A 72,089-nucleotide genomic window follows, 5' to 3' on the forward strand; every position below is an offset into this window, starting at 1 on the left:
TTGTACATAGGAGCAGTATTATAGTAGATATATTCTTGTACATAGGGGGCAGTATTATAGTATAGTCTTGTACATAGGAGGCAGTATTATAGTAGTTATATTCTTGTACATAGGAGCAGTATTATAGCAGTTATATTCTTGTACATAGGGGCAGTATTATAGTAGTTATATTCTTGTACATAGGGGGCAGTATTATAGTAGTTATATTCTTGTACATAGGGGGCAGTATTATAATAGTTATAGTCTTGTACATAGGGGCAGTATTATAGTAGTTATATTCTTGTACATAGGGGGCAGTATTATAGTAGTTATATTCTTGTACATAGGGGGCAGTATTATAATAGTTATATTCTTGTACATAGGGGCAGTATTATAGTAGTTATATTCTTAAACATAGGGGGCAGTATTATAGTAGTTATATTCTTGTGCCTAGGGGGCAGTATTATAGTAGTCATATTCTTGTACATAGGGGGCAGTATTATAGTAGTTATATTCTTGAACATAGGGGGCAGTATTATAATAGTTATATTCTTGTACATAGGGGCAGTATTATAGTAGTTATATTCTTAAACATAGGGGGCAGTATTATAGTAGTTATATTCTTGTGCCTAGGGGGCAGTATTATAGTATTTATATTCTTGTACGTAGGTGCAGAATTATAGTAGTTATATTCTTAAACATAGGGGGCAGTATTATAGTAGTTATATTCTTGTACATAGGGGGCAGTATTATAGTAGTTATATTCTTGTACATAGTGGGCAGTATTATAGTAGTTATATTCTTGTACATAGGGGCAGTATTATAGTAGTTATATTCTTGTACATAGGGGGCAGTATTATAGTAGTTATATTCTTGTACATAGGGGGCAGTATTATAATAGTTATAGTCTTGTACATAGGGGCAGTATTATAGTAGTCATATTCTTGTACATAGGGGGCAGTATTATAGTAGGTATATTCTTGCACTCAGGGGGGCAGTATTATAGTAGTTATGTTCTTGTACATAGGGGCAGTAATATAGTTGTTATATTCTTGTATATTCGGAGCAGTATTATAGTAGCTATATTCTTGTACATAGGGGGCAGTATTATAATAGTTATATTCTTGTACATAGGGGCAGTATTATAGTAGTTATATTCTTAAACATAGGGGGCAGTATTATAGTAGTTATATTATTGTGCCTAGGGGGCAGTATTATAGTAGTCATATTCTTGTACATAGGGGGCAGTATTATAGTAGTTATATTCTTGTACATAGGGGCAGTATTATAGTAGTTATATTCTTAAACATAGGGGGCAGTATTATAGTAGTTATATTCTTGTACATAGGGGGCAGTATTATAGTAGTTATATTCTTGTACATAGGGGCAGTATTATAGTAGTTATATTCTTGTACATAGGGGCAGTATTATAGTAGTTATATTCTTGTACATAGGGGCAGTATTATAGTAGTTATATTCTTGTACATAGGGGCAGTATTATAGTAGTTATATTCTTGTACATAGGACCAGCATTATAGTAGTTATATTCTTGTACATAGGGGCAGTATTATAGTAGTTATATTCTTGTACATAGGAGCAGTATTATAGTAGATATATTCTTGTACATAGGGGGCAGTATTATAGTATAGTCTTGTACATAGGAGGCAGTATTATGGTAGTTATATTCTTGTTCATAGGAGCAGTATTATAGTAGTTATATTCTTGTACATAGGGGCAGTATTATAGTAGTTATATTCTTGTACATAGGGGGCAGTATTATAGTAGTTATATTCTTGTACATAGGGGGCAGTATTATAGTAGTTATATTCTTGTACTTAGGAGCAGTATTATAGTAGTTATATTCTTGTACATAGGAGCAGTATTATAGTAGTTATATTCTTGTACATAGGGGGCAGTATTATAGTAGTTATATTCTTGTACATAGTGGGCAGTATTATAGTAGTTATATTCTTGTACATAGGAGCAGTATTATAGTAGTTATATTCTTGTACATAGGAGCAGTATTATAGTAGTTATATTCTTGTACATAGGGAACAGTATTATAGTAGTTATATTCTGGTACATAGTGGACAGTATTATAGTAGTTATATTCTTATACATAGGAGCAGTATTATAGTAGTTATATTCCTGTATATAGGAGCAGTATTATAGTAGTTATATTCTTGTACATAGGGGGCAGTATTATAGCATTTGTATTCCTGTACATAGGGGGCAGTATTATAGTAGTTATATTCTTGTACATAGTAGCAGTATTATAGTAGTTATATTCCTGTACACAGGGGGCAGTATTATAGTAGTTATATTCTTGTACATAGGAGCAGTATTATAGTAGTTATATTCCTGTACATAGGGGGCAGTATTATAGTAGTTATATTCTTGTACATAGGAGCAGTATTATAGTAGTTATATTCTTGTACATAGGAGCAGTATTATAGTAGTTATATTCCTGTATATGGGAGCAGTATTATAGTAGTTATATTCTTGTACATAGGGGGCAGTATTATAGCAGTTGTATTCCTGTACATAGGGGGCAGTATTATAGTAGTTATATTCTTGTACATAGTAGCAGTATTATAGTAGTTATATTCCTGTACACAGGGGGCAGTATTATAGTAGTTATATTCTTGTACATAGGGGCAGTATTATAGTAGTTATATTCTTGTACATAGGGGCAGTATTATAGTAGTTATATTCTTGTACATAGGACCAGCATTATAGCAGTTATATTCTTGTACATAGGAGCAATATTATAGTAGTTATATTCTTGTACATAGGGGCAGTATTATAGTAGTTATATTCTTGTACATAGGGGGCAGTATTATAGTAGTTATATTCTTGTACATAGGGGCAGTATTATAGTAGTTATATTCTTGTACATAGGACCAGCATTATAGTAGTTATATTCTTGTACATAGGGGCAGTATTATAGTAGTTATATTCTTGTACATAGGAGCAGTATTATAGTAGATATATTCTTGTACATAGGGGGCAGTATTATAGTATAGTCTTGTACATAGGAGGCAGTATTATAGTAGTTATATTCTTGTACATAGGAGCAGTATTATAGCAGATATATTCTTGTACATAGGGGCAGTATTATAGTAGTTATATTCTTGTACATAGGGGGCAGTATTATAGTAGTTATATTCTTGTACATAGGGGGCAGTATTATAATAGTTATAGTCTTGTACATAGGGGCAGTATTATAGTAGTTATATTCTTGTACATAGGGGGCAGTATTATAGTAGTTATATTCTTGTACATAGGGGGCAGTATTATAATAGTTATATTCTTGTACATAGGGGCAGTATTATAGTAGTTATATTCTTAAACATAGGGGGCAGTATTATAGTAGTTATATTCTTGTGCCTAGGGGGCAGTATTATAGTAGTCATATTCTTGTACATAGGGGGCAGTATTATAGTAGTTATATTCTTGAACATAGGGGGCAGTATTATAATAGTTATATTCTTGTACATAGGGGCAGTATTATAGTAGTTATATTCTTAAACATAGGGGGCAGTATTATAGTAGTTATATTCTTGTGCCTAGGGGGCAGTATTATAGTATTTATATTCTTGTACGTAGGTGCAGAATTATAGTAGTTATATTCTTAAACATAGGGGGCAGTATTATAGTAGTTATATTCTTGTACATAGGGGGCAGTATTATAGTAGTTATATTCTTGTACATAGTGGGCAGTATTATAGTAGTTATATTCTTGTACATAGGGGCAGTATTATAGTAGTTATATTCTTGTACATAGGGGGCAGTATTATAGTAGTTATATTCTTGTACATAGGGGGCAGTATTATAATAGTTATAGTCTTGTACATAGGGGCAGTATTATAGTAGTCATATTCTTGTACATAGGGGGCAGTATTATAGTAGGTATATTCTTGCACTCAGGGGGGCAGTATTATAGTAGTTATGTTCTTGTACATAGGGGCAGTAATATAGTTGTTATATTCTTGTATATACGGAGCAGTATTATAGTAGCTATATTCTTGTACATAGGGGGCAGTATTATAATAGTTATATTCTTGTACATAGGGGCAGTATTATAGTAGTTATATTCTTAAACATAGGGGGCAGTATTATAGTAGTTATATTCTTGTGCCTAGGGGGCAGTATTATAGTAGTCATATTCTTGTACATAGGGGGCAGTATTATAGTAGTTATATTCTTGTACATAGGGGCAGTATTATAGTAGTTATATTCTTAAACATAGGGGGCAGTATTATAGTAGTTATATTCTTGTACATAGGGGGCAGTATTATAGTAGTTATATTCTTGTACATAGGGGCAGTATTATAGTAGTTATATTCTTGTACATAGGGGCAGTATTATAGTAGTTATATTCTTGTACATAGGGGCAGTATTATAGTAGTTATATTCTTGTACATAGGACCAGCATTATAGTAGTTATATTCTTGTACATAGGGGCAGTATTATAGTAGTTATATTCTTGTACATAGGAGCAGTATTATAGTAGATATATTCTTGTACATAGGGGGCAGTATTATAGTATAGTCTTGTACATAGGAGGCAGTATTATGGTAGTTATATTCTTTTACATAGGAGCAGTATTATAGTAGTTATATTCTTGTACATAGGGGCAGTATTATAGTAGTTATATTCTTGTACATAGGGGGCAGTATTATAGTAGTTATATTCTTGTACATAGGGGGCAGTATTATAGTAGTTATATTCTTGTACTTAGGAGCAGTATTATAGTAGTTATATTCTTGTACATAGGAGCAGTATTATAGTAGTTATATTCTTGTACATAGGGGGCAGTATTATAGTAGTTATATTCTTGTACATAGTGGGCAGTATTATAGTAGTTATATTCTTGTACATAAGAGCAGTATTATAGTAGTTATATTCTTGTACATAGGAGCAGTATTATAGTAGTTATATTCTTGTACATAGGGAACAGTATTATAGTAGTTATATTCTGGTACATAGTGGACAGTATTATAGTAGTTATATTCTTATACATAGGAGCAGTATTATAGTAGTTATATTCCTGTATATAGGAGCAGTATTATAGTAGTTATATTCTTGTACATAGGGGGCAGTATTATAGCATTTGTATTCCTGTACATAGGGGGCAGTATTATAGTAGTTATATTCTTGTACATAGTAGCAGTATTATAGTAGTTATATTCCTGTACACAGGGGGCAGTATTATAGTAGTTATATTCTTGTACATAGGAGCAGTATTATAGTAGTTATATTCCTGTACATAGGGGGCAGTATTATAGTAGTTATATTCTTGTACATAGGAGCAGTATTATAGTAGTTATATTCTTGTACATAGGAGCAGTATTATAGTAGTTATATTCCTGTATATGGGAGCAGTATTATAGTAGTTATATTCTTGTACATAGGGGGCAGTATTATAGCAGTTGTATTCCTGTACATAGGGGGCAGTATTATAGTAGTTATATTCTTGTACATAGTAGCAGTATTATAGTAGTTATATTCCTGTACACAGGGGGCAGTATTATAGTAGTTATATTCTTGTACATAGGGGCAGTATTATAGTAGTTATATTCTTGTACATAGGGGCAGTATTATAGTAGTTATATTCTTGTACATAGGACCAGCATTATAGCAGTTATATTCTTGTACATAGGAGCAATATTATAGTAGTTATATTCTTGTACATAGGGGCAGTATTATAGTAGTTATATTCTTGTACATAGGGGGCAGTATTATAGTAGTTATATTCTTGTACATAGGGGCAGTATTATAGTAGTTATATTCTTGTACATAGGACCAGCATTATAGTAGTTATATTCTTGTACATAGGGGCAGTATTATAGTAGTTATATTCTTGTACATAGGAGCAGTATTATAGTAGATATATTCTTGTACATAGGGGGCAGTATTATAGTATAGTCTTGTACATAGGAGGCAGTATTATAGTAGTTATATTCTTGTACATAGGAGCAGTATTATAGCAGTTATATTCTTGTACATAGGGGCAGTATTATAGTAGTTATATTCTTGTACATAGGGGGCAGTATTATAGTAGTTATATTCTTGTACATAGGGGGCAGTATTATAATAGTTATAGTCTTGTACATAGGGGCAGTATTATAGTAGTTATATTCTTGTACATAGGGGGCAGTATTATAGTAGTTATATTCTTGTACATAGGGGGCAGTATTATAATAGTTATATTCTTGTACATAGGGGCAGTATTATAGTAGTTATATTCTTAAACATAGGGGGCAGTATTATAGTAGTTATATTCTTGTGCCTAGGGGGCAGTATTATAGTAGTCATATTCTTGTACATAGGGGGCAGTATTATAGTAGTTATATTCTTGAACATAGGGGGCAGTATTATAATAGTTATATTCTTGTACATAGGGGCAGTATTATAGTAGTTATATTCTTAAACATAGGGGGCAGTATTATAGTAGTTATATTCTTGTGCCTAGGGGGCAGTATTATAGTATTTATATTCTTGTACGTAGGTGCAGAATTATAGTAGTTATATTCTTAAACATAGGGGGCAGTATTATAGTAGTTATATTCTTGTACATAGGGGGCAGTATTATAGTAGTTATATTCTTGTACATAGTGGGCAGTATTATAGTAGTTATATTCTTGTACATAGGGGCAGTATTATAGTAGTTATATTCTTGTACATAGGGGGCAGTATTATAGTAGTTATATTCTTGTACATAGGGGGCAGTATTATAATAGTTATAGTCTTGTACATAGGGGCAGTATTATAGTAGTCATATTCTTGTACATAGGGGGCAGTATTATAGTAGGTATATTCTTGCACTCAGGGGGGCAGTATTATAGTAGTTATGTTCTTGTACATAGGGGCAGTAATATAGTTGTTATATTCTTGTATATACGGAGCAGTATTATAGTAGCTATATTCTTGTACATAGGGGGCAGTATTATAATAGTTATATTCTTGTACATAGGGGCAGTATTATAGTAGTTATATTCTTAAACATAGGGGGCAGTATTATAGTAGTTATATTCTTGTGCCTAGGGGGCAGTATTATAGTAGTCATATTCTTGTACATAGGGGGCAGTATTATAGTAGTTATATTCTTGTACATAGGGGCAGTATTATAGTAGTTATATTCTTAAACATAGGGGGCAGTATTATAGTAGTTATATTCTTGTACATAGGGGGCAGTATTATAGTAGTTATATTCTTGTACATAGGGGCAGTATTATAGTAGTTATATTCTTGTACATAGGGGCAGTATTATAGTAGTTATATTCTTGTACATAGGGGCAGTATTATAGTAGTTATATTCTTGTACATAGGGGCAGTATTATAGTAGTTATATTCTTGTACATAGGACCAGCATTATAGTAGTTATATTCTTGTACATAGGGGCAGTATTATAGTAGTTATATTCTTGTACATAGGAGCAGTATTATAGTAGATATATTCTTGTACATAGGGGGCAGTATTATAGTATAGTCTTGTACATAGGAGGCAGTATTATGGTAGTTATATTCTTGTACATAGGAGCAGTATTATAGTAGTTATATTCTTGTACATAGGGGCAGTATTATAGTAGTTATATTCTTGTACATAGGGGGCAGTATTATAGTAGTTATATTCTTGTACATAGGGGGCAGTATTATAATAGTTATAGTCTTGTACATAGGGGCAGTATTATAGTAGTTATATTCTTGTACATAGGGGGCAGTATTATAGTAGTTATATTCTTGTACATAGGAGGCAGTATTATAATAGTTATATTCTTGTACATAGGGGCAGTATTATAGTAGTTATATTCTTAAACATAGGGGGCAGTATTATAGTAGTTATATTCTTGTGCCTAGGGGGCAGTATTATAGTAGTCATATTCTTGTACATAGGGGGCAGTATTATAGTAGTTATATTCTTGAACATAGGGGGCAGTATTATAATAGTTATATTCTTGTACATAGGGGCAGTATTATAGTAGTTATATTCTTAAACATAGGGGGCAGTATTATAGTAGTTATATTCTTGTGCCTAGGGGGCAGTATTATAGTATTTATATTCTTGTACGTAGGTGCAGAATTATAGTAGTTATATTCTTAAACATAGGGGGCAGTATTATAGTAGTTATATTCTTGTACATAGGGGGCAGTATTATAGTAGTTATATTCTTGTACATAGTGGGCAGTATTATAGTAGTTATATTCTTGTACATAGGGGCAGTATTATAGTAGTTATATTCTTGTACATAGGGGGCAGTATTATGGTAGTTATATTCTTGTACATAGGGGGCAGTATTATAATAGTTATAGTCTTGTACATAGGGGCAGTATTATAGTAGTCATATTCTTGTACATAGGGGCAGTATTATAGTAGGTATATTCTTGCACTCAGGGGGGCAGTATTATAGTAGTTATGTTCTTGTACATAGGGGCAGTAATATAGTTGTTATATTCTTGTATATACGGAGCAGTATTATAGTAGCTATATTCTTGTACATAGGGGGCAGTATTATAATAGTTATATTCTTGTACATAGGGGCAGTATTATAGTAGTTATATTCTTAAACATAGGGGGCAGTATTATAGTAGTTATATTCTTGTGCCTAGGGGGCAGTATTATAGTAGTCATATTCTTGTACATAGGGGGCAGTATTATAGTAGTTATATTCTTGTACATAGGGGCAGTATTATAGTAGTTATATTCTTGTACATAGAGAGCAGTATTATAGTAGTTATATTCTTGTACATAGGGGGCAGTATTATAGTAGTTATATTCTTGTACATAGAGAGCAGTATTATAGTAGTTATATTCTTGCACATAGGGGGCAGTGTTATAGTAGTTATGTTCTTGTACATAGGGGCAGTAATATAGTAGTTATATTCTTGTATATACGGAGCAGTATTATAGTAGCTATATTCTTGTACATAGGGAGCAGTATTATAGTAGTTATATTCTTGTACATAGGGGCAGTATTATAGTAGTTATATTCTTGTATATAGGGGCAGTATTATAGTAGTTATATTCTTGTATATAGGGGCAGTATTATAGTAGTTATATTCTTAAACATAGGGGGCATTATTATAGTAGTTATATTCTTGTACATAGGGGGCAGTATTATAGTAGTTATATTCTTGTACATAGGGGCAGTATTATAGTAGTTATATTCTTAAACATAGGGGCAGTATTATAGTAGTTATATTCTTGTACATAGGGAGCAGTATTATAGTAGTTATATTCTTGTACATAGGGGCAGTATTATAGTAGTTATATTCTTGTATATAGGGGGCAGTATTATAGTAATTATATTCTTGTACATAGAGAGCAGTATTATAGTAGTTATATTCTTAAACATAGGGAGCAGTATTATAGTAGTTATATTCTTGCACACAGGGGGCAGTATTATAGTAGTTATGTTCTTGTACAAAGGGGCAGTATTATAGTAGTTATATTCTTGTACATAGGGGCAGTATTATAGTAGTTATATTCTTGTACATAGGGGCAGTATTATAGTAGTTATATTCTTAAACATAGGGGGCAGTATTATAGTAGTTATATTCTTGTACATAGGGGGCAGTATTATAGTAGTTATATTCTTGTACATAGAGAGCAGTATTATAGTAGTTATATTCTTGCACATAGGGGGCAGTGTTATAGTAGTTATGTTCTTGTACATAGGGGCAGTAATATAGTAGTTATATTCTTGTATATACGGAGCAGTATTATAGTAGCTATATTCTTGTACATAGGGAGCAGTATTATAGTAGTTATATTCTTGTACATAGGGGCATTATTATAGTAGTTATATTCTTGTATATAGGGGCAGTTTTATAGTAGTTATATTCTTGTATATAGGGGCAGTATTATAGTAGTTATATTCTTAAACATAGGGGGCATTATTATAGTAGTTATATTCTTGTACATAGGGGGCAGTATTATAGTAGTTATATTCTTGTACATAGGGGCAGTATTATAGTAGTTATATTCTTAAACATAGGGGCAGTATTATAGTAGTTATATTCTTGTACATAGGGAGCAGTATTATAGTAGTTATATTCTTGTACATAGGGGCAGTATTATAGTAGTTATATTCTTGTATATAGGGGGCAGTATTATAGTAATTATATTCTTGTACATAGAGAGCAGTATTATAGTAGTTATATTCTTAAACATAGGGAGCAGTATTATCGTAGTTATATTCTTGCACACAGGGGGCAGTATTATAGTAGTTATGTTCTTGTACAAAGGGGCAGTATTATAGTAGTTATATTCTTGTATATAGGGAGCAATATTATAGTAGTTATATACTTGTACATAGGGGCAGTATTATAGTCGTTTTATTCTTGTATATAGGGGGCAGTATTCTAGCAGTTATATTCTTGTATATATGAGGCAGTATTATAGTAGTTATATTCTTGTATATAGGGGGCAGTATTATAGTAGTTATATTCTTGTACATAGGGAGCAGTATTATAGTAGCTATATTCTTGTACATAGGGGCTGTATTATAGTAGTTATATTCTTGTACATAGGAGCAGGATTATAGTAGTTATATTCTTGTACATAGGGAGCAGTATTATAATAGTTATATTCTTGTACATAGGGAGCAGTATTATAGTATATTCTTGTACATAGGGGGCAGTATTATAGTAGTTATATCCTTGTACATAGGAGCAGTATTATAGTAGTTATATTCTTGTACATAGGGGGCAGTATTATAGTATATTCTTGTACATAGGGGCAGTATTATAGTAGTTATATTCTTGTACATAGGAGCAGGATTATAGTAGTTATATTCTTGTACATAGGGAGCAGTATTATAGTAGTTATATTCTTGTACATAGGGAGCAGTATTATAGTATATTCTTGTACATAGGGGCAGTATTATAGTAGTTATATTCTTGTACATAGGGAGCAGTATTATAGTAGATATATTCTTGTACATAGGGGGCAGTATTATAGTAGTTATATTCTTGTATATAGGAGCAGTATTATAGTAGTTATATTCTTGTACATAGGGGCAGTATTATAGTAGTTATATTCTTGTACATAGGGGGCAGTATTATAGTACATTCTTGTACATAGGGGCAGTATTATTGTAGTTATATTCTTGTACATAGGAGCGGTATTATAGTAGTTATATTCTTGTACATAGGGGGCAGTATTATAGTAGTTATATTCTTGTACATAGGGAGCAGTATTATAGTAGTTATATTCTTGTACATAGGGGCAGTATTATAGTAGTTATATTCTTGTACAAAGGAGCAGTATTATAGTAGTTATATTCCTGTACATAGGGGCAGTATTATAGTAGTTATATTCTTGTACATAGGGAGCAGTATTATAGTAGTTATATTCTTGTACATAGGAGCAGTATTATAGTAGTTATATTCTTGTACATAGGGGGCAGTATTATAGTAGTTATATTCTTGTACATAGGAAGCAGTATTATAGTAGTTATATTCTTGTACATAGGGGGCTGTATTATAGTAGTTGTATTCTTGTACATAGGGGGCAGTATTATGGTAGTTATATTCTTGTACATAGGGGGCTGTATTATAGTATTTGTATTCTTGTACATAGGAGCAGTATTATAGTATTTGTATTCTTGTACATAGGAGCAGTATTATAGTAGTTGTATTCTTGTACATAGGGGGCAGTATTATAGTAGTTATATTCTTGTACATAGGAGCAGTATTATAGTATTTATTATATTTTTGTATATAGGGGGCAGTATTATAGAAGTTATAGTCCTTATTTAGTTGATCTGTAAAGCAGCACACCCGCACGGTCAGTCACTACTAGATCACCCTTTGGATAGTTTAGAGCAGTTATAGTCCCTTAAGCCCTTTTTAAACATTGTAAAACTTTGCGTTTTCTCAGCTGTGATGCGTCTTTGTATCTTCTTGGCTTTTCCTATTTGCTTTTTTCATTGAAACAATCAGACCTTGGACTTTCTATATCCACCTGCTGTGAATCATGATAATTTTTGCCCCGGGTGACACTAATTTGGGATATTGACGTGCTGACAACATTGTATGTAATGAGTCTGTCGTCATGTAACTATCGGGAAAGAAATATGAACACAATTAGAGAAGAACAGTGCTGGGATTTTATATGTTTTTCTTAATTGATCCTAAACATGAATTGCCAGAAGCTGTTACCAAACGAATGAAGAAAAATGCAATTTTGTGGGCATGTGGTGCAGATGGACCTTCTCTCCTGCGTCGTCCTCTGACTCATGGCGGCTCCAGCGCATTTTACAAGGTGCTTGATGCTTTTACTTCTGTCAAATTCCAAGAGCTCAGTTATTAAGTAAAAGTCCCCGCAGATTGAGTCGTAATTCTTTCTTGCACCGGAGAAGTTATTAAATTGAGTCACTTCAGTTGGGGGCTTTAATGCTGGCAGGTGAAATATCGTCATAATTGAGCATGAGTCAAAACAATAGTCAGCGATTGCAGTGTACCCGGTGGAGCAGAAGAGCATCATAGGTACCGGAGAACGCGCCACCATGACATGCTGGGGTGTACCGGAGAACCTTCACCCATACTTCTCAACTTTGAAAGATAGGAATGAGGGTCCCAGGCTGCCGTGCACAGCCCTAACTTCACTCAGTCTTGTATTTGTGCCCAAACAGAAATATTCTACCAGTGAAGCCCATTAGTGTTTTTACATAATATGATACCCTTTTCATTGCACCCACACTGCCCCCCACACATTATAGTGCCCCGATAGTATATTCACTCCAACACAATATAATGTCACCACCTAACAAATGTTATGATGCCCACACAGTGAGCTCCACACAGCATGATGAACCCCCAGTCATCCATAAAGCATGATGCCCACCACAGAACCCCCCCACACAGTAGGATGTTTATACTGTATCATTCACATATATGATGTACCTACTGTCATCCACATGCAGTATCATGTTCCCAAAGCCCTCCACACACAGTATGATGTCCCTACAGCCTCCCAGACACAGTATGATGTCCCCGCAGCCTCCCAGACACAGTATGATGTCACTACAGCCTCCCAGACACAGTATGATGTCCCTACAGCCCCCAGACACAGTATGATGTCCCTACAGCCCCCAGACACAGTATGATGTCCCTGCAGCCTCCCAGACACAGTATGATGTCCCCTCAGCCTCCCAGACACAGTATGATGTCACTACAGCCTCCCAGACACAGTATGATGTCCCTACAGCCCCCAGACACAGTATGATGTCACTACAGCCACCCAGACACAGTATGATGTCCCTACAGCCCCCAGACACAGTATGATGTCCCTGCAGCCTCCCAGACACAGTATGATTTCCCTACAGCCCCCAGACACAGTATGATGTGCCTACAGCCTCCCAGACACAGTATGATGTCACTACAGCCTCCCAGACACAGTATGATGTCCCTACAGCCCCCAGACACAGTATGATGTCCCTGCAGCCTCCCAGACACAGTATGATGTCCCCTCAGCATCCCAGACACAGTATGATGTCACTACAGCCTCCCAGACACAGTATGATGTCCCTACAGCCCCCAGACACAGTATGATGTCACTACAGCCTCCCAGACACAGTATGATGTCCCTACAGCCCCCAGACACAGTATGATGTCCCTGCAGCCTCCCAGACACAGTATGATTTCCCTACAGCCCCCAGACACAGTATGATGTGCCTACAGCCTCCCAGACACAGTATGATGTCACTACAGCCTCCCAGACACAGTATGATGTCACTACAGCCCCCAGACACAGTATGATGTCCCTACAGCCCCCAGACACAGTATGATGTCCCTACAGCCCCCAGACACAGTATGATGTCCCCACAGCCTCCCAGACACAGTATGATTTCCCTACAGCCCCCAGACACAGTATGATGTGCCTACAGCCTCCCAGACACAGTATGATGTCACTACAGCCTCCCAGACACAGTATGATGTCACTACAGCCCCCAGACACAGTATGATGTGGCTACAGCCTCCCAGACACAGTATGATGTCACTACAGCCTCCCAGACACAGTATGATGTCCCTACAGCCCCCAGACACAGTATGATGTCCCTACAGCCCCCAGACACAGTATGATGTCCCTACAGCCCCCAGACACAGTATGATGTCCCCGCAGCCTCCCAGACACAGTATGATGTCCCTACAGCCCCCAGACACAGTATGATTTCCCTACAGCCTCCCAGACACAGTATGATGTCACTACAGCCTCCCAGACACAGTATGATGTCACTACAGCCTCCCAGACACAGTATGATGTCACTACAGCCCCCAGACACAGTATGATGTCACTACAGCCTCCCAGACACAGTATGATATGCCTACAGCCTCCCAGACACATTATGATGTCCCTACAGCCCCCAGACACAGTATCATGTCCCTACTGCCTCTCAGACACAGTATGATGTCCCCAGACACAGTATGATGTCCCTACAGCCTCCCAGACACAGTATGATGTCACTACAGCCCCCAGACACAGTATGATGTCCCCCAGACACAGTATGATGTCCCCCAGACACAGTATGATGTCTCCACAGCCTCCCAGACACAGTATGATGTCCCCACAGCTCCCAGACACAGTATGATTTCCCTACAGCCCCCAGACACAGTATGATGTCCCCCAGACACAGTATGATGTCTCCACAGCCTCCCAGACACAGTATGATTTCCCTACAGCCCCCAGACACAGTATCATGTCCCTACTGCCTCTCAGACACAGTATGATGTCCCCAGACACAGTATGATGTCCCTACAGCCTCCCAGACACAGTATGATGTCCCTACAGCCCCCAGACACAGTATGATGTCCCTACAGCCCCCAGACACAGTATGATGTCACTACAGCCCCCAGACACAGTATGATGTCACTACAGCCCCCAGACACAGTATGATGTCCCTACAGCCTCCCAGACACAGTATGATGTCCCTACAGCCCCCAGACACAGTATGATGTCACTACAGCCCCCAGACACAGTATGATGTCACTACAGCCTCCCAGACACAGTATGATGTCCCTACAGCCTCCCAGACACAGTATGATGTCACTACAGCCCCCAGACACAGTATGATGTCCCCCAGACACAGTATGATATCCCCACAGTCTCCCACACACAGTATGATGTTTATACTGTATCACTCACACATAGTATTATGTACCTACTGTCATCCATACACATCACAGAAAAAAACAGCCTTACCAACACCAGATCAAATTACCAATGCACAAGCAGGATGCGGCAGACCCTTATGATAAAGGCGGGGCAACACGGGTGCGAAATACTGATGCGACAGCCACCCCCTCCATGAAATGGCAGATATGTGAATGGCTGTGTAGTATTATAAATGCACCTACAACTGCAGCTTGTATATGACGCCAGTCACACAGATACATGTGGTGCACTGTTTCTGGCTCACAGCCTATTAATGTTGCCCAGAATTTTAAAATCGAGCGGGTTCCCCAGCACTATATACTTGCACCCCACAGGACACATGCCCCAATCCACCCAACCAACAATAAAGGACCTGGCCGCATCCTGAAAGAAATGGAAAATGTGCAATAAAAGATAAAAAATAATGTATAAGATAAATACATTACATGAGGTATTGGTCGACATTTTGGCCAAAATACGCAAGCTTGCAACCCACGCCAAAGGTCGTCATAATTTGCGAGTCCCTACGCTACAATTAAAAACAGTTCACAGAAAAGGACATGAATTCAAAAAACATCACAGAAAAAAACAGCCTTACCAACACCAGGTCAGGTCATCAAAGCACAAGCAGGACTCGGCAGACCCCCGTGATAAAGGCGGGGGCAGCACAGGTAATTGTGCATTGGTAATTTGACCTGGGGTTGGTAAGGCTGTTTTATTCTGTGATGTTTTTTTGAATTCATGTCCTTTTCTGTGAGCTGTCATCCATATAAAATATCCCCACAGCCCTCCATGCACAAAATAATGTCCATACTGCCCCCAGACACAGTATGATGTCCCCACATCCTCCCTGGCACAGTAAGATGTCCCCCAGACACAGTATGATGTCCCTACATCCTCCCTGGCACAGTAAGATGTCCGCCAGATACAGTATGATTTCCCCACAGCCTTCCAGGCACAGTATGATGTCCCCCATACACAGTATGATATCCCCACAGCATCCCAGGCACCATATAATGTCCCCCAGACAGAGTATGATTTCCCCACAGCCTCCCAGGCACAGTAGTATGATGTCTCCACAGCCTCCCAGACACAGTATGATGTCCCCCAGATACAGTATGATGTCCCCACAGCCTCCGAGGCACAGTGTGATGTCCCCCAGATACAGTATGATGTCCCCACAGCCTCCCAGGCACAGTATGATATCCCCCAGACACAGTATGATATCCCCACAGCTCCCAGACACAGTATGATGTAACCCAGACACAGCATGATGTCCCCACAGCCTCCCAGGCACAGTATGATGTCCCCCAGACACAGTATGATATCTCCACAGCCTCCAAGACACAGTATGATGTCCCCCCATATAAACAGTATGATATCCCCACAGTGCCCACCAATCTCAGTATAATGGCCCTGCAGACTCCCCCAAATAGTATCATTCTCAACAGGTCCCCCAAAGTAAGATGTCCCCACAGTCCTCAACACATAGTATGATAACTCCAAACCGCCCTTCCCTCAAGCATCAAACTTCATTGTGTCCTATCACATCCCTTCTCCCCTGGTACTGTGCTGGTCTCTGCTGCCCAATCATGTACCTGAGAATGTCACCTGACCGGAAGATTCTTGCAGGTCCTTCAGTCTCGACCCAGAAGGTGTGGCAGAGCAGGGACCTGATGGTTTTTGCTTCACCATTGTATTCAACTACGTCTGTGTCTTCAGGACATAGATACTGTTAAAGTCCAGACCTAACTCCACCCTCTTGGGACAGCTCCCCAAAATCAGGACTGATGGTTGGTAGGTATATTCACCTGGTTTGGAGAACTACTGATTGTTCTCCCTTACCTTTCCTCTTGGCCAGACATATCTCGGAATGAGTGATGCGAGATGACCAGCTTTAAAAATAAAACATGATTTTACAATACTCTGTCGGGAGATGTTTATGCTATATGTGTCTATAGGTGTCCTCCTAGTGGCAGTGATGTATAATGAAGTTCAGTATAGAAACTGCATGCAATAACACGCTATTTCCTGTGAATCCTGGCTCCCATGGCTAATAATAACTGTGTCACCCAGTCACCAGCTAAGTCAACTCAGCCTACAACCCCACGTCTGTGTTTCTTCCCCCACCCTTCATATTTAAGTGTTTGCTGTCAGCTAGAGAAGATGAAATATATTGTTATTTCTCCAAAACGTGCATGGAGTATTTCCAAAAAGACTGTATACACAGCTTACAGAGATCCGGTCCCCTCAATGCTGCCTCTGGGGCATCTCATCCAGCAAGCCAAGCCCTGATCTGCACTGATGAGGGGCAAATACCCCAAAACAGCTGCCTACAGATGGGCATCAGACATTGACATACAAGTTAGATACCTCCAATACAAGGCACTAGGAAGACAGTTTCCTTCCTGTAGAAAGCTGATTTGCATATTTTTTCATCAAACATTGACGATAAAACTGTATCCACAGCTGTTGTCCTTAAAGGGGTTTTCCACAATTATTGTAGATATATATGGACTATCTTTAGGATAGGTCAGCAACATAAGTTCGGCGTGGGTCCAATGCCTGTCTGTTTGCAGCTCCGATGCTACCCAGATGTAAACAGTGTAAGAAGCCCGCGCTGCACAGCTCCATACACTGTGTAGTGGCCGTTCTCGGGTACTGCAGTTTAGCGCCTATTAAAGTAAATAGTATACGTGCTACTAAAGATAGGTCATCAATATCTAAGACCAGACATTGCAGGCTGTCAGCAGAGATTGATGTGCTTACCTGATCTGAACAAGGGTAAACCCAGAAACAGCACGGGCACGCAACCCACAATCAAAATCATCACGACCGGTGATGAGCGGCAGCAGGGCGGCTTGCACAATTTCCTTATTTGTTTTGCTTTGAGGTTCTTATAGTGAAGGCGACCATCAGGAGATGACGCATGATGGCCAGCACCAGTGACACAGACCGCATTACAGGTGGCGCTATTCTACATGGGGTAACACTTCTCCACGACTCGATACTTTCCAATATTTGTAGTTCAGTACAACATGAAGCACAAGAGTAAGGAACCCAAAAAACCACAAACGTGCCACACACTGGGAGATCGAAAGAACAGAGGGTAAAAACCCATCTGATAACTCTGAGCAGGGGCAGGACTGAGGAGGACCATCAGGGCATAAGCTCTGGATGCTGAGCTCCTGGGCGGTGGCGCCAACAATCCCCTTAGCTTTCGCCAGGGTTTTTAGATACAGAGATCGGGCAGCAAACACAAACTTTGCCCTCGGGGAAGAAAATCTCATATATGTCTCTGATTTTAAGACCTAATGAGTGAATTTGCAAAAATAAAAATAAAAATTTGCAGATTTGCTCAAATTTGTCCAGGAAATTCAATTTGCATCAAATTTATTTGGTGCAAATCTAATGTGCAAATAATCCCCGGCCACCGCCTTCTACACGCAGCTCCGGTCTTCAGCCACAGAAGGGGGTCTTGTCTGGTCTTCGGCACGTCTAGGATTGACAGGATCCCATGAAATCATATTGTATGAGTAAGTCCAGACGTGACCTAGGAGGAACGACAAAGATCTCCCGTGACTGAAGATCACACTGGAGCGGTCAGGACTGGGCAGTGCGTGTTGCAAGGAAGATAAGGGCTAGGGAGAAGAGTGCATAATTGTTTTTCTTTTTCCATTTCTCAGCCCTTTGAAATCCAGAAAAATGGCATCCGGCTGCCGTCTTACTGGTTTCAAGTGGAGAAAATTGCAAAAAAAAAATGCAAAATCTAAATTTTGGGGTGAAATTTGATGTGAATTTGATTTACCTCTAGTTAATTCGCTTATCTCTACCTGATATATATATTCACAGTAGATGGAGCTCATAGGACGCTGCTCATCCCCCTCTACCACTGTTGGCACTAGTGCTCACCAGTAAGGTCTATGACAAGGATTTTGAGTTGAGAGACGCCAGATCTAGAAATAGACACAAGGTAAATGTTGTCATTCCTGGCGATGTTTTGGGGGCGCTCGGGGATCATTATATTGATTTGAAGAGTTTTCTTACTGTAAGAATTAAGGGTCGATCGTTGTGCAGATCAGGGAGGGTCTGAATGTCATGAATCAAACTGATCCTGAAGATGGCTGGTTGCAGGGATGGGCAAGTCCGGCAGCTCATTTCCTTTTTTCCTGCACAGCGGTGCGCCCCCAAACATTTTTCCTGTACAGGGACTTGCAGCCGACTCCATTCACTTTCATGCCGTTTCTTGCACAACAAATGCACCTTGTGCACCAAAAAAACTGGATGGACCTTGGGTTCAGCGGGGTCCCAACGTTCAGACCCCAGACTGTTCTGTGTGTTATGGCACGTCCTTGTGACATACTGGATATATATTCGTTACAAATAGCGATGAGCAAATTGTTTCATTGTGTATCAAACTAGTTTCAAATTTCCCGATTCCCACGAACCCTGCAAAAATACATTCAGCCGGCTGCCATACTGCTGGATTTTTCGGAGGGCCGGGAAGGGATTAAAGTAAAAAAAAGTAAGTTAACAGGGGGGCATGGGGACAAATGGACCTTTGTGGGTAATACCCTCCAGGGACATATTGCGAATATTTCATCTTAAAATACAAATGCAAAACAATGACCAGAAGCCACCGACTTCTACAAGAGATAGGGCTGTGGGATTAGCAGGGGGTGCATCATGTTGCAGCGTAGCACCAGTTTGGGGTCCTCAATTTGACTATGGCTATGAGCCCCCTCCGCTCTGAGCTCACTTTTCTATATAAACTCTATCAGCCAGAGCGGAGGAGGATCTGCTGGGATTTCCCAGCCGCCTGCAGCTCGTTACGAGCGGCACTGAGTACGTACCACCCAGCAGAGACATTTCATGTGACGCGCCCCTGGGCCTGTGTCGCGCTGCGGTGCGCACGCGGGAGCTTACCCGGAGCCGGATCCGTGGAGGGTTGTAGTCTCGTGGCGGTGACCCGGTCCGTGCCCAGGGAGTCAAACTAGACGGCAGTCTATTAGTAGTAAATAGTTGATGACTACGCCACCCGTTGAGTGCAGCCAGGAAGCTGCTGCTGCAGGGCAGACCGCTGAGGCCGGTGGTAGGATTGTGCAGCGTGATAGTATAACCCCCAACGGGAGGGGTATGGCCTCAGGGCAGCCGACGTGGATGATGGGGGTAGCAGGAACCACTCAGAGACGGTACGGTGTAGTTCAGGGTCTTTACTGGTAACAACGACAGACCCTCCCGGAGTACTTGCTAGCAAACGGGGCCTGGTCAGTCTTTGAGCAGATGGGATCTCCCCTGGCCAGGCGTAGTTGTAGGCCTCCCAAACTGACTGTACTCTTCTGGCTACCTTGCTAGAAGCTGATGTAAGTAGCCCACGTCCCTGAGTGTACCGTGTGGTGCTCACCCATATGGCCGGTGACTCGGGGCCTTCTAATGGCTTCCGCTCCACGATGGCGGTGCTGGTCCCACGCGTGTGACCGTGCCTTCAGGCTTCTGGGCCAGAGGACCTGAAATCCCCTGCCCGACGGATTCTGCTGCTGGGTAGGATTTAGTCCCCACAGCCTCGGACTCCGGGTCCGGTAAAGAATCTTCTTAGTCAGGGCGAGCTCTGTAGCTGCCAGCCCCTGACTCCTTGTAACTCTGCTGTTTCCTATGCTGCTTCTCTTCTCCACTCTCCTTGTCTCCAGGCTCAGGCCCCTGGACAGGGCCTGCCTGTGGAGCAGAGCCCATAGAGCAGCTCTGCTCCCTGTCTTCTCCTCTCAGAACTCTCTACTCTGCCTCAGCCCCAGGTTTATATAGGGGAAGTCCTTCCCCTCCCAAGACTGGGCAGGAGGTGTGGCATGCACAGGATCCCTGACCAAAGGACCTCCCACCTGCTCTCAGACGTAATATTACATTACTGTGGAAAACCAGACCCCTGGGGTGCCACATTCCCCCCTAGTGAAATTTAGTACTCCGGGACTAAACACATTTAGAAAAACATAACAAGGCAAAAACATTAATAATACAATAAGAAAACATATAAAGATGGTTACGGCGTGTCCGCAACCGGGTGTAGTCTTTGAAGAAAGCAAGGTGTCCATTTCACCAAAACAGGGAGACGTAACCAGGTAGGGATCTGTCCTACCCCGAGTCCTTAACAGTCTTTTAGTCCATCCTGGGTTACGCTCCACTAACTGTACAAAGGATTCCCGGTAAATCCACCAAGGACTCCTATAAATAACTGGAAACACATAATATTTACAAGATATGGCCGCTCTCAGTCCTCGGCCAGTGGGGATAAGGATTGGCTGCTCACAGTCCTCAGCCTGTGGGGAGATGGGATGGCTGCTCACAGTCCTCAGCCTGGTTAAGGATAGGGGACACACGGGAACAGTTCACACTTGTCCCAACGGGGACCATATTTTAATTAGCAACACAAGTACCCCTACGGGTAACTATGTACAGTTCCACTTTACCGTACTTCAGTAACGGCATCCTCCTGCTCCTTCTTGTGTGTAGGCTTCAGACCCGTCCGGGTCCTCTTGGCTTTCCTCGTATTGGTAGTACTGCAGCTCCTCCTTGGTTAACGTGGAGGGCGTACAGTCCTTTTGCACCTGGGGAGTTCAGGCCTTGCGACCAGGCGTGGAGAGGGTCGCCGTTGATGACGCCCGGGGTCAGAGGGTGCAACTTTGGGCCTGGGCGCGGGCTGGTGGTGGTAGTGCCCAGGGCTGGAGGGCTTGGCCGCAGGGCTTGTTGCGGGGGCTGGAGCAGGTCGGTGTCTGCAGCGCCCGGAATCGGCGGCTCCACCAGGGGGCCCGGGAGCAGGCTGACGCTGGCAGCGTCCGGGACAGGGAGACTCCTCTTACCTGCTCCCGCGACCGCTCCTGCGTCACGCGTCTTCTCCCGGCGCTGGTCGGGGCCGGCAACGACTGGGGCACTGCCGATGCTGGGCAGCTTAGTCTGCTGCCGGTCCGCCATCTTGCTGTCCGTTCCTGGTGTCCTCCTCCCCCCTAGTGGACCGTGGCCTACCTTCCGGAGATCCTCTTCCGTAGGCCGCGGCTCCGCAGTCAATCGTCGGGGTAGAGGACCTGGCGTCGCGCTCCTGTGACGTCGGCGTCTGCTGGGCTCCTTCCAGGACCTTACGCAACGTCCGGACGTGAGGCGGGGCTTCAGTTCTCGCGCGCTTTCGGAGTCCACGCCCCTCTTCTTCCCGCGCGGCGTCCTCAAGATGGCGTCCAATGGCGGGAAAACTCCACGGATGGCGGGAAGAAGGCCGAAGATGGCGCCGGATGGCGGGAAAACCCCGCGGATGGCGGGAAGAAGGTAGAAGATGGCGCCGGATGGCGGGAAACCTTCACCACTGGTAAGTTTGAACAGTCTTTGCTTTTCAGGCACGCAGTACCCGGTGGTTGCGGGCACGAAATCCTGCCGACTACGCCAAAGTTGACGCGCCCCTGGGCCTGTGTCGCGCTGCGGTGCGCACGCGGGAGCTTACCCGGAGCCGGATCCGTGGAGGGTTGTAGTCTCGTGGCGGTGACCCGGTCCGTGCCCAGGGAGTCAAACTAGACGGCAGTCTATTAGTAGTAAATAGTTGATGACTACGCCACCCGTTGAGTGCAGCCAGGAAGCTGCTGCTGCAGGGCAGACCGCTGAGGCCGGTGGTAGGATTGTGCAGCGTGATAGTATAACCCCCAACGGGAGGGGTATGGCCTCAGGGCAGCCGACGTGGATGATGGGGGTAGCAGGAACCACTCAGAGACGGTACGGTGTAGTTCAGGGTCTTTACTGGTAACAACGACAGACCCTCCCGGAGTACTTGCTAGCAAACGGGGCCTGGTCAGTCTTTGAGCAGATGGGATCTCCCCTGGCCAGGCGTAGTTGTAGGCCTCCCAAACTGACTGTACTCTTCTGGCTACCTTGCTAGAAGCTGATGTAAGTAGCCCACGTCCCTGAGTGTACCGTGTGGTGCTCACCCGTATGGCCGGTGACTCGGGGCCTTCTAATGGCTTCCGCTCCACGATGGCGGTGCTGGTCCCACGCGTGTGACCGTGCCTTCAGGCTTCTGGGCCAGAGGACCTGAAATCCCCTGCCCGACGGATTCTGCTGCTGGGTAGGATTTAGTCCCCACAGCCTCGGACTCCGGGTCCGGTAAAGAATCTTCTTAGTCAGGGCGAGCTCTGTAGCTGCCAGCCCCTGACTCCTTGTAACTCTGCTGTTTCCTATGCTGCTTCTCTTCTCCACTCTCCTTGTCTCCAGGCTCAGGCCCCTGGACAGGGCCTGCCTGTGGAGCAGAGCCCATAGAGCAGCTCTGCTCCCTGTCTTCTCCTCTCAGAACTCTCTACTCTGCCTCAGCCCCAGGTTTATATAGGGGAAGTCCTTCCCCTCCCAAGACTGGGCAGGAGGTGTGGCATGCACAGGATCCCTGACCAAAGGACCTCCCACCTGCTCTCAGACGTAATATTACATTACTGTGGAAAACCAGACCCCTGGGGTGCCACACATGCCACTATCAATATTGTAGAAATTCTCCAGAAACAAACAGGAGGCTCGGATGACGGATAGGAATCAATCAGCCGTCAGCGGGCGGATCTGATAAACAAGGATGACTGTAGGCAGATCTGCCCTCCGCACCGGTGCCATACGGGGCGCTCACATATTGAATATGGCGGTGTAAGAAGCCAGGGAGATCTGCTCAGAAAGCACTCATCCTGGATCCAGATAACAAAAGAGGAGAATTGGGGAGAGACGATAGGGGGCACCAGAGGATAATGGGTTTGTATTTTTCTTGGTGCATAAGTAGCAGTCGCCCCCGGGTCCTGGTGTCTGACGGGTCCCCCAAGGCCAATCTACAGCACCAGAAGACACCAGCATTATAAACGATACAGGGTATGTGGGGTCCTACTGCAGATCTTACATGGTGGTCCAGAATCTTCAAGTTACAGCTCTAATTTAAATGGATAGAGAATAGGGAACCCGACTTGATCTATCACCACTAAGAAGTCCATGAAGTGGTGAGATCAGGGTGACCCCATATCTGTGTCCTGTAGTCATTAGAGGGTTCCTTTTACTAACACAGAACAAACTTTACCTGATCTTTATACCAACTTGCTGAAAATGTTCTATGTTTCCACATATTAACTGTAAAAAAGTACTTGAAGTGACCATGTCAGACTTTGAGGTACAGAAAACAGGCTGAGCACACAGCCAGAGATGATAAGCCAAGCACAGAGTCAGTGGATAAGCCAAGCACAGAGTCAGCGGATAAGCCAAGCACAGAGTCAGCGGATAAGCCAAGCACATAGGCAACAGATAAGCCAAGCACAGAGGCAGCGGGATAAGCCAAGCACAAAGGCAACAGATAAGCCAAGCACAGAGGCAGCGGATAAGCCAAGCACAGAGGCAGCGGGATAAGCAAAGCACAGAGGCAAGAGAAAAGCCAAGCATATAGGCAACAGATAAGCCAAGCACAGAGGCAGCGGGATAAGCAAAGCACAGAGGCAAGAGAAAAGCCAAGCACAGAGGCAGGGGATAAGCCAAGCACAGAGGTAGCGGGATAAGCCAAGCACAGAGGCAGCGGGATAAGCAAAGCACAGAGGCAGCGGGATAAGCCAAGCACAGAGGCAGCGGGATAAGCCAAGCACAGAGACAGCGGATAAGCCAAGCACAGAGACAGCGGATAAGCCAAGCACAGAAGCAGTGGGATAAGCCAAACACAGGGGCAGCGGATAAGCCAAGCACAGAGACAGTGGATAAGCCAAGCACAGAAGCAGTGGGATAAGCCAAACACAGGGGCAGCGGATAAGCCAAGCACAGAGACAGTGGATAAGCCAAGCACAGAGGCAGCGGGATAAGCCAAGCACAGAGGCAGCGGGATAAGCCAAGCACAGAGGCAGCGGGATAAGCCAAGCACAGAGACAGCGGATAAGCCAAGCACAGAAGCAGTGGGATAAGCCAAACACAGGGGCAGCGGATAAGCCAAGCACATAGGCAACAGATAAGTCAAGCACAAAGACAGTGGCTAAGCCAAGCACAGAGGCAACAGATACGCCAAGCACAGAGGCAGCGGATAAGCCTAGCACAGAGGCAACAGATAAACCAAGCACAGAGGCAGGGGATAAGCCAAGCACAGAGGCAGCGGAATAAGCCAAGCACAGAGTCAGCGGATAAGCCAAGCACAGAAGCAACAGATAAACCAAGCACAGAGACAGCGGATAAGCCAAGCGCAGAGACAGTGGATAAGCCAAGCACAGAAGCAGCAGGATAAGCCAAACACAGGGGCAGCGGATAAGCCAAGCACATAGGCAACAGATAAGTCAAGTGACGCGCCCCTGGGCCTGTGTCGCACTGCGTTGCGCACGCGGGAGCTTACCCGGAGCCGGATCTCTTGAGGGTTGTAGTCTCGTGGCGGTGATCCGGTCCGTGCCCAGGGAGTCAGACTAAGTGGCGCTGTATTAGCGGTAGATGTTGGACGACTACGCCACCCGTTGAGTACAGCTAAGGAGCTGCCGCTGCAGGGCAGACCGCTGAGGCCGGTGGTAGGATTGTGCAGCGTGATAGTATAACCCCCAACGGGAGGGGTATGGCCTCAGGGCAGGCGACGTGGATGATGGAGGTAGCAGGAACCACTCGGAGACGGTACGGTGTAGTTCAGGGTCTTTAGTGGTGACAAAGATAGACCCTCCCGGAGTACTGGCTAGCGATTGGGGCCTGGTCAGTCCTTGAGCAGATGGGATCTCCCCTGGCCAGGCGGAGTTGTAGGCCTCCCAAACTAACGATACTCTTCCGGCTACCTTGCTAGAGGCGGGTATAAGTAGCCCACGTCCCTGAGTGTACCGTGTGGTGCTCACCCGTATGGCCGGTGACTCGGGGCCTTCTAGTAGCTTCCGCTCCAAGACGGCGGTGCTGGTCCCACGCGTGTGACCGTGCCTTCGGGTTTCTGGGCCAGAGGACCTGCAATCCCCTGCCGGTCGGTTTCTGCTGCTGGATAGGAGTTAGTCCCCACAGCCTCGGACTCCGGGTCCGGTGATAACTTTTCAGTCAGGGCGAGCTCTGCAGCTGCCAGCCCCTGACTCCTTGTAGTACTGCTCCCACAGAGCTCCTGATGTTCTTTTCCTATATCTGCTTCTCTGTCTCTACTTCTTCTCTACTCCTGGCATGGCCCAGGAGCTGGGCCCAGCCGGAGCCACAGCTCCCTGTCAGCCCTCCTGGCTGAACTCTCCCTCTCAACTCTCTAACCCTGCCTCAGCCCCAGGTTTATACAGGGGAAGTTCTTCCCCTCCCAGGACTGGGCAGGAGGTGTGGCATGCATAGGATTCCTGACCAAGAGACCTCCCACCTGCTCTCAGACATAACATTGTTGTTACTGTGGAAACCAGACCCCTGGGGTGCCACATTCCCCCCTAGTGAAATTTAGTACTCCGGGACTAAACATATTTTTAGAAAAACATAACAAGGTATAAACAATAATAATACAATAAGAAAAACACATAAAGATGGTTACGGCATGTCCGCAACCGGGTGCAGTCTTTGAAGGAAACAAAGGTGTCCATTTCACCAAAACAGGGAGACGTAACCAGGTAGGGGTCTGTCCTGCCCCGAGTCCTTAACAGTCTTTTAGTCCATCCTGGGTTACGCTCCACTAACTGTACAAAGGATTCCCGGTAAATCCACCAAGGACTCCTATAAATTACTAGAAACACATAATTATTTACAGGATATGGCCGCTCTCAGTCCTCGGCCAGTGGGGATAAGGATTGGCTGCTCACAGTCCTCAGCCTGGTAAGGGATAGGGGATGGCTGCTCACAGTCCTCAGCCTGGTAAGGGATAGGGACACACGGGGAACAATTCACTAATCCCAACGGGGACCATATTTTAATTAGCAGCAGTCCTTGTACCCTTACGGGTAACTATTTACAGCTCTTTATTCACGCTACTTCCCTTCAGTAGCTATGTCCTCTTTGTGCTCCCTCCTGAGGGTAGTCCTCAGACCCGTCCGGGTCCTCTTGGCTTTCCTCGTATTGGTAGTACTGCAGCTCCTCCTCGGTTAGCTGGGTTAGTATCTCTGCGACAGTCCTCCTCCCAGGTGGCCAGGACTTTACCTCCCTTTGGGCTGCCCCGGTTAATTGGGCCACCAGGATGCTCACTTTTTGCTCCTCTGTGAGGGGGTACACCTGGAAGAGGCTATCCAGCTTTTCTCTAAAGTCATGCAGGGTATGTGACTCCCCTGAGTACTGGGGTAGCCAGGCTGCCCCCGGGATATAGGGCATGGTGAAAGGCATGACCGCAACAGCGGTGGCGCTGGCGGGGGTTGAAGCGGTGAAGCTCTCCTCCGTATCCGGCATCCTTCTCCCCCCTAGTGGACCGTGGCCTACCTTGCGATGATCCTCTTCCGTAGGCCGCGGCTCCGCAGTGGATCGTCAGGGTTGAGGACCTTCCGTCGCGCTCCTGTGACGTCGGCGTCTGCTGGGCTCCTTCCAGGACCTTACGCAACGTCCGGACGTGAGGCGGGGCTTCAGTTCTCGCGCGCTTTCGGAGTCCACGCCCCTCTTCTTCCCGCGCGGCGTCCTCAAGATGGCGTCCAATGGCGGGAAAACTCCACTGATGGCGGGAAGGAAGCGGAAGATGGCGCCGGATGGCGGGAATCTTCACCACAGGTAAGTTTGAACAGTCTTTTTCAGGCACGCAGTACCCGGTGGTTGCGGGCACGAAATCCTGCCGACTACGCCAAAAGTTGACGCGCCTCTGGGCCTGTGTCGCGCTGCGTTGCGCACGCGGGAGCTTACCCGGAGCCGGATCTCTTGAGGGTTGTAGTCTCGTGGCGGTGATCCGGTCCGTGCCCAGGGAGTCAGACTAAGTGGCGCTGTATTAGCGGTAGATGTTGGACGACTACGCCACCCGTTGAGTACAGCTAAGGAGCTGCCGCTGCAGGGCAGACCGCTGAGGCCGGTGGTAGGATTGTGCAGCGTGATAGTATAACCCCCAACGGGAGGGGTATGGCCTCAGGGCAGCCGACGTGGATGATGGAGGTAGCAGGAACCACTCGGAGACGGTACGGTGTAGTTCAGGGTCTTTACTGGTGACAAAGATAGACCCTCCCGGAGTACTGGCTAGCGATTGGGGCCTGGTCAGTCCTTGAGCAGATGGGATCTCCCCTGGCCAGGCGGAGTTGTAGGCCTCCCAAACTAACGATACTCTTCCGGCTACCTTGCTAGAGGCGGGTATAAGTAGCCCACGTCCCTGAGTGTACCGTGTGGTGCTCACCCGTATGGCCGGTGACTCGGGGCCTTCTAGTAGCTTCCGCTCCAAGACGGCGGTGCTGGTCCCACACGTGTGACCGTGCCTTCGGGTTTCTGGGCCAGAGGACCTGCAATCCCCTGCCGGTCGGTTTCTGCTGCTGGATAGGAGTTAGTCCCCACAGCCTCGGACTCCGGGTCCGGTGATAACTTTTCAGTCAGGGCGAGCTCTGCAGCTGCCAGCCCCTGACTCCTTGTAGTACTGCTCCCACAGAGCTCCTGATGTTCTTTTCCTATATCTGCTTCTCTGTCTCTACTTCTTCTCTACTCCTGGCATGGCCCAGGAGCTGGGCCCAGCCGGAGCCACAGCTCCCTGTCAGCCCTCCTGGCTGAACTCTCCCTCTCAACTCTCTAACCCTGCCTCAGCCCCAGGTTTATACAGGGGAAGTTCTTCCCCTCCCAGGACTGTGGCATGCATAGGATTCCTGACCAAGAGACCTCCCACCTGCTCTCAGACATAACATTGTTGTTACTGTGGAAACCAGACCCCTGGGGTGCCACACAAGCACAAAGACAGTGGCTAGGCCAAGCACAGAGGCAACAGATACGCCAAGCACAGAGGCAGCGGATAAGCCTAGCACAGAGGCAACAGATAAACCAAGCACAGAGGCAACAGATAAGCCAAGCACAGAGGCAACAGATAAACCAAGCACAGAGGCAACAGATAAGCCAAGCACAGAGGCAGCAGGATAAGCCAAGCACAGAGGAAGACGGAGGTACTGGTGGTGGGGAGATGACAGGAGGACTGTTCCTAGTAGAGCCTTACATCCCAGGGGCCAACCAGGCTCATAAGGTCTTTGTAGCCCTGCTGGAGGCCTCTTCAAGCCGCCATAGAGGTGCACCATGTTTTGCAGCTCGTGAAGTCGCATGCTCCAGACTCCATGTATCTGCATTAATGATGCTCCCCCTAGTAATGATGATGATGCCACAGCCATTGATTGGCTGTCAGCATTCCTGTTAGATATTAGGGCAGACAGTGTGATGTGCCCCCTCCTCCACGCAGCCCTAGACAGCTGCACCTTCTGCCTTCTGTTTGTCCTTGCCCTTCTACTTGTCTCATGACCTTATTCTCTGTATTTGGCAGCAGTTTCCATATGGATTTCCACTTCTGTCTTTTTACGGTGTACTAAAGTTACAGAGACGTGACCCAGTCCACAACCCGTCACCACTGGCTTCCTCGCATTCTCCGCATGGCACAACAGTCTCCTTGCAGACTTGTCTACACAGAGCTGGACACGTAGACCCTGGAATTACTGACTGCCAACAGCTTTACAGAAGCCTCCTCTTCCTCCTCATCCTCCTCCCATCACAATCATTATCCTCTTAATATATTGTGATAGGAGTGATATGGTGGCACACAACGGTCAAGAACTAGATTTTGTGCTCAATGGTAGAAGAAACTGAATATAATACGTAAATGCCACAAAGTAATTCAAAATGGATCAAACGTGATTTATTAATGCAGCAAATAATATCAGTACATGATTAAGACCAAGGTTTCGGTCAGAGTAATCTTCATCAGGGTCTACAAAAATATAGACATATAGAAATTAGAACAGAAACATAATATAAAGTAAAATAAAAAAAAAAGTACATAACATACTGTAAATATGAATAGCATGCTGCTTAATCAAAACAGGTATAAAGTAGAGACAATATTGTAACAAACCAAAAGAAATAATCACAGAAAATATGTCAACATGACAACACAAGCCGTATAAGGACAAAGAGGGGGAAACAAAGTGGAAATATCAAGAAATAATGAAAAATAAAAATAAAATAAGAACAAAAAAAAAAAAAAAAAATAGAATAAAATTAGAGGTCAGGAAGCATATAAAGTGGGCAGAATAAAGAATGTAAGATACTAAAGAATACACATCAGAATACATAGGGGACTGACAAGAAAATAAAGCTAAAGAAAAAAATGCAGAGGAAAGGAAAAGCACAGTAAGAGGAAAAGCTGACATGTTCAATGGGATGAAAGAACAAATTTGATCAAGGTATAAGAGAAAAAAAAAGAAAAGAAAATGAAAAAGGAAGCCAGACTGAATGTGTGGTATAGCAAGCAAAGAAGAGTGGTATGAAAATTAAAAGACAGTAAAAGAAAAAAGGAGGGAGGGGTTGGAAAGGGATAAAAACAATTGAGATGTTTCATGCAAACAGGAAGAAAGGAGGAGTATGCAACCGGTGAAATATGTGAGTATGGCAAAGAATAGCACAAGGTGTGGAAGCCAGAATGGTATAGGAGACTTGCGGGTGCTAACAGTTATAGAGGAGCAGATAAGGGAACGCTGCAGAGAGTGCCGCGCATGACCACCCGTGTGACCGTGTGGAACGGAAATGTATATAGCAGTCATCATATCATACAGCTCTGTGCACTTACAATTGCTCATTTTGCCTTTCTACCCTAATTCTTCTCTTATTCATTAGGTCTATGACATATGAATCCTTCTAAGCTCTATGTAGAAACAGAAGGTCAATTTTCCCTGCATGAGTCATCATTAGAACTACAATACTACATCGCTGCAAGTGCCATGCACTGTAAAATACAGAGCTCACATATGTTTATGCCCTGAGAAGAATACGGATCTGTCCTAGCTCCAGCGTTGGGCTGTCCATCCTCCTCCTCCAGGGGTTAGCACACCTCTGATGTCATTCTCCTAGGCATTGTAGGCCAACTCAGACAGCTGCATGCCACCGGAGTATTCAGGTAGTTTGGCATTCTTGCAGCTACCACATTACACTGCTGACCTCTGCTACTTACTCCTAGTGTGCCACCTGGCATATACAGTTCTGACATTACACTGGGCTGTGCTGCATAAGCTCCAAACTGCCATCCAGTATATCCAGCTCTGCTGTTTCATGCTGCTCGAGGTGGCATCCACCATATTGAGCTCTCCTGTTCCAAGCTGCTCCAGGTGCCATCCACCATATCCAGCTCTGTTGTTCCATGCTGCACCGACCCCTCCAGTCTGTGCTACACATGCATGAATTATATTTATAAATTATATAAATGTGTGAATTAGAGAATCCACCTCTCCAGCTGAGCTATAACAGCAAGAGAGATCAGGAACACAGACATCCTCCATGATTGGACATTCAGAGTATGAACGCTAGATGAAAAGAAGTTAAGCAAAGCTATAAACATCTTCCAGGCCTCCTAGGTGATCATGAGGGTTCGGCCATCCACTTTCTGGAATACCACAGAATCTCATACGGGCCAATAAACTTATGACGCAACTTTGCTGATGGCACTTTCAACTTAATATTTTTTGAAGATAACCAAACCTTATCACCTACTTTGAATATAGGACACGCCAAATGCTTCCTATCGGCCTTCCATTTCTGGCGAAGCTGAGCCACCCCAATATTCTTCTGAACCTCCCTCCAGACATCCTCAAGTTTCTGTATGGCCACCTCTACTCCAAGACACCCAGAACTCATCCTAGAGAATTCACCAAAATGGGGATGAAAACCATAATTACAAAAAAAAGGCGAGGTTCCTGTAGACTGGTTAAGCCTGACTGTTAAAGGTGAAATTGGTTAGAGGTAAGAATGAGGACCAGTTCTCCTGCTGAGCTGCAACGAATCACCTTAAAATTTGTTCCAACGAGTGATTTGTCCTCTCTGTCTGACCGGTTTCAGGGTGGTAAGCAGAGGAGAATGACAAATCAATCCCCAATTTCTTACAAAGCACTTTCCAGAACTTGGAGACAAATTGCACTCCCCTATCACATACAATGTTCAAAGGGATTTCATGCAGTCTCACCAGGGTTGCCACCAGGAATTTCGGGACCCCATACTGGCAAAATTTTCGGGCCCCCTTGAGACTCCGCCCATGCTCCACCCCAGCTCCACCTCCACCCTTCTAACGTTCCACAGTCACACCGCCCACTCTTGGAAAAACTCTACTTTCTGCACCACATCTTCATCAATCACACACTAACAGTTCCCATCAAACACCAGATCACATATATAGCCAGCAGCTTTTGTTTTGGCCAAAAGATTTTTTAAGCTGCCACCACGACAAGGAGACTCTTCTTGCCGGGCCCTACTTTACTCTAACCTATTAAATATTTCTTATAATACCCAATACTCTTTTAGGTATAGTTTTATTTATGGGAATGTGTCACATACATTTTTTAAAATGACCAATAACACCACATACAAGGGACAAATACCACCACACTATGACCATATCACATATTACCACCACATAGTGACCGAATAATGCCACATACAAGGGACAAATACCGCTACACCATGACCAGACCACATATTTTCACCACATAGTGACCAAATAATACCACATACAAGGGACAAATACCGCCACACCATGACTGGACCACATATTACCACCACATTGTGACCGAATAATACCATATACAAGGGAAAATACAGCTACACCATGACCAGACCACATATTACCACCACATAGTGTCACGGGTGTCTCAGAAGTGACAGATAGTCGCCCTGCAGTTGGTTGTAGGGGATCTCTACGTTTGGCATTACAGACACCTTCTTAGAGGCTGTCTCTCTAGGACCCAGCGGCTACCTTCTTCTGGCTAATTAACACCCTGACCTGGGTGTATAAATACCTGCAGTCTGCTTGAGGGAGGTGCCGGAGATACTCATTACCCTTTGTGAACGTCTGCTCCGTTGGTCTCCATCTTTTTAGACGCACACAGATCTGTGGTCGTCCACACTTGTGCGCTAAAGAAAAGCCTAAAATGATGGTAGACCGCCATAACAGAGACCAGTTCAAAGAGACTGCATCAGCCTCATAAGTGAGTGGCTCCATCTGGGTTTTTTGTCTGAATTGTGGTTTTGGTGAATTTACACAAAATCCTCGGTGTAAGCGCTCAGCGGAGAGCGCAGGATAAATGTCAGTCGAGCCTTATTCCGTTTTTTTTGGAGGCAGAATGAAGAAATATACAGCAGTACCAGAATAGTTTTATTTTTTCGTGGTTTACCATGTGGTATAACTGATTAGGCGGATTTTCTTCTTTGGGTCGGTGCGATTACGGCGATACCAAATTTATATGTTTTTTTTTTAGGTTTTCTAGCCATCGCACAGTAAAAATGCTTTTTTTTAATAAAGTAGTTATTTTCGTTGCCATATTCTGAGAGCTGTAACTTTTTTATTTTTTGGCGAACAGAACTGTATGATGGCTTATTTTTTGCGAGACGAGTTACAGATTTATTTGGTACCATTTGGGGAATGGGCCATGTTAGGGCTTGCTTTTTGCGGGACAGTTTGGTGTTTTTATTTCTATAATTTTTTTTTTATGTATGACTTTTTGATCGCTTTTTATTCACTTTTTTGAGTCAGTATGATGAAAAAGCGTCATTTTTGGTGTGTTTTTTTATTATTTTTTTACAGCATTCGCCAAATGGACTAAACAACGCAACAGTTTTATAGTTCTGGACGCGGCGATACCAATTATGAGTACGTTTTTTCGTTTATTTTTGTTTTATCACAAAGTTTTGAGCGGCGAAACGGACTTTAGTGATTAGTGTGCACTTTTTGTGTGTTTTATTTACTTTTTTACACATTTTATTTCACTTTTTTTTTACTTTTTCACCTAGTCCCACTGTGGAACATGGGTGATTGTCACTTTGATAGCTGGTGTCATACTCTGCAGTACTCCTGTACTGCAGAGTATGAGACATGTCACTGACTGCCTGTGAGATCCAGCTTATTGCGGGATCTCACAGGCCATCATACCCTACAGGCCACAGGCCACCACACCATACGCCAGACCCATCACGATCTCAGGGTACCATGGTAACCATTAGGACCTGTGATTCTAATCGCAGGGGTCCAATGGTTACTAAGGGGGTCTTGTGACCCCCTTGTAACAGCTTAAATACCGCTGTCACGATGGACAGCAGTATTTAAGGGGTTAATCAGCCCCGACTGGGGCCGATACTGCAGGGTGTCAGCTGTCACTCACAGCTGACATCCGCAGGAATCACCGCCATCGGGCGGCGCTATTTACTCATTCCACAGCGACGCATTTTAACAGCTCTGAGGAATAAGTACCCTTAATGACCGCCATAAAAATGCGTTACGGCGGTCATTAAGGGGTTAATTGTTTTTACTGCAATTTTTTCCGGCTGAGATCGGCACCAAAAGTGCATGAAAACAAAAAAGCATTAAAACTTGCTCAAAATATTTGCTGTAGATTTATGGTCATAACCTGCGTTTTTCATGCAGAAAAAAATGCATCAAAAACCCTACGTGTGAACAGACGCTTCAATGGACGCTCTGCAGTCAGGGTCAGAAACGTTCCTGTGGCTGAGGGTCCGCAGGGAGAGAGGCGCACGTCCCTCCAGCAGGAGAACCGGACACTTACATTCTGGCAGCCGACATCCAGTGTCATGGACGCCAGCTCGTGCTCCGTTTTGGGAAGGTTACAGAGGAAGCCGACCACCTGCAGCCGGTTGTACTTCAGCAGCTGATGCCTCATTTCTAGAGAAACAAAAAAGATTACAAAGAAATGAAATATTAAAGGGATATTCTGACTTTCACACGCAGAGCAACAGCACCGAGCTGACCCTACATCCCGTGCATCGCCGCGCTGACCCTACATCCCGTGCATCGCCACGCTGACCCTACATCCCGTGCATCGCCGCGCTGACCCTACATCCCGTACATCGCCGAACTGACCCTACATCCCGTGCATCGCCGAGCTGACCCTACATCCCGTGCATCGCCACGCTGACCCTACATCCCGTGCATCGCCGCGCTGACACTACATCCCGTGCATCGCCACGCTGACCCTACATCCCGTGCATCGCCGCGCTGACCCTACATCCCGTGCATCGCTGCGCTGACCCTACATCCCGTGCATCGCCGCGCTGACACTACGTCCCGTGCATCGCCGCGCTGACTCTACGTCCCGTGCATCGCCGCGCTGACCCTACCTCCCGTGCATCGCCACGCTGACCCTATATCCCGTGCATCGCCGCGCTGACCCTACATCCCGTGCATCGCCGCGCTGATCCTACATCCCGTGCATCGCCGCGCTGACACTACATCCCGTGCATCACCACGCTGACACTACATCCCGTGCATCGCCGCGCTGACCCTACATCCCGTGCATCGCCGCGCTGATCCTACATCCCGTGCATCTCCGTGCTGACACTACATCCCGTGCATCACCACGCTGACACTACATCCCGTGCATCGCCGAACTGACCCTACATCCCGTGCATCGCCGCGCTGACACTACATCCCGTGCATCGCCGCGCTGACACTACATCCCGTGCATCGCCGCGCTGACCCTACATCCTGTGCATCGCCGCGCTGACCCTACATCCCGTGCATCGCCGCGCTGACACTACATCCCGTGCATCGCCGCGCTGACCCTACATCCTGTGCATCGCCGCGCTGACACTACATCCCGTGCATCGCCGCGCTTACCCTACATCCCGTCCATCGCCACGCTGACCCTACATCCCGTGCATCGCCGCGCTGACACTACATCCCGTGCATCGCCGTGCTGACACTACATCCCGTGCATCGCCGCGCTGACACTACATCCCGTGCATCGCCGCGCTGACCCTACATCCTGTGCATCGCCGCGCTGACCCTACATCCCGTGCATCGCCGCGCTGACACTACATCCCGTGCATCGCCGCGCTGACCCTACATCCTGTGCATCGCCGCGCTGACACTACATCCCGTGCATCGCCGCGCTTACCCTACATCCCGTCCATCGCCACGCTGACCCTACATCCCGTGCATCGCCGCGCTGACACTACATCCCGTGCATCGCCGTGCTGACACTACATCCCGTGCATCGCCGCGCTGACCCTACATCGTGTGCATCGCCGCGCTGACCCTACATCCCGTGCATCGCCGCGCTGACACTACATCCCGTGCATCGCCGCGCTGACCCTAGATCCTGTGCATCGCCGCGCTGACACTACATCCCGTGCATCGCTGCGCTTACCCTACATCCCGTCCATCGCCACGCTGACCCTACATCCTGTGCATCGCCGCTCTGACACTATATCCCGTCCATCGCCGCCCTGACACTACATCCCGTGCATCGCCGCGCTTACCCTACATCCCGTACATCGCCGCTCTGACACTACATCCGGTGCATCGCCACGCTGACACTACATCCCGTGCATCGCCGAACTGACCCTACATCCCGTGCATCGCCGAACTGACCCTACATCCCGTGCATCGCCGCGCTGACCCTACATCCCGTGCATCGCCACGCTGACACTACATCCCGTGCATCGCCGCGCTTACCCTACATCCCGTGCATCACCGCTCTGACACTATATCCCGTCCATCGCCGCCCTGACACTACATCCCGTGCATCTCCGTGCTGACACTACATCCCGTGCATCGCCACGCTGACACTACATCCCTTGCATCGCCGAACTGACCCTACATCCCGTGCATCGCCGCGCTGACACTACATCCCGTGCATCGCCGCGCTGACACTACATCCCGTGCATCGCCGCGCTGACCCTACATCCCGTGCATCGCCGCGCTGACACTACATCCCGTGCATCGCCGCGCTAACACTACATCCCGTGCATCGCCGCGCTGACACTACATCCCGTGCATCGCCGCGCTGACACTACATCCCGTGCATCGCCGCGCTGACACTACATCCCGTGCATCGCCGCGCTAACACTACATCCCGTGCATCGCCGCGCTGACACTACATCCCGTGCATCGCCGCGCTGACACTACATCCCGTGCATCGCCACGCTGACACTACATCCCGTGCATCGCCACGCTGACACTACATCCCGTGCATCGCCGCGCTGACCCTACATCCCGTGCATTGCCGCGCTGACACTACATCCTGTGCATCGCCGCGCTGACACTACATCCCGTGCATCGCCGCGCTGACCCTACATCCCGTGCATCGCCACGCTGACACTACATCCCGTGCATCGCCGCGCTTACCCTACATCCCGTGCATCACCGCTCTGACACTATATCCCGTGCATCGCCGCGCTGACACTACATCCCGTGCATCGCCGCGCTGACACTACATCCCGTGCATCGCCGCCCTGACACTACATCCCGTGCATCGCCGCTCTGACACTACATCCCGTGCATCGCCGCGCTGACACTACATCCCGTGCATCGCCGCGCTGACCCTACATCACGTGCAGTCACACCGGAGTGCAGTCACGCCGGAGTCACACCTCCCCTCTATGGTACTGCCCACCTTGTAGTGCGATGTTTACCATCACTATGGCTACGAATGACAGCCTCCGTCACGTGACCGTGCATCGCCATGCTGTAACTACGTCCCGTGCATCTCCGCGCTGACACTACATCCCGTCCATCGCCGCCCTGACACTACATCCCGTGCATCTCCGTGCTGACATTACATCCCGTGCATCTCCGTGCTGACACTACATCCCGTGCATCTCCATGCTGACACTACATCCCGTGCATCAACACGCTGACACTACATCCCGTGCATCGCCGCGCTGACCCTACATCACGTGCAGTCACACCGGAGTGCAGTCACGCCGGAGTCACACCTCCCCTCTATGGTACTGCCCACCTTGTAGTGCGATGTTTACCATCATTATGGCTACGAATGACAGCCTCCGTCACGTGACTGTGACGCGCTACTTCCGGGACACGCCCCCCGTGACGCACTTCCAGCAGTGCGCGGCGCTAAATACAATAGGCAGCCTGGTACCCACATTACCACAGCACAGCGTGGGAACGACGCTCATACACCCTCCGCAACCACCACACGTGGGTACCTTGCCTATGAGACGTCCATGACGCAGGAGCAAACAGGTATTTACTCACTCCAGCCAAACGCTTCCATTTCCCCCATTACTGACACCATGTGTAATGGTCACTACCTCTATTTCAGCTCTCCACAGGCTGATGAACTCTGATACCACTGTGAAGGTATTCTTATCCATGGGATTATGTACTCATACTAGTACTTGATGACACTGACACGTATCCCCTCATCATTGCAGCTTCAAATTGGAACCTCCACTCGTATACTCTGGTGCCTCCCTTTATCCCATTATCTAAACCAGATACAAGTAAGGAAACCCCCTACCCCTGTGGTTAACATCTGGGCTCCCCCTGGTACTCTATGACTACTTATGAATGGTTTTACTGTTTCTATTCATTGTTTGTATAACTGTAACCACAATAACCCCTCTCCTCTTTCCCTCTTTTCTTTACTCCGCTCCCCCACTACTCCTTCTACCTATACCATCTATCCTGATACTAACCTACCCAAGACTTTGGTATCCTTTAAACTGTATTTCTTGTATAGGACTATTTTTATGTTTTTTATGTTTTCTATATCCTCATCGTGCTATTTGTCTTTCTTGCAGTAGCGACTTAATGAATAAGGCCTGGGTGGCCAAAACGTCTTAGTGTCGCCGTTTATTGTCACCACTGTATATATCTTCCTGTGTGAATAAACTTACACCAAAAGAGTAAACTTTAGAGAGTGTGCGATCAATTAATTCTTATGCAATTTACAGACACTATCAGTCCATTGCATCTGCACCTCGACCATATTAGACAGTGTGCGCGCTAATTTTCTACCTACTATACTATATATCTTAAGCGTTTGCACCAGTCTTCCTAAATGTCAACTGACACTTTTGCATACGATGCCACAATATCTTGTCACTAGTCACAACGTCTAACGAATTTCTCAGGACCCCTTCAGAAGAAATAAGGAGCAGGGACTACGAGAAGGAGAGACGACGACTCGTCTCCTATGACCTGCATGCAGTCACTTTAGCTGAGTACCATAAACGGGGGAAAATCCCCAGGGGCTTAAGGAGTCACCTCCACCCTACATTGTTCTCTGACAACCCGGAATACTGTGAAACTTTCAAAAAAAATACTAAATAAGTGTTCCTTACATATCATTATACTTACTGTTGAATTTTTGCAGAAAGCTATTAAAGAAAGTGAGAAGTCTGTTGCAGCCATCGAAGCACAACTATCTGCGAACCTATCCTCTACTGAGTGGACTACTCTAAAGAACAGGACGGATAAAATTTTCTTGGAGCACCAGAAAACCCTACAAGAAAGGAAAAGACAAAAGTTCCATAGAGACAACGAGGACTATACTAATAACCGTGTTTACCGATGGAACGTCTCTGCAGGCCCTCAACCACATCGTCACTATCCAGGAAACCGCAACCTGAATTCGTACAGCTCTGGCAGCGACTCCTCTACTGGACCAAACGAACAGCGTTTTTTATGGAACAATCAGAGAGGCGGACGCCAAAACTCAGACCAACCAGGAGATCGAGGAGGCGAAAGGATGACAACGCGCTCCCAGGTAAGACGCCAAACCTGGTGAGGAACATTTCAGGCTATACCTTGGCCCCTGCAGAACTTTCGGTACTACAGAAAGGCTTGTCCTTCTGTCCAACGCCCAACTGCGACTCTTTCCAGTTGGAAAAGGACTTACAACGTTTTTACCGTTCCATACGTCTGAAGACCCATTTTGGCCTACCTAATGAGACCACCGTGAGCAGGATACCTCCACCAGGGGGTGACCCTGTCCCAGAGCTCTCCATCACCTACCTCGGGCTACGCAACCCAAGCTCCTTTAACCCCCCCGCACAAATCATCCAACAGAAACCACCATAGCCCTCATTGACAAAGACGTTAAAAGCCTACTACACCAGCAACGTCTGGGGTTTTTCCCAACTCACCAAAATCTCACCACAGACGAGAAACAGGCCCTAAAAAATCTGCAAAATAATAAAAATATCGTTATCAAACCAGCGCTATGGTCATCATGGACCAATCAGCCTATATTGACGAAATCCATCGCCAACTAGCCGATACCACCACATACAGACAAATAAATCATGATCCCACCAGTACCATTCAGTCCAAGATCCAAACTACCCTGACCAAATACTTACACAAAAAAAACATTGATTCCAAAACTGCTACCTTTCTGACCAATACCCACCCCATCACTCCCGTATTTTACATTCTACCCAAAATCCACAAGTCCCTCACCAACGCCCCGGGCCGACCCATTGTGGCCTCCAAGGACTCCATTTTATCTCCACTGGCAATTTATCTGGAAAAAATCCTGACACCGCTGGTGAAAAAAACACGAGCTTTTCTGCTCGACATGAATGCCTTTCTAGGAATTATCAGAAATATCCCCTGCCTCCCACAAGGAAGCATATTAGCCACAATGGATGTCAACAGCTTATACACCTCGATAAGTCATAGCAAGGGCCTAGAAGCCACTTCACATCTCCTTCTACAATCTAACCTATCACCATCATCAGTTGAATTCTGTCTGGAACTACTTTCCCTAAGGCTGTGTGCCCACGTAGCGTTTTTCAAGCGTTTATGCTGCGGAATTTCCGCAGCATAAACGCTTGGGAAACGCTAGGTAATCCGCACCCCATGGTCCCTAAGGGGATTCCGCATATTCTATGCACATGCTGCGGATTTTTCCGCAGCGTTTATGCTGCGTACAAAAATCCGCAGCATGTCATTTAATTTTGCGGAAGTGCAGTGGAACTCCCGCCATTGACTTGCATTGAGACGCATAGAAACCGCGACTGTACATTTTTACAAGCGGCTTCTATGCATCTCTATGTGCGGATGGTACCCAGTTCTGGAGGAGAGGAGACTCTCATCCAGACCTGGGTACCATTGTACCTGTAAAAAAAGAATAAAATAACAAATAAAGTTTATATTCACCTGTCCGGCGGCTTCTCTCTGAATGCTGGCATCGCTTGAGGACCTGCGGTGACGTCACAGTCATGTGACCGCAGGCCCTTCACCGCTCTGTCTCGAGAGATGCCGGCATCCAGGAGCCAGACAGGAAGCAGCGCTGCAGCCACGCCGGGGCCTCGGGGGTGAGTATAGCTTTATTTGTTTTCATTTTTACGGTTCACACTGTATAAATCCATGCTGTTTCCATGGATTTATACAGTGTGACCTAGTTGTCAAGCACTTTCCAAGTGATGCTATCGCCTGGAAAGCGCTTGTCAATCTGCATGCAGAAACGCATGTGAATCTGACGCGCCCCTGGGCCTGCTGTGTCGCGCAGCGTCTCGCGCACGGGGGCTTACCCGGAACCGGATCAGATGAGGGTTGTAGTCTCCGAGTGGCGGGGACCCGGTCCGTGCCCAGGGAGTCAACTCAGTGTGTGGCAGTCTTGATAGATGTTATTTGAGTGTCGACTACGCCACCCGTTGATTTGCAGCTATGGAGCTGCCGCTGCAGGGCAGACCGCTGAGGCCGGTGTAGAATTGTGCAGCGTGATAGTATAACCCCCAACGGGAGGGGTATGGCCTCAGGGCAGCCGACGTGGAAGATGAGGGTAGCAGGAACCACTCAGAGACGGTGCGGTGTAATTCAGGGTCTTTACTGGTAACAACGATAGACCCTCCCGGAGTACTTGCTAGCGAACGGGGCCTGGTCAGTCCTTGAGCAGATGGGATCTCCCCTGGCCAGGCGGAGTTGTAGGCCTCCCAAACTGACTGTACTCTTCTGGCTACCTTGCTAGAAGCGGATATAAGTAGCCCACGTCCCTGAGTGTACCGTGTGGTGCTCACCCGTATGGCCGGTGACTCGGGGCCTTCTAATGGCTTCCGCTCCACGATGGCGGCGCTGGTCCCACGCGTGTGACCGTGCCTTCGGGTTTCTGGGCCTGAGGACCTGAAATCCCCTGCCGGTCGGCTTCTGCTGCTGGGTAAGAGTTAGTCCCCACAGCCTCGGACGCCGGGTCCGGTAAGAAAGCTTCTCAGTCAGGGCGAGCTCTGCAGCTGCCAGCCCCTGACTTGTAGTAGTATTGCTCCCACTGAGCTTCTGCTGTTTCTTCCTGTGACTGTTTCTTGTCTCTACTCTCCTTGACTGACTAACCCTGCTTCAGCCCCGGGATATATAGGGGAAGTTCTTCCCCTCCCAAGACTGGGCAGGAGGTGTGGCATGCACAGGATCCCTGACCAAAGGACCTCCCACCTGCTCTCAGACATAACATTACATTACTGTGGAAACCAGACCCCTGGGGTGCCACAAATCCGCATGTATTCTGCAGGAAAAACGCATGCACAATCTGCATGCGTTTTTTTCTGCCAGGGAGATGCAGAAATGCTGCAGAAATTTTCTGCTTCATTTCTGCATCGTGGGCACATAGCCTAATACTTCACAAGAATTTCTTTCTATTTAGGGACAAGTTCTTCATACAGACACGGGGGACAGCGATGGGCTCTTACGTAGCACTGCTTATGCAAATGCATATATGCACAAATTTGAAGAGGATTTTGTCTACAGCCATGATTCCTTTAAATTACATTGCACCACCTATTACCGCTATATAGATGATGTTTTTCTCATCTGGCAGGGACCGATTGAGACCCTTACAACTTTCTTCACCTACCTTTATTCCATTAGACCTGAGTTACAATTCACACTTAATCATGACACAGAACAAATCTCTTTCCTCTATACATTAGTCATCCAGGACAACAGCGGCAGACTTACCACTGATTTATTCACCAAACCCACCGACTGCAACAGCCTGTTACATTACTCCAGTTGTCATGCCAAGACCACCAAAAACAGTCTCCCCCACTCTCAGTTCCATAGAATCACCCGGATTGTCTCGGACCATAATACCGTTTCCCAGAGACTACAAGATATGTCACAAAAATTTCTGGAACGCCATTACCCAACTAAACTTCTTCAAGAAGAAAGGACCTGGGCCCTAGACCCAATACCACAACATCCACCTACCACAAAAACCGAACGGATACCATTCGTCCACACGTACCACCCATTCATGCCAAAAATACATGCTACCATCAAAAGACATTGGCCTCTTTTGTCCAAAGCTTATCCAGAGATCCCGGCTTTCAGGTCCCCAGAAAATCATGTGTACTAGGAGATCACCTAACATTAAGGGCAAAGTCGTCAGATCAGATCTTGGCAGCACACAGACACTCCCATCACAACGATTTCTCAGTACCCGACGCAACGGGACTTTTCCCTGTTTGAATTGTGCTGCCTGCTCTAACATCATTAAGTCTGACAATGTCACCCACCCCAGAACAGGCAAAAGCTATCCCATAAAGGGATTTTTCACATGCGACTCAAATTTTGTCATTTATGTTATCAAGTGCCCCTGTGGTCTCCTATACGTAGGAGAAACAACACAGCATATACGAGACCGTATCGCCAGTCACAAATCCACCATCCGGTGAAGCAAAAATTGGCTGCCATTGCCCAACCACTTCTCAAAAGCAAAACATACTGTGGCTCAGCTCCGCTTCCAGGTCATTGAGCATGTGGCCAGACCCAGACGGTGGGGTAACCACATTAATCTCTTAAAACAACGGGAATCCTACTGGATCTATACTTTACAAACCTTCACTCCTAAGGGACTCAATAGAGAAATAGATTGGATCTACTGTAGTCTCCACCATCTCCTGTATTTCATATTGTAAAGTTTGTCTAACAGGACTGATGGTATATACCATATACATGGCCGTACCTTGTCTCCTCACTCGGAGGAGGTTGCGATTCTCTTTCCAGTATTCCTTAATCTGATCGAAGCTAAACAGACAGAGGCATTACATCACCGATCCCGGGGTCAGTGGACATAGACTACACAGCACAGGAACCGGGCCCACAGACAGTACTGGACTCAGCCCCCACATACAAAGGTGTCTGTTACAGCAATGAGAAGGTCGCACTGCTCCGCCAGGAGCTGCAAACCTTTCACTCTCCAGATCAGTGGTGGCTCTCCACCGATCACACAGAGTTCCTAGAAAACCCTTTTAATCGTCCTATGCACATACTTTGTGCATCTATTTTCAATAATTGCGTTTGCTGTCAGTAAATAGAAACATTAATCCTTATACCCAGAGGCTAAAAGCCTAATATTAAAGGGCAACTAAGATATAAAAGAAAACAAAAAAATTATATATATATCTCATAGGGGCTGTTTTATGCTGCCTTTCAGTAGGGCCCCGGCCCTGAGACTCCACCGAATGGTCACAACGCTGTATAAATCTGTATGTAGTGCACTCAGGGGTGGATTAGGAGTAGCAAGGGCCCCGGGCAGCATAAGGCCACATGGCGTCATCTATACACAGCAGGATGCCGCACGGCACCATTTATACACAGCGGGAGGCCGCACGGCGCCATCTATGCACAGCAGGAGGCCGCACTTAGCCATCTATACACAGCGGGATGCCACAGGGTGCCATCTATACACAGCGGGATGCCACAAGGCGCCATCTATACACAGCGGGAGGCCGCACGGCGCCATCTATACACAGAGGGAGGCCACACGGCGCCATCTATACACAGCAGGAGGCCGCACGTAGCCATCTATACATAGCGGGATGCCACAGGGCGCCATCTATGCAAAGCGGGATGCCGCAGGGCGCCATCTAGACACAGCGGGATGCCACACGGCGCCATCTATACACAGCGGGAGGCCGCACGTAGCCATCTATACACAGCAGGAGGCCGCACGTAGCCATCTATACATAGCGGGATGCCACAGGGCGCCATCTATGCAAAGCGGGATGCCGCAGGGCGCCATCTAGACACAGCGGGATGCCACACGGCGCCATCTATACACAGCGGGAGGCCGCACGTAGCCATCTATACACAGCAGGTGGCCGCACGTAGCCATCTATACACAGCGGGAGGCCACACGTAGCCATCTATACACAGCGGGAGGCCGCACATAGCCATCGATACACAGCGGGAGGCCGCAAGTAGCCATCTATACACAGCGGGAGGCCACACGGCGCCATCTATACACAGAGGAATGCCGCACGATGCCATCTATATACAGCGGGATGTCGCACGGCGCCATCAATACACAGCGGGATGCCACACGGCGCCATCTATACACAGCGTGAGGCCGCACGGCGCCATATATACACAGCGGGAGACCGCACGGCGCCATCTATACACAGCGGGAAGCCGCACGGCGCCATCTATACACAGCAGGAGGCCGCACGTAGCCATCTATACACAGCGGGATGCCACAAGACACCATCTATACACAGTGGGATGCCACAGGGCACCATCTATACACAGTGGGATGCCGCAGGGCACCATCTATACACAGCGGGATGTCACACGGCACCATCTATACACAGCGGGAGGCCGCACGTAGCCATCTATACACAGCAGGTGGCCGCACGTAGCCATCTATACACAGCGGGAAGCCGCACGGCGCCATCTATACACAGCAGGAGGCCACACGTAGCCATTTATACACAGCGGGATGCCACAGGGCACCATCTATACACAACGGGATGCCACAGGGCGCCATCTATACACAGTGGGATGCCGTAGGGCGCCATCTATACACAGCGGGATGCCACACTGCGCCATCTATACACAGCAGGAAGCCGCACGGCGCCATCTATACACAGCGGGATGTCGCACGGCGCCATCTATACACAGTGGGAGGCCGCACGTAGCCATCTATACACAGCTGGAGGTCGCACTGCGCCATCTATACACAGTGGGAGGCCGCACGGCGCCATCTATACACAGCTGGAGGCCGCACTGCGCCATCTATACACAGCGGGAGGCCGCACTGCGCCGTCTATACACATCGGGAGGTGGCACGGCGCCATCTATACACAGCAGGAGGCCGCAAGTAGCCATCTATACACAGCGGGATGCCACAGGGCGCCATCTATACACAGCGGGATGCCGCAGGGCGCCATCTATACACAGCGGGATGCCACACGGCGCCATCTATACACAGCGGGAGGCCGCACGTAGCCATCTATACACAGCAGGTGGCCGCACGTAGCCATCTATACACAGCGGGAGGTCGCACGTAGCCATCGATACAGAGCAGTAGGCCACACGTAGCCATCTATACACAGCGGGAGGCCGCACGGCGCCATCTATACACAGCAGGATGCCGCACGGCAACATCTATACACAGCGGGATGTCGCGTGGCGCCATCTATACACAGCGGGAGGCCACACTGCGCCATCGATACACAGCGGGATGCCGCACGGCGCCATCTATACACAGCTGGAGGCCGCACTGCGCCATCTATACAGAGCGGGAGGCCGCACGGTGCCATCTATACAGAGCGGGAGGCCGCACGACGCCGTATATACAGAGCGGGAGGCCGCACGACGCCGTCTATACACAGCAGGAGGCCGCACGTAGCCATCTCTACACAGCGGGAGGCCGCACGTAGCCATCTATACGCAGCGGGAGGCCGCACGTAGCCATCTATACACAGCGGGAGGCCGCACGTAGCCATCTATACACAGCGGGAGGCCACACGTAGCCATCTATACACAGCGGGAGGCCGCACGTAGCCATCTATACACAGCGGGAGGCCGCACGTAGCCATCTATACACAGCGGGAGGCCGCACTGCGCCATCTATACACAGCGGGAGGCCGCACTGCGCCATCCATACACAGCGGGAGGCAACACGGCGCACTTTATACAAAGTGGGAGGCCGCACGGAGCCATCTATACACAGAGGGAGGCCGCACTGCGCCGTCTATACCCAGCGGGATGCCACACGGAGCCATCTATACACAGCGGGAGGCCGCACGTAGCCATCTATACACAGCAGGTGGCCGCACGTAGCCATCTATACACAGCGGGTGGCCGCACGTAGCCATCGATACAGAGCAGGAGGCCGCACGTAGCCTTCTATACACAGCGGGAGGCCTCACGGCGCCGTATATACACAGCGGGAAGCCGCACGGCGCCATCTATACACAGCAGGAGGCCGCACGTAGCCATCTATACACAGCGGGATGCCACAGGGCACCATCTATACACAGTGGTATGCCGCAGGGCACCATCTATACACAGAGGGATGCCACACGGCGCCATCTATACACAGCGGGAGGCCGCACATAGCCATCTATACACAGCAGGTGGCCGCACGTAGCCATCTATACACAGCGGGAAGCCGCACGGCGCCATCTATACACAGCAGGAGGCCGCACGTAGCCATCTATACACAGCGGGATGCCACAGGGTACTATCTATACACAGCGGGATGCCACAGGGCACCATCTATACACAGTGGGATGCCGCAGGGCGCCATCTATACACAGCGGGATGCCACACTGCGCCATCTATACACAGCAGGAAGCCGCACGGCGCCATCTATACACAGCGGGAGGCCGCACTGCGCCATCCATACACAGCGGGAGGCCACACGGCGCCCTTTATACAAAGTGGGAGGCCGCACGTAGCCATCTATACACAGCGGGAGGCCGCACGTAGCCATCTATATACAGCGGGAGGCCGCACGTAGCCATCTATACACAGTGGGAGGCCGCACGTAGCCATCCATATACAGCGGGAGGCCACACGGCGCCCTTTATACAAAGTGGGAGGCCGCACGTAGCCATCTATACACAGCAGGTGGCCGCACGTAGCCATCTATACACAGCGGGTGGCCGCACGTAGCCATCGATACAAAGCAGGAGGCCGCACGTAGCCTTCTATACACAGCGGGAAGCCTCACGGCGCCATCTATACACAGCAGGAGGCTGCACGTAGCCGTCTATACACAGCGGGAGGCCGCACGGCGCCATCTATACACAGCGGGAGGCCGCACGTAGCCATCTATACACAGCGGGAGGCCGCACGTAGCCATCTATACACAGCGGGAGGCCGCACGTAGCCATCTATACACAACGGGAGGCCGCACTGCGCCATCCATGCACAGCGGGAGGCCACACGGCACCATTTATACAAAGCGGGAGGCCGCACGGAGCCATCTATACACAGAGGGAGGCCGCACGGAGAGATCTATACACAGCGGGAGGCCGCACGTACCCATCTATACACAGCAGGAGGCCGCACGTAGCCATCTATACAGAGCATGAGGCCGTACGGAGCCATCTATACACAGCGGGAGGCCGCACGGTGCCATCTATACACAGCGGGAGGCCGCCCGTAGCCATCTATACACAGCGGGAGGCCGCCCGTAGCCATCTATACACAGCGGGAGGCCGTACGTAGCCATCTATTCACAGCTGGAGCCGCACGTAGCCATCTATGCACAGCGGCAGGCCGCACTTAGCCATCTATACACAGCGGGAGGTCGCACGGCACCATTTATACACAGCGGGAGGCCGCATGTTACCATCTATACACAGCGAGAGGTCGCACAGCGCCATCTATACACAGCAGGAGGTCGCACGGCACCCCCCAGATACAGCGGAAGGTCCTATGGTGCCCCCCAGATACAGCGGGAGGTGCACGGCGACCCCAGATACAGCGGGAGGTCGCACGGCGCCCCACAGATACAGCAGGAGGTCGCACGGCGCCCCCCAGATAAAGCGGGAGGCCGCACGTAGCCATCTATACACAGCGAGAGGCCGCACGTAGCCGTCTATACATAGCGGGAGGTCGCACGGTGCCATCTATACACAGCAGGAGGTCGCACGGCGCCCCCCAGAAACAGCAGGAGGCCGTACGCAGTCACACACACAAACATATACATACACGCATAAACACATTTGAAACACAAAAATACATATAAACAGACATCACACAATGATATCTGCACACACACACTCACTCACTAACTCGCCATCCCCAGGCTCGGCTCCAGTCCTCCAGCGCAGGGCACACACTGCATGATGTCACACTAGCAGACACGGCCGCGGACAGGGCCGTGTCTCCTAGCTGTGACGCGGCCGGGCCAGCAGACAGGGAAGTTAATAGGTGTAGTGCTGGCCCGGCCGAAGAAGAAGCAGCTGCCGTGAGCAGCTGCTGGAGGACCGGTCCAGGGGCCCCCCGCCTCTGCCTGCCGGCATGTGCGGCAATCTGGCCATGGGCCAACCGGAGTCCCGGGCGGTAGCCCAGATTGTCCTCATTATAATCTGCCTATGAGTGCACTCCCCCCTAGTGATGGTTGTATAAATCTGTATATAGTGAGCTCCCTCTAGTGGTGGCTGTATAAATCTGTATGTAATGAGCTCCCCCTGGTAGTGACTGTATAAATCTGTATGTAATGAGCTCTCCCTGGTAGTGAGTGTATAAATCTGTATGTAGTGCACTCCCCCCTAGTGGTGGCTGTATAAATCTATATGTAGTGCACTCCCTCTGGTGGTGTTTGTATAAATCTGTATGCAGTGAGCTCCCCCTAGTGGTGGCTGTATAAATCTGTATGTAGTGAGCTCCCCCTAGTGGTGGCTGTATAAATCTGTATGTAATGAGCTCTCCCTGGTAGTGACTGTATAAATCTGTATGTAGTGCACTCCCCCCTAGTGGTGGCTGTATAAATCTATATGTAGTGCACTCCCTCTAGTGGTGTTTGTATAAATCTGTATGCAGTGAGCTCCCCCTAGTGGTGGCTGCATAAATCTGTATGTAGTGAGCTCCCCCTAGTGGTGGCTGTATAAATCTATATGTAGTGCACTCCCTCTAGTGGTGTTTGTATAAATCTGTATGTAGTGAGCTCCCCCTAGTGGTGGCTGTATAAATCTGTATGTAGTGAGCTCCCCCTAGTGGTGGCTGTACAAATCCATATGCAATGCACTCCCCCTGGTGGTGGCTGAAGTAAATCAGAATTTTATCATTGTATTCATGGTAACAGGGTATTTGGATCTCTGTACATTGAGGACCTTTATTAGGACACATCCCGCCCACTGATCAATACCACTCAATGTCCTTAAAGATTTATCAAGACACCTTGCACTTACTTGTGCAGAAACTTTGCCAGGAAAGTTTTAACCTCGTTGTTAACAGTAAAGCTTCCCTAGGAGATCACACAGGGGGTGTTACTATCACTGACAGCTCCACGTTTCCTCTTCGCTGACCCTCAGCTTTATTCACTTTCTAGGAGCATTATGTTCTATCATCACATCCAGAAATAAGGGAAGCCGCTCTCACACTTTCCTGCTGGTTCGGGGTCTTTGCCGGCCACGGTGCACTGCAGCATGTGTAGTGTTCACAGCAGGCACTGTAATGTGGTCAGCACAATTCTGAAAGCAGCTTTGGATGTGACTAGAGCATATTATTATATTTGGACAATCCAGATGGAAACTCTATATGATTCTGTGCAAAAGTTTTAGGCAGGTGTGGAATAAATGCTGAAAACTAAGAAGCCTTTATGCATAAAATGATTCTATTTTATCAATGAACAAAAGAGAGAAATGTAAATCCCATCAATGTTTGGTGCCCGCTCGTCACATTCATCTGTTCTTCTAGCTCCACTTACGCACAATCAGGGGATTTTGTAGGATTATAGGCAGGTTTATGAGTAACCAATTATACCAAACAGGTGAGAATGATCATCATTTCCATATGCAGGTTGCAACACAGTCATTAACTGAAACAGAAACAGCTGCGTGGGAGGCTTAAAACTGTGTGAGGAACAGAAACTCTGCTACAAAGGTAATGTTGTGAAAGATAGTTTCATGTCACAGCATGGTAAGAGTGAGCACAGCAACAACACACAAGGTAGTTATAAGGGTGCATCTCACAAAATTAGAATATCATCAAAAAGTTCATTTATTTCAGTTCTTCAATACAAAAAGTGAAACTCCTATTATATAGAGTCATTACAGACAGAGTGATCTATTATATAGAGTCATTACACACGGAGGGATCTATTATATAGAGTCATTACACACAGAGGGATCTATTATATAGAGTCATTACACACAGAGGGATCTATTATATAGAGTCATTACACACAGAGGGATCTATTATATAGAGTCATTACACACAGAGTGATCTATTATATAGAGTCATTACACAGAGGGATCTATTATATAGAGTCATTACACACAGAGGGATCTATTATATAGAGTCATTACACACAGAGGGATCTATTATATAGAGTCATTACACACAGAGGGATCTATTATATAGACTCATTACACACAGAGTGATCTATTATATAGAGTCATTACACACAGAGTGATCTATTATATAGAGTCATTACACAGAGGGATCTATTATATAGAGTCATTACACACAGAGTGATCTATTATATAGAGTCATTACACAGAGGGATCTATTATATAGAGTCATTACACACAGAGGGATCTATTATATAGAGTCATTACACACAGAGGGATCTATTATATAGAGTCATTACACACAGAGGGATCTATTATATAGAGTCATTACACACAGAGGGATCTATTATATAGAGTCATTACACACAGAGGGATCTATTATATAGAGTCATTACACACAGAGTGATCTATTATATAGAGTCATTACACAGAGGGATCTATTATATAGAGTCATTACACACAGAGGGATCTATTATATAGAGTCATTACACACAGAGGGATCTATTATATAGAGTCATTACACACAGAGGGATCTATTATATAGAGTCATTACACGCAGAGTGATCTATTATATAGAGTCATTACACGCAGAGGGATCTATTATATAGAGTCATTACACACAGAGGGATCTATTATATAGAGTCATTACAGACAGAGTGATCTATTTCACGTGTTTATTTCTGTTAATGTTGATGATTATGGCTTACAGCTAGTGTTGAGCAAGTATGTTCAGTCCGAGTATGCTCGGGCCGAGCTCCGAGTATTTACAGCTGCTCGGTGATATGTTTGAATCGCCCCCCCCCCCCGTGTGCATGATTTGCGATTGTTTGACAGCTTTATTACATGTGAGGAATGTGTAAGAAATAGACATTCCTCACATGTAATAAAGCTGTCAAACAATCGCAAATCATGCACACGGGGGCGATTCAACCATATCACCGAGCAGCTGTAAATACTCGGAGCTCGGCCGGAGCATACTCGACGAAAGGGTTAATAGAACGTACTCGCTCAACACTACTTACAGCCAATGAAAACACAAAAGTCATTATCTCAGTAAATTAGAATACTTTTATAACAGCTTGAAAAATGTTTTTAAAACCCGAAATGTTGTCCTACTGAAATGTATGTTCAGTAAATGCCTCAATACTTGGTCGGGCTCCTTTTGCATCAATTACTGCATCAATGCGGCAATGTGGCATGGAGGGATCAGCCTGTGGCACTGCTGAGGTGTTATGGAAACCCAGGTGGCTTTGATAGCAGCCTTCAGCTCGTCTGTATTGTGGGGTCTGGGGTCTCATCTTCCTCTTGACAATACCCCATAGATTCTCTATAATAGATTCTCTATGGGGTTAAGGTCAGGCGAGTTTGCTGCCAATCAAGCACAGTGATACTGTTGTGTGTAAACCAGGTATTGGTACTTTTGGCAGTGTGGACAGGGGCCAAGTCCTGCTGGAGAATGACATTTCCATCTCCATAAAGCTTGTGGGCAGAGGGAAGCATGAAGTGCTGTAAAATGTCCTGGTAGACGGCTGCGCTGACTTTGGTCTTGATAAAACACAGTGGACCTCCACCAGCAGATGACATGGCTCCCCAAACCATCACTGATTGTGGAGCCTTCACACTAGACCTCCAGCAGCTTGGATTGTGGCCTCTCCACTCTTCCTCCAGACTCTGGGACCTTGTGGAGTGTGTCAATGACTGCCTTCTGGACATCACTTTTCCTTCCATGATGAACAGTAACTCCTAACATCCACTGAAAGATGCAGACTTTCAGGACCTGCTGGAATTAGAGTTTTCTACACAAATTGTATTAGATCACATGTAGAAGTCAAATTCATATCAAATTTGGCGCACAGTGTTGCGGGTAAGGCTATGTTCACATGTTGCAATGCGTTTAAGAAAAAAGAAATCACAGCAAAAGAGTGCATTTAAAAAAGCAGCATGTAAATGCAGCCTAAGGCTATGTTCACACATTGCGTTTTTATGCAAATTAAAATCTGCTTTTTAAAATGTCGGCAAAAGCTAGGAGATTTCAGAAATCTCAGGTTCACGTTTGTTTTTTTTCAATTCCTGACTGAATTGGAAAACTGATGCATGTTAATTCTTTCAGCATTTTTGCAGCATTTTTTCACTCATAGAAAGTAACAAGTAAGTGCAAAGAAGCAGCAGAAATGCAGCAGAAAAAAAGTCGCCAACAGTTTTTGCAGCGCTTTTAGTGAAAAAAAACAAAGGTATGGCTGGATGTGAAACCCATTTATTTTTGTGATTTTCCCACATTTAAACCAAAATGTCTTCGTTTCCTCACCTGAGATGGAAGTTAGGATTATTATATTTTAATTAAATTAGTGATATGTGTAAAAGGAAACAATACCTGATATCTCAATGCACCGCCAAGTCTTGGGTAAACTATGACTGACCAATTCCCCTAGCTGTTTTTACACTTCCAATTGTGTATTTTTTCATGAATAGTCACTAGTTTTTCAGACCTAAAAATCTTTTTCCACTCAATAATTGTATCAAATTGCCCCTTTTCTCCAAAATGTTTTCTGGTGTCACATCCGTCTGTTGTTGGTGGCCTAACACCTTGCATTGCTCATGCTTGTATGGTGGAAGCAAAGCTGAACTTTGGGATCCTGAAGAACGCAGCAAAAAGACGCAATAAAAAACTGTTTTTTTGTCTGCAGCTTTTTTACTGCCAAGACATCAAGTTTTGGATTCAGAAACAAACAGCAGCAAAAACGCAACGTGTGAACATACTGTAAAAACATGACGCCTTTAACAAGTTCAATTGCAAACCTTTCTGGTAAAACTACATGTAACATGGGTCATATTGTGCACTTACTCTTTACAGCAAGTGCCATAAACCACCAATACCCCCCTATTGCAATCTCTATATACGTCGGTGGAGATTTGGCTACACACAGACGCGCCTCCTCATTCCAATATATGGAGAATGCGGCTGAAAATTTGTGAACAAAGGTTAGAAAATAACTGCATGTAGCTGTAGAGCGTCTCCGCTACAGATAATTGACAGGCTGTGGCTCGTAAACCCGCATCGCGGATTAATTTACGGAGCATCAAAAAGAAGCACAGTGGGCATGGGATTTCTATACATCTCATCCACTGTGCTTGTATCGTAGAACACAGCGTTTTAGACGCAGTTAAGGTGAGCTGCATCCAAAACGTTGCTATTCCTGATCGTGGGCATGTACCCATAAACTTCTGTGAAGTACCTGTGGGTTCAAGGTGCTCACCACACCTAGATAAATTCCTTGAGGGATCTAGCTTCCAAAATGGGGTCACTTGTGGGGGGGGGTTTCCACTGTTTAGGCACATTGGGGGATCTCCAAACGCGACATGGTGGCAGCTCTTGATTCCAGCCATTTTTGTGTTCGAAAAGTTAAATTGCGCTCCTTCCCTTCCGAGCGCCCAAACAGTGGTTTTCTTCCACAAATGGGGTAGCGGTGTACTCAGGAGAAATTATGCAACACAATTTGGGGTGCATTTTCTCCTGTAACCCTTGTGAAAATAAAAAAAATTCGGGCTAAATAAAATTTTTGACAAAAAAAAGTAAAATGTTCATTTTTCCCTTCCACGTTCCATTAATTCATGTGGACCACCTGAAGGGTTAATAAACTTATTGAATGTGGTTTTAAGCACCTTGAGGGGTGCAGTTTTTAGAATGATGTCACTTTTGGGCATTTTCTGTCATATAGGCCCCCCAAAGTCACTTCAAATGTGATGTGTTCCCTAAAAAAATGGTTTTGTAAATTTTGTTAGAAAAATTAGAAATTGCTGGTCAACTATTAACTCTTATAACTTCCTAACAAAAAAATTATGTTTCAAACATTATGCATATGTAAAATAGACATGTGGGAAAAGTTATTAACTATTTTGTGTGACATATCTATTTTCTGCAGGTTGACTTTTACGCTGACTTTGTCCTTCTCATAGCTGGGAGTTTGCTACAGTTGTATCTGTTCTAAACCATCAGACTGAACCTCTTCCTTCTGTATTGATATATTGTACCAGGATAAGATCTGTAAGAATGTACCAGTGTGAAAAGTATTTGGTCAGAACGAGTCTTCATTCACTGCCGGAAAGCAGAGATCTAGAAATGTGAAGCATTTGAAACATAGTGTTAGAAAGTTCAGAAAATTCCATTTTGCAATGATTAAAGTTCCGTTGTGAATTTTAGCGTGACTGGACGACCGTTCTTACGGAAATGTTTCCTGCCTCCTTCACTTAGATTCAGATCATACAGATAGTCAGACACCGCATTATCTCTGATACTATGGCCGATACAGCGCACATATAGATTATACAATAGAGTCCAAAAGTTTTGCTTTTTTTTTTTTTTAATGTGATGACTTCTGTCTGGTTGTTGTGATGCCATTTCCCTGGTGAGGAATTGAAAGTGCATGAAGTTGTCATCATACAAGACCTTAATTGTAACCAAAATGCTTTTGAATAAAGGAATGGTCTTTTAATTAAAGAAAACTGACGGCCAAAAGTTTTGCATCTACTATTTATTGATCACAACATAGATTCATTGCTTACAATGCCATAACTTAGAATTTTGTTTCATAACCTCTTGCTTTAATTACTGCACCACACCGACGGGTCATTGAAGCCACTGGGGTATTCAAGACAGCTTGAGGATCTTGCTCCATTTGCAAATCTACAAACAATTCATCTTTATTGCTATGGGTGCGGGCCCCAACTCGTCGCCCTAACTCATCCCAAAGGTGCGCTATAGGGTGTAAATCAGGTGATTGGCTCGGCCATTGCAACAGCAGAACATTTTTCTTTGCGAAACAATTTTTGACTAAGTTGGATGTGTGCTTAAGATCATTGTCTTGCTGGAATTTCCATCCCCTGTCTACTTTGGTTTTACCATGTGGCAGCATTACATTCTCCAGTATATCCTTGTACATGGTAGCATTCATATTTCCATCAATTCTATGCAGAGGGCCAATGGCAGATGCTGAAAAGCAGCCCCAAACCATGACCTTGCCTCCACCATGTTTCACTGTAGGTGTTTGCTACCTTACATCATTACGTTTTCCAGTTGGGCGGTATATATATTGCTGCCATTGAACTTGGATTCATCGACCACAACACCTTAGACCAATCTGTCTCTTTCCATTGGCTGTGCTCTTTGGCAAACTCACATCAGATACAAATGCACATGCAACCAGCACTGCAGCGACTCAGTCCTTGTGCAGGGACTCCAGAAGCTCGACCTCATCAGCTGGAGCAATCAATCTTACCATCGGGAGCAACTCCCTCCAGAAACAAAGTAAGTCACAATTCATGCATGAAGAAAGCGAGGTGGCACACCGATGTAATAAAATCTTCTTTTATTCCATTTCCATTAAAAATGCAGGGAAGCGGCACCTTTTGCGGACGACGGCCGTTTCGTGTGTCTATCACGCTTCCAGGCATATGGTCATGGGGGTGTGCAGGGGTTAAAATACTTCTGACCCCACCCCCTGGACCAAACAACCATACAAAATGTTACAACACAAAATCCAAAATTAAAAACAATTGTTTTAAAAAAAATTTTTACAAAATATTCATGGAACCATCATAAAAATACTTGTCGTTTAAGCCGAGGGGTCCCTAGGCATTAGTTAGGAGGATCCATTTCGCCTCCACGTCTCTTCCAAGGGGCATTAAAACCACCTTGTTAAACCACTCTGACCTCAACGTCTCTTCCAAGGGGCATTAAAACCGTCTTGTTAAGCTACTGTGAACTCCATGTCTCTTCCAAGGGGCATTAAAACCGTCTTGTTAAACCACTCTGGACTCCACGTCTCTTCCAAGGGGCATTAAAACCGTCTTGTTAAACCTCTCTGACCTCCACGTCTCTTCCAAGGGGCATTAAAACCGTCTTGTTAAGCTACTGTGACCTCTACGTCTCTTCCAAGGGGCATTAAAACCATCTTGTTAAACCACTCTGACCTCCACGTCTCTTCCAAGGGGCATTAAAACTGTCTTGTTAAACCACTCGGTACTCCACGTCTCTTCCAAGGGGCATTAAAACCGTCTTGTTAAACCACTCTGACCTCCACGTCTCTTCCAATGGGCATTAAAACCATCTTGTTAAACCACTCTGAACTCCACTTCTCTTCCAAGGGGTATTAAAACCATCTTGTTAAACCACTCTGACCTCCACGTCTCTTCCAAGGGGCATTAAAACCATCTTGTTAAGCTACTGTGACCTCCTCGTCTCTTCCGAGGGGCATTAAAACTGTCTTGTTAAACCACTCTGACCTCCACGTCTCTTCCAACGGGCATTAACACTGTCTTGTTAAGCTATTGTGACCTCCACGTCTCTTCCAAGGGGCATTAAAACCGTCTTGTTAAACCACTCTGAACTCCACGTCTCTTCCAAGGGGCATTAAAACCATCTTGTTAAGCTACTGTGACCTCCACGTCTCTTCCAAGGGGCATTAAAACCGTCTTGTGAAACCACTCTGACCTCCACGTCTCTTCCAAGGGATATTAAAACCGTCATGTTAAGCTACTGTGACCTCCACGTCTCTTCCAAGGGGCAATAAAACCATCTTGTTAAACCACTCTGACCTCCACGTCTCTTCCAAGGGGCATTAAAACCGTCATGTTAAGCTACTGTGACCTCCATGTCTCTTCCAAGGGGCATTAAAACCGTCTTGTTAAACCACTCTGAACTCCACGTCTCTTCCAAGGGGCATTAAAACCATCTTGTTAAGCTACTGTGACCTCCACGTCTCTTCCAAGCGGCATTAAAACTGTCTTGTTAAACCACTCTGAACTCTACAGCTCTTCCAAGGGGCACTAAAACCGTCTTGTTAAACCACTCTGAACTCCACGTCTCTTCCAAGGGGCATTAAAACCGTCTTGCTAAACCACTCTGAACTCCACATCTCTTCCAAGGTGCATTGAAATTTTGTTTTTAATTAACTCTAACCTCCACGACTCTTCCAACGGGCATTGCATTTCCTCCTAATTTTAGTCAGCTTTTGCTTTTCAATGCATAGGCGAACACTAAGGGAGACCCACTCCCCAATAATGGGTAGAAGGTTTTTAGTATGCTGTAATACACATCTGTTTCAAGGGGCATTGCAGTTCCTCATAATTTTTGGAAAGCCTTCCATTGAATGCTTAGGCCAACAGTATACAGGAGACCCAGTTGCTATAAATGGAAAAAACGGTTTAGTTAAGGCCCTCTGACCTCCACGTCACTTCCAAGGAGCATTGGAGTGCCACAAAATTTTTGGTAGGAATTGCACTCACTGTATGCCCTATAACTGTGTAGCCGAACCACTCCTTTTGGTACAGAAACATATCCTACAAGACATGTGTGGTTGACTGGCCTGGTTTAATTGTGTTGGAATGAACAGTTCCATAGAGAGATGGTGCCGGGATTGTGGACCCTGTAGCCTCAGAAGAAAAGACTGCAGTAGCCAGAAGGCACCCCTGCAACCCATCAAGACAACTCGACCCTTGGAGATCGTGGCCCTGGATCATGTCAAGCTGTCACTCAGCAGATCAGGATATTCCTATGCCCTGACCATGGTGGATCACTACTCCCGATTCCTGGTGGTCGCCCCCGTCAAGGATCTGATGGCAGAAACTGCGGCGAAGACGTTTCAGTTGTACTTCTGCAGGCCCCATGGATACCCGGAGCAGGTGCTGACAGATCAAGGCCCTGCCTTTGAAGCCGAATTGTTCAAGGAGTTCTGCCATCTGTACGGGTGTAAGAAGATCCGGACTACCCCCAAACCAATGGGTTATGTGAAAAGATGAATAACATCATCATCGACCTATTGAAGACCTTACCGCTAGAAGAAAGAAACCAGTGGCCAGACAAGCTACCTGACCTGGTAGATCTGTACAACCACATACCTGTGAGTTCCACCAATTGTACTCCAGCATATCTCATGCGAGCAAGACCCGGAAAGTTGCCCATGGACCTGGAGCTTGGTGTAGTAGAACCCGAAGCAGATATGTCCACTGAGGACTGGGACACGACGCAACAGGAACAGTACAGGAGAGTACAAGCCTGTGTCAAAGACAGTCTGAATAGGGTAAGAGACAAGCAGGAAGCACAGTACAACAAGAGTGCGCCAGCAGAACCCTTAGCACCTGGAGAAGTCGTGCTAAAGAGAAAAAGAAGAAACCACAAACTTGATGACCAGTGGGAGAGGGAACCCTACACTGTGTTAAATTCAAGATTTGATAACAGGAAGACCTGTTTAATTACCAAGTACGGAGGAAGAATGACTGCAACAGTATCTAGAGACCATCTGAAGTTGTGTCCAGGTCTGCTAAAGCCCTAGGAAGAAGTGCCTCTCACCGTACCGGAGGAGCCTAAAGAAGCAGTGTTACACACTGAATTAGGAGATTTCCAGGTAGATTGGCCTCAGCTAGGTGGAACAGTAATAATACCTGTGATACATTTCTACCAACAGCCAGAAGACCCTCCACAGCAAGTAGAACCTGTAAGTGCCCCAGAAGAGCCTGCTCAAGAAGAATCCCCGGAAGAAGGATCCCCAGTTGGAGCAGAGCAAGAAGGCCCAGCCAATGGTATGCTTGCCAGTCCCATAGAGAGGTTAAGGCAGTTTTACAATCTACCCACACGTAGAACGGACAGGGTAGCAGACACAGATACCATCCACACTTCGGTACTACGCAGATCAACACGTAGCACCAAAGGCCAGGCCCCTGCCAGGTTCAGTGAATAAGTAGAAATACCTATAGTATAAATAGTTGCCCCTGGGGTATGTTATTCTTGTGTGATTTTCATATATTTAATTACTAATGTGTTTTGCCTTACAATGGACAATTTATATGAACATTAATTACCCGTAAGGGTGTATATATAAAGGACTCAGTGGCTGAGGACTGTGAGCAGCCCAAAAACTCTTATGTATATAGTTGCACTCCCTGGAGTGCCCTTTTAAGTGACCACTGAACAAAATCCCGTTTGGAGTGGCGGAAGGCGTAGCGGATGATGTGGTCCAGCATCTGGATCACCTATGCCCTGTAGCCACGCCCAGGGCCTACGTTGAGGGTTTTCAGGCGGGTCCCTCATGTGCCTCATGTTCCTTCACCGGTGAGATGGACACCATTAACTTGTAAGACTCTGAGGATGCTCTATATTTGTATATATTTATTATGTTTTTACACCTGTAACGTTCAAGAGATGTGCCTCCCATAAAGGGAAGAAATGTTAATGTTATTGTTAACCTGTTTTTGAAAAATGCTTCAGTCTAGGAGTACTGAGTTTTACTAGGGGGGAATGTGGTACCCTGCTGCGCATTGGTGCCACAGAACCCAGAAGGGTGCATGGATGGACTTCTCCAGAAGAGGCCCTCACTACATTCATACACCTCCACCTTCCACCTCAGACCAGCAGAGCGAGCCCGTTAGGGATATATAAAGGGAGGGTGGAGCCAGGTAGTCAGTTGTTTTGCTAGCTCCGACAGAAGTGAGTCTATGAGGAGTTCAGTTACAGTGAAGTCTAGTCTATTTTCAGTTTAGTGTTCAGAGAGGAACACAGCTCAGAGTGAGCAGAGAGCGTGCCGACGCTCAGAGAGCGGTGAAGACACAGCACGCCAGCTGCCAAGTAGTGAGGGTCACGAGTGTGGTCGACGGCGAGGAGAAAAGGAGAGTGAAACTTAGGGGGCAGAGGAGCATAGTAAGCTCACCCCAATGTGAATGGTCCCTGTTCCTCCTGCTCTTTCTCCTTTGCCACCACCTCATCCATCATTCATCACCTGAAGCTTTGTTTTAACGGGAGTCATAGAACTGGGATAGTAGCAGGAAAACATCCAGCAATCCTCGGAGGAGGTAGGATATGCGCCAAAACGTTGACCACCTCAGGCCTAGCCGCTACTACATACATGCGCTTGCATTCCAAGGAACAGAAAGCTAAGGAGGTGGATGGCCTCATGATCATGAATAATTTACTCGTTGTGTAGGAGGCCAACTACTGCTGCTGTCTACCTTCTGAACTTTGTGTTGAAGCCTGATAGACCCAGGACCCGCAATCCTCTATGTCTGGAGGACGTGTTGCATCCCAGTGTCCAACTGTGTCCCGGCTTCCACAATATTAATCCAGTGTGAAGGCGTCAGTCAGATGGACCATCTCTGGCCACATTCACTTGTCCACGTGTTTGTGGTTAGGCTGTCCTTCCCACTAAATGCACTGGGGAGGGCACAGGTAATGTTTTGGTATGCGCGCTTGTGTATAAGGCGCACCGGGACAAATAGGGGCGGCTGTGGACCGTTTATGGACACTCGGCCTCCCCAGGCGGCTGGGGAACGTGTGTGGGCACCCAGCCGCGGGGCGGCTCGGGACCAAGTATGGATACCAGGCCGCCGACGCAGCCATGACGTGGTGGCCAGATTCCGCCTCCACATGCCTAAAAGGCCCAATTTCAAGTGCAAGCAAGCAAACAGTATGGTATTGCAGCCTGGGGGTGGGTGGGTTGCAGGCTGCATACTTGCGCTTGCATTGCAAGGAATGGGGGAGGTACAATTGAACACTGCCCTGGGACAAGGACTTGCACGGGGATAGTTGCAAGTCTGCATCTTCTGATGCGGCAAGGATCACTTCTGATGGGCACACTTTTAGGCAGTGACCTGGGAGTCAGAGATGCTTCCATGCTGTTCCCATGTCTTTTCAGCACTGTATGCATGTGTCACACAGCACATGGCCAGATAAGGTTGTAAAATGTTAAAATGACATTTCCCCGTGAATGCATTTGTCATGGTTGAAAGCAATACAAAAGTGCAAAAACGCATAAAAAATGCTACTTGTGAACATAGCCCAAGGTGTGGAGGAGTATTTTTTTGGGGAGTTATTTATTTTACCTTATACACAAGTCTTTACCCTGGAAAGGATGTTCCTTAACATATGTCACAGGAAAGCAGTTTCAGTTTCATTTTTGAACGTTTTATTGTGAGCCCGTAAAAGTGGCTTAATACCTCTGACCACGTTGTTGACAGCAGTGACCTGGGGGTCAGAAATGCTTCCTGGGGCGATCCCCATGCTGTCCCCGTGTCATTTGAACACTGTCACTATCGTTTTGGGCACTTTTTAGGCTTTCTACAGACTGCCGGGGTGCCGCCGCAAAAATGCTCGGGTCTCCCATAGACTAACATTGGGATCGTTGCTCGGTTCGAGCACCCGAGTATCACGGTGAGCTCGGCCCGAGTTTCGAGCACCCGAGCATTTTAGTGCTCGCTCAACTCTATTAATTAACTAATTAGGTCTAAGTAATACAAAGTAAGTTGATTAATTCAGCTTTAATTAAGCCGTCGCCACGCAGATATGGCTTCCATTACAAAGTTTTAAAGCACCAGTGAACCTCAGAGGACAATGGCTGTAGCGCAAAAAAAAGCTTCTGACGATATTGAAACATCTGAGCGGAGAAGTATAGGATGAAGATCAGGACGCCACACACAGCCACCTGCGCACTCATTACTGGGTACCTGCGTACTCATTATGGGTACCTGCAACATGTTTGTCATCCCTTTAGCGGGGGGGGGGGGGGTGTAGGAAAAATCGAAAAAAAAAATTAGCAAAACTTGGGAGTATTTGCAGGAAGAAAACCTGAATCGTCAGTCATATGTTAACAAGCGAAATTCCACTGATTTGCTAATTCATGCAAACCTGTGGGTGCGGATACAAGCCTAGTGCTGCTAGTAATGGCTTCTTGGCTAAAGGATGAGTGAAAACTACACTTAAAGAAGCACTCCTCCTCTACTTACACCTCTCATCTAAGTTTTTATCTTCTTAATCATATTATACAGCGCTGTGTACTTACAATTGCTCATTTTCCCTTTCTACCCTAATTCTTCTCTTTTCTCTACTGTATGTAGAAACAGGAAGTCTCTTGTCCCTGCATATATCATTCCCCTCTTCACCTCCGGACCGAGCTGCTCTCTCCTCCTCCCCCTGCCAGGGACTTTTGTAGTGACTCATGTAGCGAAAATTGACCTTGTGTTATTACATAGAGCTTAGAAGGATTCAGCTCATCTGTTTTTAATCACGTGATGTCATAGACCTAATGGAAAAGAGAATTAACTGAGTAGAAAGGCAAAATGAGCAATAGTAAGTGCACAGTGTTATATAATGAAGAGAAAGAGATAACGGTAATGTCCTTGGTGGTCTAGGATAGTGAACACACAAATGATAAGATTCCTGGTGGTTTGGGGAAATGCAGAGGGGGGAATAGTGATATTCCTTGAGATCTTGGGTAATGAAGGGATTATTGTTGACACCATCAGTGGTCTTACGTGGAGAAGGAGATTATGGTCATCTATTGAAGAAACAAATGACAATATACTTGGTGGTTGCTGTGCACCCGGATCGTGGTCCCTGGAGGATTCCTTTGGACTGGCCTGTCTGGATGGGATACCGGAGTCGGATCAGCGGGACACTGTAAGTCTCTACATCTGAGACGCTGGACATCCACCCGGCAAAGCGCTCACCTGTGCCTGCTCCTTGGTCAGCGAGAGCTGGTGGCCGGGGCCGCATCGCTTCCTGCTCCGCTGGCATCAGTCGGGGAGGCCTGGCGGTCGGAGGGTCCGTGCCCTGGGAACGGTGTCAGAGACCGGGGATTTCCCAGCGGAGCTTGTGACGCCGCCACATCGGTAGAAGAACCCACGGCGGAACAGCTCTGTGGTATCAGGGGAAGGCTGGGAGACCCATAATCTCAGTGGGGGCTAACTGAATTGTCCCCTCACCCCACACCCCTATATTACAGGGAGATTAACTATTTGTTGATGGAGGAAAGGTAAAAGTAAAAAAAAAAAAAAAAAAAAAAAAAAAAGAGTTGAGCATTTATTTATATTTTTAGTGGCTGTGACTTGTTTCTAATCCTTGAGCTCCATCTAGTCGACCCTTGAGAAACAGCAGTTACAAATTATTGCCAGCTCCTATCATCGCCATCTTGTGGACCAAAAGGGAGTTGCAGCCCAAACTTATAAAAGCTGTTTCATCTTCACCCTGTGGTCTCAACCAGGGTCTCTGCTGCCATCTAGTATCCAGTCCTGGCATTGCATCCAAGATTTATAACTGGACAGGACCGCTTACTCTCCTTGGTCATCTAATAACCTGACTTGACCTCACATATGCAGTTTGTTACTGGACATTAGACAACCGGCTCTGGTGTTCCCTCCATTCCTTATCATGAAGTAATCACTATCTACAAACCATGATTCTGTGAGTCTTCCTCTTCAGGCGCCGACCATGTGATATCTGATTATCTGCTCATGTTCTCCCACCCTGTACATCACCTCCAAGTTCCTGATTTTTGATCCCGCAGCTCAAAAATTTTTTGTAATTTTCACACAGCTGAAGGTCGTCTTCGAAAAATATCTTTGGCCTATATGGACCGCTACCTTCTCCGTAGCGGGCAAAAACAATCTTCCTTTTCCAATCATTCTGACTTCTCCAATCTTCATAATATGGCTCCTACCCTAGACCAAGAGGAACAGCACGTCCATCTTGAAGATGGAGGGGATCTACGTCAACCCCCTAAAACACCCCACAATTCTACTTTAAGAAAAGGGGAATCACAAATGGACCCTTCGGAACTAGCGGTTGAGGTCACTGCTAGGCTACTTCCTGAAATCAAAATCATAATTCAATCCACATTAAATACTGCCCTGATGGATCTTCAGGCCAGACAGGAAGAACAAGCCGAACAGCTCACTGAGCTAGAATCACGAGTATCAAACATTGAAGATGATTCAAATGAGGACCACTCCAAAATAATGGCTATGGTCCGTGAAAACTCAATTCTGAGAGACCGTATAGATGACCTTGAGAACCGCTCTCGCAGAATCAACCTGCGTTTGGTGGGTCTACCTGAATCGTATCATCAGAACACTCTGAAGCCCCTATGTGAGAAAGAAGTCCCAAAAGCCCTAAAACTATCTGAAGGTAAAAAGGTAGAAAGGGTCCACAGAATTGGTCCTCCACCCTCTGTCTCTGGAGCCCACAATACTACCAGGCCAAGACAGGTCATTATGAAATTTTTGGATTTCAATGATAAAGCTGACATTATCCGAGCTTACAAACAACTAAACCACCCATTGATCATTCAAGGCCATAAAATCCTGCTTTTCGAAGACTACTCAATTGAAGTAACCAGGAAAAGGAAGTCCTTCAGCGCTTTATGCACCAGACTGCACAAAGAAAAAATCCGCTTTCAACTCCACTACCCGGCTACTCTACGCCTGAAAGACACTGATGGCTCTTTCCGGGAATTTATCTCACCTGATAAGGCAGATTCTTTTGTCAACAGTCTCCTAGGCCCAGGGGCCAGTCCTGAACAGACCCTCCAGGTGAAAACTCCTTCTAGTTCACGGTCCCCTAGGAGACCCACGAAACGAGGAGACAAAGGAGACCAGAGCTATAACAATCGTTGAGTTTCTTCTTTTATACACCTGGTGACGCTGGAGTAAAAGTCTTTTATGGAGGCAATTGGTTTAGAAAATTTGATAAATTACTTCAATTAAGGGGGGAGTTAGGTTTGAATTTGAATCTTATTTTAAATTAAATGTAATCTGTAATTTTACACACATGGTCGGGCAGAAGTGAAGCCCAGGAGATAGTTTTTTCCCTAGCGAGTAGTTAAAATGTTTACGCTCTTGCTATGTCAGTTTTTTAAAACTTTTGGATATTGTTTTTTGAGTTTGTTTCACATGTTTGAGCTTTGCTCGTTAATACGTAATTTAACTACATGCCATCATTACTTTATAAGTTGCTCACGAAACATGTCTATCTTTACAGTCTTTGAATATGTATATCGTCTCTTGGAATGTTAAAGGTTTGCGCTCTCCCCAAAAATGGATGAAAGTCCTTAGACATTTAAAACGTTTAAAGGCTGACATAGCCCTTCTACAGGAAACGCATTTGCCTGAAGCAGATTTCCCCCGGATGAAAAAGTTATGTGTTGGGGGTATCTATGGTTCACCGTCCGTATTAATAAACAGTTTATACACCAGGTCATAAGTCAGCAGCAAGATGGAGAAGGGAGGTTGATCCAATTAACATTATCTACATCTTGTGGAACCTTCTCTATCTACAATGTATATGCGCCTAACATAGGCAACAAATCTTTTTTTAAACAATTGGAAACTAGACTCTTACTTGACTCCAACCCTAACAAAATAATAGGTGGAGACTTTAACTCGGTGGTTTCAGTTCATGAGGATAGGAAAAACACTACTGGTACTCCGCAATTGGTTGCCTCCCATGACAAAGCACTAGCACCTCTTTTGTCTAGTTGCCAATTAATTGATTCATGGAGGTTTTTGAACCCCAGTAATAGAGAATATACACACTTCTCACACGCCAACGACTATTAGTCTCGTATTGACTACTTTTTTGTATCTTCTCCTCTGTTGGCTAAATTGGTAACGGTGCAAATTGATGATATTGTTATTTCTGACCATGCTCCAGTGAGGTTGGAACTATCAAAGGATTTCCCTCGGGGCCCTGACTTCTTGTGGAGATTTCCAGATTACTTTTGCAAAGACGACTCATTTATTTCCTCTCTCAAGATTTGGTGGAACGAATTCTTATCTCACAATTCGGCACACCAAGATAACCCTATATTATTATGGGAATCGGCCAAGGCGGTACTTAGAGGGAAAATTTTGGCATATACTTTTTCTCACAAAAAAAGGGTTATGAAAAAATATAGTGAACTGTCCTCTGAACTGAAACAAGCCTACACTACATTTCTTCTTGATCCTTCCCCTCTTAATAAAACACATTGGTCTCAAAAACAATCTGAATTCAACCAATATGCAGATATGAGAGAAAAATTCCCTTTATCTCAAACAGAAGCATACTTTTATAAGTTTGGCAACAAATCAGGGAGGATGATGGCCAATTTAGCTAAAGGTATGAGAAATCCACAGGGAATTTTTCTATTAAGAAATAATAATGGGGTTATTCACACGGACCCTAAATCAATTAATGAGATTTTAGGCTCATTCTATAAGGACCTATGCAAAAAAACAAAACAAACCTTGCCCCTCTCTGACATACTCTTGGATAAGGTCAAACTACCATTATTTTCGGAGGAACATAAATCTATATTAAATAAACCTATTTCATTGGAGGAGATTACTACTACAATTAAAAATTTGAAACCAAACAAAGCCCCTGGACCTGATGGATACACTTCTGACTTCTGTAAATCCTTAACGGAAGAGGTGTCCCCGTTGTTAGTACCGATCTTCAACAAAATAATTTATGGCAATCCCATTTTCCCTTCTGCAAATATGGCTTATGTCAAATTATTACTAAAGCCAGATAAAGATCCATTATCCCCCAATTCATACAGACCGATTTCACTTATAGCTTTTATCTAAAATAATGGCTGACAGACTGGCCTCCATTCTACCCCACCTTATATCCCATGCACAAGCAGGCTTTGTTAAAGGTCGCTCAGCCACGCTAAATATTAGGAAAGTATTATTGGCGCTCGATAAAATCCACTCTACTCCTGATCTAAAGGGATCCACAGCAATTATCTCCCTTGACGCCGAAAAAGCCTTTGATAATATAAGGTGGGATTGGTTCTACATGGTTTTAACTAAAATGTCATTGTCAGGAACCTTTTTTTAATCATATTCGTAATTTATACACGTCTCCAAAAGCCCAGGTGTATACCCCGGGTTTTTTATCCTCTCCCTTCCCTCTTGAAAAGGGAACGAGACAAGGATGTCCTTTATCCCCCTTACTTTTTAACCTGGCACTAGAACCCTTAGTCCGTATTTTATCAGACCCTAAAACTTTTTCAGGCATCCAATTTAACAAAAAATCAATCCAGGCAGCTTTTTTTGCAGACGACATCATTTTGTTCATGTCGGATCCCATCCTGCATTTACCTCTGGTGTTGGATCTACTTAAAAATTTTGGCACATATTCTGGATTCAAAATAAACGCTAAAAAATGTGAATTGCTACCATTAACTGAAAAAGGAATGAAACTCTACCCCAAAAAATCTTTCTATGATATTAATATAGCTACATCCCATATCACCTATTTGGGCATAAAAATAGGCCGGTTGCCATCCTCTTTATATACATTAAATTATCCCCCCCTCATCAAAAAAATGACTGATCAATTGAAATCGTGGCAAGATTTGACCTTGCCTTTTTTAGGTAGGGCGCATCTCGTTAAGATGATAATTACTTCTAAAATTAGGTATCAACTCCAAACTCTACCATTACTACTGAAACACTCTGATGTAATGACACTTAATAGGGCCTTTAGTCATTTTATATGGAGAGGAAAACCTCCTAGGATTAGCCTTGACAAGCTTATGTCGTCCAAGGATGACGGAGGCATCAATTTTCCAAGTATCAGGAATTACAACCTTGCTTGCCTTTCTCGTTACATAATTGACTGTCTCAACAAAAGACATACATACTCTGATTACTCTTTGGAATCAGACTCTGCTTACCCCTTTAATTTAACTGCACTTCTACACTCTCAATACTCTTCCCTACCCCCTGCAATCAAAAAATCAGTAACTTTTAAAGACACCATTTCCGCTTGGAAAGCAGTTAGAAAAAAATATGGCCTTTCTTTCAGAATTTCTAAGCACCTGCCGTAATGGCAGAACCCGGAATTTCCACAGGGCAGTGAAAATAAATTATTTTTTAAATGACAGCAAGCGGGTATACATAAGATATCCCATCCCACCTACTCCACCCAACCGATCGGAGATGGTTGACGTTCCCAGAATGTATAGATAAATATGATCTACCTCTGCAGCATGGCCTCCAATTTGAACAAATTAGATTATCCATTATGTCAAACTTAAAGGATGTTACCTTCAAGACCTTTCAAAATGAACTAGATATAATTTTACTATCTCCAACTGGTACTCCCTCAATTTCTAGTCTTTACTCGGCTATGAAATCTAATTTATTAAAGATACACCCTGACGTTTTCTTTAAATATTGGAAGGAGCAACTTGAAGACGTTGAAATCCCTACTAAGATCAGATTAGGCTGGAAAATATTTAGAAAATACATTATAAACGAATCATGGATAGAGACTCAGTATAAAATAATACACGGGGCCATTTACGCTTTTAATATACCGAAAAAAGATCCCTTGTCAAATAGGATGATTGCATGCCCTAAATGTCATCACCCATACTCTGATCTTATGCACGGCCTAAGGTCCTGCCCTGATTCAATAGTATACTGGAATCAAGTCTCAGATGTGATAAAGACTATATGGGGCTCAGGATACAATCTCTCTCCATATGTAGCCATACTACATCATTGGAATAACCCAGAAAATCCTGACCAAAAATCAAAAGACCCCCCAAAACTGCCTTCCTGGCAAAAAAACAGTTACTTAAACATTGGCTGGATCCTATCATTTCCCCTATAGCAGAGCTAATAATCCAAATGAAACATTTCATGGGAGTAGAGCAATTAGATACTCTTAGTAACAAAGAGCAGCAAGCTGGCAAATTTGTATCAAAATGGAAGCAGTTTATTATAACTTGCTGTTCTCTGTCTGAAAAGAATAAAACTGTCCAACCATTTACTTCTACAGAATGGTATATTCTGGAGGATCTAAATAATAACCTAGGACTCTTATGTGTTAACTAAAGCAGGGGAGATAATCATCACAAATTATCGATATTTAATTAATTTCATTGACTGTAGATGACTGTAACTTGCTAATATTTAATTTTTATATTTTTGTTTAGATGTCTATTTGTTAAGCCAACTAACCGGAACTTATTGATTATTCATTGTGCATGATCTGTGTACAGGCTCCTTATTATGTGCATCCCGTCTATGATTTATTTGTTTATAAGTCTTTCTATGATTTGTTCTTTTGAAAAAAAAAAACAAATAAGGGTATGTGCACACGATGCAGAAATGTTCAGGATTTTTTCCTGAGCGTTTCTGCATCTCTCTGGCAGGAAAAAACCCATGCGGATTGTACATGTGGATTGTACATGCGGATTGTACATGTGGATTGTACATGTGGATTGTACATGCGGATTGTACATGCGGATTGTACATGCGGATTGTACATGCGGTTTCCTGCCAGGGACATGCGGATTTGAAGCGGTCTTCACTTTCATTTCCGCATGCGGGTTGACAGGCGATTTTAGCATCACTTGGAAAGTGCTTGTCAACTTCACACTATATAAATCTATGCAACCGGCATGGACTTATATAGTGTGTGAATGTCAAAAAATAAAAAATAAATCTATACTTTACCCTCTGATGGCCCCCGGTGTCCTGCTTCATCGGTCCCGGCTGCCGGCAGTGAAGACTTTAGGACCTTCCGACGTCAGCGTCACGTGACCCGTCACATGACTCTGACGTCAGCGAAGGTCCTTCTTCATTCAACCGCGAAGTGCGGGGAATCAAGCAGGAGCGCAGCGCGGGCCGTCAGAAGGTGAGTATGTATATATTTTTTATTTTATTCTTTTTTTTTTTAATGGTACCTGGGTCTGGATGAGAGTCCTCTCCTCCACACCCGGGTACCTTCCGCACATTAGACCGCATGAAAAGCGCATCAACATATACAGTGATGCGGATTCCATGCGGTCTAATGCAAGTCAATGGCGGCAAAAGAGCAGCGTTTCCGCAAAATTAATTGACATGCTTCAGATTTTTGACCGCAGCGTTTACGCTGCGGAAAAATCCCCATCATGGGCACAGCACATGCGGATTTCAATTGGGGAACATTGCTGCCCTTCTACCATGCGTTTTTCATGCGTTTCCGCGGCGTTTACGCAACTGCAAAAACGCCGCGGAAACACATAAAAACGCATCGTGTGAACTCGGCCTAAAAATGATGTTTGCAAAAAAAATATATATATATACTTGGTGGTCTGAGGAAATGAAGGGGCAAATAGCAATACCAATTGTTGACTTGAATAGTGGAAAAGTTATAGTATATATTCTTGGTGATATAACTGTGTAAAGGAGATAATGATTGTCCCTGGTGGTCTAGAGTAGTAGTGAAGAGGAAATGAAAGATTAGAAGTGATGAGAATACAGGTCTTGATTAGTGAAATGGCTATTTTTCATATCCTTGGAAGCCTGATGTGGTCAGAGAGATAATGGTAATGTCCCTGGTGGTCTAGTGTAGTAAAAAAACAAATAATAAAATCCCCTAAGTAAATGAAGATGTAATAATAATGACACTAATGGTATTTGGTAATGATGAAATTTCAATCCTTATATCGCGGTAGATGAGATGATATTGTCCCTTGTAGTCTAGGGGCATGAATAAATTAATGGTAACATCCCTGGTCATTTTAGGAAAAGAAGGAATAATGATAACACAGGTGGTCTTGAGTAATGGAAGGGTCATTGTTTATTTCACTGGCCATCTAATGGGGTGAGGGAAATGATAATAGCCCTGGTGGTCTAGGGTCATGAATAAATTGATGTCAACATCTCTGGTCATTTGAGGAAAAGGGTTAGAGTTAGTCAGGGTTAGATGGTTAGATAGTTAGTTAGGGTTAGATGATAATAGTCCTGGTGGTCTAGGGATGCGAAGAAATTAATGCAATTAATGAAAACAACTTTGGGAAATGAGGAAGAAATTGGTGGTGAGGAAATAAAACACAAAATATATTAGAAAATGACAGAACATATTGTAAATTATTCTTTGTTATACTGTAATGACGCTGTGAGAGTGTTACCGAGAGCGTTGAATTCCTGAGCAGTTACTGCTGGATTAATATCACAACCACAGGACATTGTACTGACTGTGACATCAAGTGATTCTGGAGCACATTCCCTTTAGAGACGGAGAATGAGGTGAATCCGCTCTGATTAGCAGAAAGATTTAC

The sequence above is a fragment of the Phyllobates terribilis genome, unplaced genomic scaffold (assembly GCF_046119375.1).
Source record: "Phyllobates terribilis strain yellow unplaced genomic scaffold, ASM4611937v1 Scaffold_3__8_contigs__length_932513732, whole genome shotgun sequence".
NCBI classification, from domain to species: domain Eukaryota; kingdom Metazoa; phylum Chordata; class Amphibia; order Anura; family Dendrobatidae; genus Phyllobates; species Phyllobates terribilis.